At 42.1% G+C, this 72,089-nt stretch overlaps 3 long non-coding RNA genes across 3 annotated transcripts; all 3 read left to right on the forward strand.

Moving 5' to 3' along the window:
• Positions 1-10,320: 10,320 nt before the first annotated feature.
• LOC118117809 lies at positions 10,321-12,219 on the forward strand. The gene is made up of 3 exons (XR_007033065.1): positions 10,321-10,415; positions 11,086-11,349; positions 12,170-12,219. It is a non-coding gene; the product is annotated as an uncharacterized LOC118117809 (long non-coding RNA).
• A 6,234-nt stretch (positions 12,220-18,453) lies between these two features.
• LOC124852639 lies at positions 18,454-38,473 on the forward strand. Its single transcript, XR_007033049.1, has 3 exons — positions 18,454-18,596; positions 38,181-38,371; positions 38,461-38,473. It is a non-coding gene; the product is annotated as an uncharacterized LOC124852639 (long non-coding RNA).
• LOC124852634 lies at positions 19,576-19,863 on the forward strand. Its single transcript, XR_007033039.1, has 2 exons — positions 19,576-19,626; positions 19,716-19,863. It is a non-coding gene; the product is annotated as an uncharacterized LOC124852634 (long non-coding RNA).
• Positions 38,474-72,089: the final 33,616 nt, after the last annotated feature.

Here is a 72,089-nt window from a genome sequence, read left to right on the forward strand (position 1 = left end):
CTGCATTATACACAGCACAGTCAAACACTCCTGCTGTTTAGACCAACGTCTGGAAATCACCTTAGTCCCGATGAAATATCTCAACAGCTGGGATGGATTTGAATGAGAAGTTCATACAACTGTTCACTTGGTCCCCACAGGATAGATCCTTCTTTGGTGACAGGCAGACTCCAGCATCATTGTTGAAGTGAATGTTCAGTTTTAAGTGACTTGTCTCTTGACAGCTAATGGATAAATTCCCCGAGGATAGATCAAGCGACTTCTGTGACTTCGACTTTTATCGAAATATTTCAATAACATAGAAGTTGTTAAAAATCACATTCTAGCCTGAATGAAAAACATCAAACATTTTATAACGCGACTTCAAACATGAAAGGAAATATCTAAATTGTGTGTCAGGCAGTCGACAAACTGTAAACTTGTAATTAACTTTTTTCTATTCATAAAATAATCAAAACAAACTGTGAATTTGTAAGTGTGACACTGCTGCCACTAGATGGTAGTAAAGGGTTTTACTGATAAAACACAGAAGGTTCTGTCCCTTTCCTTCTCTGTTTCTACATTATTGTTTCCAGCATTTCCATCATCCAGCCGATCAGGAGTTGTACTCATTTCCTCTGAGGACTGGAGGACCACGTCTCATGTGGATGTGAGCTGCTACTCACGTGATGAAACGCCTTGAATGTGACCGTTAACACAAAGTAGACTGCTGACACCAGATGAGCTTCATGTTGCCTCTGGTGTCTGTTCAAAGTTTGCATCAGGCCCATTGATTTCACTTTGTGTTTTGTGGTATTTCTCACATCACGTGTTAAACATGTGAAGAAAGAAGGAATTAGGTGTTTTAATCCTCATGTTCACCACGGCAGCCACATTGTATTCATACTTATAGTCTTGTTTATTTCATTTGTTGTTCACTCACAACTTCCTCTTTTCTAACTTTGTGATGTACAGTTTTGCAAAAAGCAGATTTTCTTTCAGGGATCATTAAAAGTGTTTTTATTCTCTTCATATATTTTTATTTTTTATAATACAATGCTGAAGCTCATTTGTTCTAATTTGCTATTCTTTGAAACTCTTACTATATTTTAATCGCCCAGTATTTGTTCTGTCTTTAAAATTCGTCACTTTTCATAATAAATGATCAGGTACATATGTGGACTTTAACTCTGTACATATTTGGGTCAATGGCGTCATGAGGATTGCATAACAAGGCCAATTTTAAAATACAAAAAAAAAAGAATATCTATTGTAATTATTCAAACATTAGGAATGTTGTGTACACATAAATCCATATAAAAATGTCAAATTATTTGATTTTCGTGTTTTTTCATCTAGATGAATTGGCCGTGGCGCTTAAAAAATGTCATGTAGTGCGACAGTAATTTATCTTAAAATGAAATTAATTTCCTTAATATACTTACTTTTTTTTACAATTTCTCAATAATATAAAGTCATTAGTAACAAAGTAGTTGCATTTTATTTAGAGTTTTACTTAAATAATAATCTCATATTTTTGTTCTATAATGTCACCGTCCCTTATTAAATGTAGATTAAAGACTTATGTTTTCCGATAAAAATTACATAAAATTGATAAAAAATGTTTTAAAAATACCATTCATTGAAACAAACTGTATGATGATTAATATTTCCAGCCACAGAAATTTTATATTTACTTTAAATTTAATACAGGTCTTGTTGTAATTGCGCTGGCATAATTGGTCGCTCCAAATAATATGAGAAAACCTCTGTCGTTTGAAAAAGATCAATAAACAATAAATTCCATGCAAAAATTTGACTTAAACCAGATTTTGTTAAAATTTCTTAAAATTTTCATGAACACAAACATTTCTAAACATTTTAAATAAAATCTCATCGAAACATTTAAGTGCAGCACGTTGTTTGTGAATAACATTTCATTAACTAAAAGCTTCTATCTTGTGCTACATCTACATCAACCAGAGCTGGTGGGATGTTCTCCAGGGACGAGCGGCGTAGGTCTCACACAGCGTTTGCCACATAGCGTGCAGCTTTCTCCTGTAGCTCCTGGATGCAGCCCTCCCGAGATTTCTCTCTCTGATTCTCCTCTCTCTCTATTAAACTCCTTGACTTGGCATGTAGAATCTCTCCTGCTGTTTATTTCTCTCTATTTGAAAAGATATGTAATGTCATGCCATAAATCAATAAATTTATTTGGACTAATGATGAATAGACATTTTAATGCACAAATATGCACATTTCGTCCAGTAATAGAAAAACACATAAGAGCAATATGTGCTTATTGCTTTATTTATAGTTTTCATTTTAAAAATATTCTTATACCTTTCTCTTCTCTGAGCAAGGTTTCTCTATCCTCAATAAAATAATTACTAATAAATTCATAATAGCAGAGATGGAAATTATTATTTTAGGGTGGTATTTATTCATGATATTGTACAAAATAAACATAAACGTTGTTTCTGAAATATTAGAAAAAATACTCTAAATAATACTAAAATAAAGTACTTTATGTATATAAATCATTTATTGAATTTAAAACTAAAACTCCCAATCTAGGACAATGTGTCTATCATATAAAAATACTCTATAATGCTCACACCACATTTGGTGTACCACATGATATTTTCTATTCATTAAAATTTACCTTTAAGGTGGCCACCTGAAAACTAAAATAGGTCAGCACAAAGGTCACTATGACATTTTATAATCAAATTATATATTTTTAGAAATAACTTAGAATTCATCGTTTTTTTAGGTCCAAATGTGTAATACCTCAACTGTGAAAAGTTGTTTTTCCCAAGTTTGAAGTTACAAACCTGTTGCTGCTTCCATGGGCCCTTGGCAAAATGATTTATAGTCAGCCACTGTCTTTGAATGGATTTCCCAGCATCAAGAGTCCCAAATTGGTCCTTTCTTGATGTTTTTCCATGATATTTCATAAAAGGACATAAGTAGACAAAGTTTGTTTGTATGCTATGATGGAAATATAGTAAATGCTGCAATTTTTGCAAGGACTACAAAGAGAACTTTGAAAGCATATAGTGTGAGAAAATAAATTTGAATAGTTTGAGTAATTTCAAAGTTTTCACAACAGCAGTCATATTGGGCGTTGCTTTGTGATGTTTGACACTTTAAATAACTAATGGTTTTGGAAATTTAAAGTGTATTACATATCTGAGACCTAGGTATTACATATATGGTATTTCTTTATGTATTTAAACCTTTTGTAACAGAGAAAAACAGTCGGACAGAGAAAATATAGATCTCTCAAAGATCTTGCATGTTAGCTCGCCAAGCCAGTTAACTGGAGTCTTGATTCTTGGTGGATATTCTCTCTGTAGCACCGGAGAATTACGTCTCTCACCAAAAACCTGAGCGTTGAATAGTAAATCCCTGCTTCCAACAGGTCCCAGCAGGGTGACCTCACACTTCCACACGATATAACAGAGTCTGAGCAAAGCAGGTGGTGTGCTTGTGGCTTGAGCAACCAAAATGGCAAAACTTAAGGATGCAGACAGGTAAACAAACTCTCCTGAGTAGATTCACCAGAGATGACTGGGTACCGCCCCCTACCAATGAAAGAAATGTCTACATGAGTCACCCAATGAAGCCACTACAGTATTTACTACAAAGTGTCACAATCTCTTTCTCTACAGCACTTATACAATATACAATATACAATATTACCTTGTAAAATGTATTTTCGCTGCTTTTCTAGTGTGAAGGCGACACTTGCAGCGTGTGTGAATGTGTGTATATGAGGTAGCTGACGTCGAGTTCAAGTCAACAGTAACCCAACGTATAGTAATTAAATTATGTCAGGATTCAAGTAGCAAAATAACAAAGCGGTAGTGTAGAAAATCCAGCAAACTTAGACGTGCGGTTGAAAACTGTTTCTCACAGTGAATCTTTGACCTATAAATCCCAACACCTGGTGCCATTAACCTCATTCCGCTGTATGTGACGTCACTGGCTGGTGGTCTCAGCTGGTGGCACAATTAAACTTGTTCTAAAATAAATGGCTCAACAGTATTAATGGCAGTTTTATTTTTCCAGTTCAATTTTAAATCTTTCTTTAATTTGTCTTTCCTTGTCAATCTTTATTGCATCTTATGAGACACTGAACAGATGAGATTAAAAACACCCCAGTTTCTCAAGTCTCTATTGAATTTGTCTTTCCTTGTATAGTGAGATGTTGTGATGTGGATGATACAGGTTTTAATTGTAGACAACCACCTAAAGTTGTTTCTCACTCGTTAACCACAGTTTAATTTAACACCATCAGAGCTCAGGATGCAGGTGAGTGTAAAAAGAGGAAGGAGAGAGTTGGAGTGTGTTTAACAGTTTAGAATTTATCTTTATCTTACAGAATCTGTCTTTCTTCTCCTGAACTCTTCTGTGTTGTAGGTGAACGTGTCTGTATTTGCAGACTGAGTTTCATCTTGTGCACATTATTTATCTGTGGGCCGTTTTTATTGTTTTTGGAAGTCACAGGCAGGCTTGGCTTAATACCTGTAAGTGTAACTGCAGCAGCGAGTGGTTTGTTGTCCCTTCTTCTCACGCAGAAAACTTAGGTACACAATAAGTCTACATTCATCATTTCACTCTATTTTTTTACTAGGACTTCTAGTTCTACACCTGAAGTGAGTTTGAGAAAAATAAAATATAAATGAATATTTATTCATTTTCAGATCACCACCTGTAAAGTGATGCAGAAAGAAAATATATGAAGGAATTATCATCAGTATTATTTTGTATCTTTGTTTAGAAGTTTCTATCGTCTAGAGCTCAAAATATTAAAGAGTCTGCAACTTATTATAATTATTATTATAATTATAATTATAATTATTGTTAATTGTTATTATAATCTGATTCTCTGTGTTACAGTGGTACAGTGTGAGAATGGCTGGGATGTGAGTTACACTTCTACTGAGATCTGTGCCTTCAGAGGATCAACAGTGGACATTAACTGTACCTACACATACCCATCCACATTTAATAACCATGATACTACAGTTCTGGAAACTTTCTGGTTGTTCAAAAGAGAATGCAGCCAGGATTCACGTTGATCTAAGGACTGATCAGGTATTCAGGTCGTGTAGACATCTGTGAAAACAACAAGTGCACTCTGAGAATCTCTAACCTGACAGAAGCCGACTCAGCTGTGTACCATTCCCAGGTTCTGACAAACCAGCCTACTGGGAGTTTAACTGGTTTCCAATGAGTCCTCTATCTGTCACAGGTAACATTTTACATCTGAACATTCATTCATTTATTTCTACATCTTATTTTGGGTCCTTGAGTGTGTCTGTGCACTTTATATGCATGTGTGTGTGTTGTCAGTTTGGACTAAAATGAATTCCTTATTCTACACACAGATTTGCATGCAGAGTTTAGCCCTTATAACCTGGCAGAGCTCAGGTGTCAGAGCAGTTATCGTCTTCTGATCATCTGAACTACGTCTGGTACAGAATCAACAAGAGATGAAAGAAGGAGCATCTTATACCTTATATTTTCATTCTGCAGACAGAGTTTTCTGTGCTGTTAAAAATTGCAGTTTCCGCTCTCCGTCAATGTGTGAGTTTAATCCTACGGTATTTCACCAACACAGCACCATCTGCTATGAGTATTTGAAGATAATGCATTTGTATAGCCATGTGTCTTTAAATACTTTTTTTCTGCATGGGCACATTGAACTCTTGGGATACTCACTGTAAGTACTGACAAACTAGTGTAATACTGTTGCTAGTATTCAGCTTGTGTAAATAAAGATGGAAACTCTTCCTCCACAGAAGTGAAATAAAGCATTCTTGATCGCCCCACTGACGAAAAGCGAATTTCCGTCACTGTGTGCGTCCTGCAAACCTCGCCTAATTCATGCAGTTAGTGATTACAGGCGAATTCATGGGTCGCCCGTGACACAAAATGACCGAAACCGGCAGGGGCATACCCGCTTTCGCAGTGGTGGGGCGGCTGGAGGAAGAGGCGTGCACGCTGGTGGAGTCGCGGAGGCGAAGGGTGTTATCTAATTAGCATATGAATACATAGCGAAATCGCTTGTTAGAACTTATCTCACTTCTGCATTGGATGAAACCACAGACCTTTGGGCTTGAAAAGTCACTTGTGATTGGCTGGTAGGTCTGTTGCTAGCTGATCACCCTGGGTCATTATAATACACATTAGGTAGCCTCCCACAATATTAATAATAATGAATATATAGTTATTATTACTAATAATTTATATTTTAATATATATTATAAATTAATATAAATTATTAATTATTAGTAAGCCTTTACCAAAAGCACTGCAGTTACACAAAAGACTATACATTCATTCATGTGATGTGATGTTATATATTGAACATGTGTAGAAAAAACGTAACAAGGTATATGTTGAGTCAAGCTTTATTTACATACAGCACAAATAATGTAAAAACACAGCTGGCCTAGCCAGTGAAAGAAATCAGGTGAAGCTTGACTGTGTCTCTTTTGCCGCCTCTGGGTCATAGTTCTTTGTAGGACTCTGTCGGAATCTGCTCCAGGCGTGTAGGCGTCTGTGGTGTGTAGCTGTGAGATTCAGTGTAACTGATCTTATTTGAGTGTGGCGCACAGGTCGGTGAAGCTCCTGGCTGTGGAAGGATGGATCCACGTCATCTGTCGCTTCAATCAGCTGTAAAGCTTACAATCAGTACAGATTAGCACAGTTCGTGACAACATACACCTACACATAGCAACTTTGAAAATGATCTAATGAATCTTATCTTACCCTCTTTCTTCTCTGTCGACTCTGAACTCTCAGTGCTGCCAAGAGCTGCAAGGAATCTGGGTTGGATGTGCGGGGAGGTTCCTTCATACTGGCTCTTGAAGTACGTCTTGATACGTCATAGTACCGACAGCTGGAAAACAACATAAGGTAAGATGAGTATATTATTAATAAACATCACCGTTGGAAGATCACAGTAAAAAAAAACACATTCTGAAACGGTTACTGAATAATGCGTCATTTTCCACGCTACTGGAAATCCGGACTCACAGCTAAGTCTCGGCAAATGTGCAGTGACTGCCTCGTGTGGGGGGCTCAGGCTGTGAAAGCACAATGATGAAATAGATCAGATGAAGTAACCCCACCAGAGTGTATTTTATACAGCCATGACTCTTCTTTATCTTACCTCGCTCGGTTCGTGGCGCCGGCATTTGCCTCAGAGGTGTGAGACGGGGCAGTTTCTATTAAATACAACAGGACAAAGAGTCACGTTTATGAAAAACTTAGCAAGAACAAACTCTTGTGTTAGGCAATTCGTACATATTTAAAAACATGCACTTGTTTCTCCAAGCACTCGATGCTCTCTTCTTCTTTTAGCAACTTTCTACGCTAATCCACAGTTGTTAACACGCTATTCAGATCATAAAGTTGGCTTAGCACATTTAGCAATGGCTTCTCTGTAGCTCTTACCGTAATTTTGGGGACTGTGCGCCTCTTCTCCTTTCGACTCGTCCGCTTTTAGGCCCGCGGCTTTGCTCCAACGCACTCCTCTCTCCTCCCAGGAAACAGTGTTATGTCGGCTTCAGCGAAGTTTTACACGAAAAGCAGAGTGCTCGTCGGACCACGCAAAACCACCGGGCATGGTTTCCTTGTCTCTCTGCGAGACAGAGCGCTTCCTTCACGAGGCTGTGATTGGACCAGCCCACTCTAGCAACGCTTCAAGCGTTAGCAGTGGCGTGGCATGAGAATGAGTGTAGCGTTTTCAGGTAAAAAACTTCAAATGACCTTTTCACTTTTAGTATCGATTTATAACAGTTTTTTAAATTAATACTTTACATTTTATATGGGATGAGTATGTGACTGAGGACCATATTATTCTTTCTGGTATTAGAGTTAATGTACTTGCCAGTTTTTGCTGTTCTGTGTTTGTACCATCATAGATGAATGCACTTATTGTAAGTCACTTTGGATAAAAGTGTTGAGTGTTTTAATGGAATACTGAAATAGTTTAATAACAACAATAGGATAGAATTATGTAGGGCAATTTGTAGAGTGAATATGGTGAACATGTGAATATGGTGCTAGGTTGCCAGAGTATTTTGGGAGGACAAATGGTTGGAACTTTGACCTGCTTGACCAACCCACAACTGATTTATGAAGCACAGTGTTTTGGTGTCTAAGCAGAAAGACTTACTCTTAGAAAACTGTACAGTGGTACCCTCTCTCCCATTCAACATATTATCTTAGGATGAGCTTGACAGGCAAATGTTGAAATAAAATTACTGTTTCTAATTTTTTATAGCATTGACCTTTGCTCATGGTATACAATCTAATTCATAAGGGAAATCTATATAAGCTACAATTTCTAGTTTATATTAATTTAATATAGTGTACTGGCCATGAATATTTTAGTTAGTACCTTAGTACCTTTTAGAAAAAGTGTTACCTCTGCACCACTGGTGAAACTATCCTGATTTTGCATTTGTAAAGCTCACAGCATTGTCATTTACATGTGAGGCTCCCCTGGAATTAGGAGCAGGGTCACCTGCCAACATTCTCAGGCTTGTAAAACTGCCAGAGCAGACCGCGTCAATTCAGCAGTTTTCTGTGCTGCCTGCAATTCTATGAAAGGCTATAAGCTGAAATTCACCAAAATTTGCAGCGACAGTATCTGACACAAATTCTTCTTTTCATGCAGTGCCCCTGGTAGCTGGCTGCAGTGTAGAACATACATCCTGTCTCCTCCATGTTAGTGGGAAGGACATGGACCAATCTAAAGTCAAATACATTTTCTCAAGATGGTTTCTGTCATTTAGGTCATTCTTATCCACTCTATTGTTCATGTTTCTCATAGAAAGTTTGGTTTTAGTGGTTATTTGTTGATATTAAGAATTAGATTAGAAACTTCATGATTGACAGCTGAGGGCAGCTGACTCCAGGATTAGTCAGGCTCATGTATGGGCAGGACCTTGATACTGTAGCTCCCATCTCCAGATCACTACTGTGCAGACTGTGGTTCCAAATGTGAGAAAGATGGCAGCGTTGGTATCAGGATATTTGAAGCTTCATTCTGGAAGTGGGAGGAAGTGGAGACGTGTCGTCCATCTTTAGTCGACTCTGCATAAAAAGACACAGATCATTTCCTCCATATTGTGGTTGCTCCATTATAAGAACAACTTCTACAAGGTCCCTCATATTTCCTACCTCCAACAGTGTGTTTCTCCCTAACACTGGAAGTCTAAGGAGCACTTCCTTGTGTTTTTGTGAACTGAAAGTTTCCTCATCTTGGCATCGTCATCATCTTAAAATGAAAACCTGCCGACTGGTGATTCACCAGAGAAAATACATGGAGTTAGTTTTTATAAATGTATAAGTTTATCTTCTGATTCTCTGATGTGCTCTGTGTTACAGTGGTAGAGTCAGATTGACTGAGGTACAGTTACACTTCTGCTGAGTCTGTGCCTTCAGAGGGATCAACAGTGGACATTACCTGTACCTACACATACCCATCCTGGTGGAATAACCATGATACTACAGTTCAGAAACTTTCTGGTTCATTCAAGTGGTAATGGGATTTACGTTGATCTAAGGACTGATCCGGAGTATTCCAGGTCGTGTGGAGTATCTCTGTAAAACAACAGTGCACTCTGAGAATCTCTAACCTGACGAGGCGACTCAGCTGTGTACAAGTTCAGGTTGACAACAAACCAGCCTACTGGGAGTTTTACCGGTTCGGCTGAGTCACTCTGTCTGTCACAGGTAACATTTACATTAGAGTCAGTTTGAAATGTTAATGTGTATGTTGAAATAAAATGTATGTTTGTTCTGGCCCTCAGCTCCCAGGTATGTGAGGGAGATCAACAGCCAATCATGATACCTGGACAGAGCTGACCTGTACAGCAGGTGTCAGCTCCTGATCATCTTTCTACGTTTGGTACAATAACAATGAACTTGTTGGACGAAAAAAACCTTTCACCTCCAGCACTTTAATGCTGAAGACAGCTGTCACTGTGCTATAGAGGACATGAAGCGTTTCCCTTCTCCTACATTGGGTGAGTTTCGCCTCCTCATGAAGCTACAATAATAGCAAATAATTTAAATTAACCTTTAACAAGTAATACAGACAATGTTTTGATTGTATTCTCATCTGTGTGTTAATATAAACTATCCCCAGATGCTTAAAGGTTCCACTGTGTCAGTGAGTCCCTCTGGTGAGATCATGGAGGCAGCTCAGTGAATCTGACCTGCAGCAGTGATATGCAACAGCAGCTAAATACACCTGGTACAAAAGAAGTGGAGATGAAACAGTTCAACCTCTCAGTGAAGGAACTGTTGTCCTCAAGCTCCATCCAGTCGTCAGACTCTGGAGTATTGCTGCACAGCTGAGAATGAGCTGGGAAGGAGTTCAGCAAACATCTTTATTACTGTGACATGTAGTGAAACACAGGTTATTAGTGAAGGCCTCTTGAATCCGTCCCATTCTTTGTCCTTTACATTTTAAATGTGCAGATGTAGGTGGTTGACTTCTGCACATGAATATTCACAGTCAGACCATCAGCAGCCTGAAGAATCCACTAGCGTCTGTTAAATCATCCATAAGCTTTCACCATCCCTCAGTAAGCTTGAAGATATTTCCTTCTGTGCACATTCACGTGACGGCGCAAGCTAATACTCAGCAGACAGACAGTGGTGAAAACAAGCCCTGCTCCTGTGCACACGTCACACACCTCCCAGCAGGGAGGAGTGGCTCATTAACATTTTAAGAGACCGCCCTGAAACAGGCCACTCTGAACAGGGCTCTTCACACGTTTTATTAGGAAGAAACTCTGTCTAATTGTGGAAAGGGTCATAATATGTCATGTTTAAGTCCACGTTACAAACTGGACTATGGTTTGGAAATCTGTGGACATTCAGGGAGTCTGAAACAGTAGTGCAGCAGGAAATCATTGAAAAAAACCTCTCCTTAACAACAAAGAAGGGAATTTACCTGTGTCAGTTTAACAACCTTGCTGTGTAACTCAGTGACTCCCACTCACCTGAGCACCTTCGACTTTAACACATCCATATCATATATGTCCCCAAATGTAAACTACCTTTAAAAAGACGCTCCAAAGCCTCCCTCTGTCAGTGAGTCCACTCCCTCTGGTGAGATCATGGAGGGCAGCTCGGTGACTCTGACCTGCAGCAGTGATGCTAACCCAGCAGCTAATTACACCTGGTACAAGGAGAACCGAACTCTGCTTCAAGGACCAGAGGGCGTTTATCGTCTCTCCTCCATCAGCTCTGGGGACAGGGGGGTCTACTCCTGCAAGTCTGAGAATCAGTTCGGACGGATCAACTCCACGTCTCTACACTTAGACGTCCAGTGTGAGTAGAAAACATCCACATATCCATGAAACCCAGCACTGTCTCGTAATCTTACAGAAAGTTCCTGGGTCCGACCCCTTATCTGGATTCACACCAAACTTTCCTGAGTTCTTCCCTGACCCGTACCTCATCCTACCTTTAAGTTTCATGCTAATCGACTCAGTAGTTTTTGTGTAATCTTGCTTAAAATCAACAACCAACAAACAAACGGACTGGGGTGAAAACATCTGTTGTTGCATAGCTACACTATATGACGTCATTTTCTAAACTCATAGTGACGACATTCCCATCATATGATCATAGATTATTTTTCAGTGTATATAAGCTTCAGGTCGTCTCTATAGTCCTATTAGAGGCAGGAATACAGCAGATAGGCAGTTTTAAGGATGCATGATGTAAATCTCTAACTTCTTTGTGACATTACTTATAAGTCATCTATCCATTATATGATGGGGAATAATGTTCTGATCAGTATATGATTTAGTCTCTCTGCTATTTGTGGAAATATCTTGGAAAATGTGTCTTTTGGGTCAAATCTTTGCTCATCTTGACCTCTGACCTTTGACCGATCAGCTGAAAAATTAATATTCACTATAATATTCAGTAAGTTTGGTTCAAGTGTTGAGTTATTTTTTACATTCACACACACGGGCTGAAAACAATACCCTCAGTACCTGCTTCTGTCTGTGCTGGCGCCCCGGGTTAATAATGATCATCTATATTTAAGAAGCACTTATCAAAACCAGAGATTGAAAAGTTCTTCACTTTGGTGAATGAATATTTCTGAGTTGATTTCATGATCTTGCATGTTTTACACCAGACGCTCCAAAGCCTCCCTCTGTGTCAGTGAGTCCCTCTGGTGAGATCATGGAGGGCAGCTCGGTGACTCTGACCTGCAGCAGTGATGCTAACCCAGCAGCTAAATACACCTGGTACAAGGAGGACGAGGACTCACCAAAAGCATCAGGACAAATCTTCACCATCACTGATATCACAGCTGAACATGGTGGAAAGTATCAGTGTGAGGCCCAGAACACACAAGGACGTAGTAAGGCCACCTTACATCTGACTGTTGGAGCAGGTGATTTTAGCACTCTGACCTTTACAGCCTACACCCCCTTTTCATTGCACCAGAACCTTAAACCATCAATACTCAGGATTTCCAGATGTGTCACAGCTGTACATCAAGCCCATCATACTGCACATGAACAATACTGACTGACCAACAGCATCACCTGGCAAACTGAGTCATCAGTCTAACCACACTGCTAATGTCTCCTGTCTGTTGTCTAGGGAAGTCAGTGATAATCATGAATATCATCAGGCTGACTCTGGTGGTCGTGCTGGTTCCAGTGCTTGTCTGGACTCTGTGGACGAGGTAAAACATACAAATCCATCAGTTCACCCTCTGCTCTTTTACTGTCTTCTTCAAATGTCTTCAGACACTAGTTTCAGTGTTATGAAGTTCATTTTGTAAAATGTTTTGTTTGTTGTTGTTTTCGATCCAGGATGAAGAAAACTCTGAGCTTGAAATCAGAAGCAAATGAAGCTGTGGAGATGATAGAGGTGAGAGACAGTGAGGCCAAGAGAATGACTCCATATCACTGTTTTCATCTCACTATGTTAGAGAAAGAGATAAAACATTTCTTGGATCAGCTACTTTGTCTGAATCTGCCCCAAAATGTAAAAGGTTCTTTCCATTGATCGTATATTAAAATGGACGTAGACTCTGGGTCTAGAAAGTGAAGTGAATGATCCACTTAGAGTCAAATAGACCATAAAGCACCGCAGGCATTGGGGCATGGATACCGTGTGATTGACAGCTAGTACTGGGTGCAGGTCGCAGGTTTAGGTGGGCGGGCAGTGTCCTTGGGCCCTGATTCAGGCTCCACCCCCTCTCCTCCAAATATGGTTACTTCTGGTTTCAAAAAACCAAGATGGCGCTGGACAACATGTCAAAAATGGAGGCTTCAAAATGGCAGCTCACAAACCAATGGGTGACGTCACGGTGCGTTGACACTTCTTTCTTGGCCCATGTCCCATCCTTCCACCAAGTTTTGTGGAAATCAGTTTAGCAGTTTTTGTGTAATCCTGCTGATGAACAAACAAACGAATGGACAGGGGCGCAACAACGTTCAAACTATTTTGAATGAACTGTGATTATATGCAGGTTTCATGAATAAAGTCCAGTGAGGCTTAATATTTTCTCATCTCTCCCCCATCAGTCACACAACTGTCCTGAGTATGAGAACGTCGCTGCTGCAGCACAGACAGAAGACACAGAGGAGCAGGAAGACCTGGTGTGAAGCCTCAGGTCAGAGCCACTGTGACAAACATAACCAAGATGGACGACTTCAGAGTACATCCGTACAAGCAGAGTTTACAGAAACCATAGTGTGTAGTTATTAAATACAGGAAATCTGTCCAAGCAACTAAATATCTGAGTGCAAGCGCAGAGTTTGAGCACAAGCAGAACAAATCTAAGCACCAGCAGGAGCTGTGTGAGTGCAAGCGCAGGGTTTTGAGTAAAAACACCACGAAATCTGAACGTGCAAGTCCAGCTCTCAAACTAAAAGACCACGCTTTTTAATGAAGAGGAAAACACCCACACATTTCCTTTCTACTCATGGTTTCCTGTTTTCTTTTCTCTTCAGGTGCACTGTGATTGGTTGATGAAAGTATTTAGGAGGGAACAGGAAGTATCTATCTTTCCATCCCCGGTTGCAGCAGCAGCAGTTTGTCCAGCATGACCTTTACAGCAAGAGTATTGTTGTGTTGTTTCTTTTCTTTTTCTTTTCTGATGGGTCCAGTCGTCCAGTTTCCGCAGCTTTATTTCTGTGAGCTTTAGTTCTGATGTTGGTTTAGGTTGAAGGAAGATTCTCAGGTCCTACGACCCTTTGTGGGTTGGTGTGTTGGGTTTTCCTTCTTTTGTCCATTTTGCCGGCCTTTTGTTGAAGTTGTTGTCTTTTCGACAATAAATAGTTTTTTTGCTGTTACCCTCTGAACTATGTTGGACGTCTTGGTGATGAGCCTTTGAGGCTGTGGTAACACCACGTGACTCATCTCGTGTCTTATACATGATATTAATGTGGTTATTACATGGATAATGAATTATTATGTATAGTGATTTTATGATTCTTTCTTAAATAAATGTTTTTGGTCTTTTGTTTTCACTCCTTATCTATTTGTTTGTTTGTTTTTCAGCAGAATTACACCAGAAAACTAAAAACTGATTTTTCCTCAAACTCATCAAATTTGGGCAGGAATCCTGATAAAGGGGCGGAGCCAGGAGTATGTTTGTATCACTTTCGTTATTATTGTGAGACTGATGAAAACAGTCAGGATTATTTAGAGGACTGGTTTCTATGAGTGATTGAACTCTGGTGCAGCTCGATTGAATTGAGGAGATTGAATTGATGGAGGCTGGCATGTGCACACATAGACACCAAAGGGGGCTTGAGCCACTGCCCTTTTTCTTCCTCGAGAGAAAGTGCCCTTTTTTAAATAAATGAATATTATATTCCTGTTTGCGCACAGCTTCCCTGTCAAACTAATGTTGTGCAATAATGCATTAAACGTGATCCTATAAAATGGTGTGCCTTTCGGCATTCAATAAATTTGGTTATCAAAATAAAATATTAAATATTAATATTTTATTATTAATATTAAATAATAACTTTAATTGATTAAAGTTACCTCGAAAACTCTTCCTTCAAAGGAAGGAAAAGATAGCAACCAAAATTACCATATAGATAGTTAGCTAAGTTGAAGGATATAGAGTTCTTGACAGTGTAGAGGTTGGCAAAATTCACTTATGCAACATTAATAAAAAACATTTGTGAAAGAAAAACATTTATTATGAATATAATAAAGTATAAAAACACAAATTACTAACGGTGTACTTACTAAACAAAGATAGGTATGTGAGTATGCATATGTGTGTGTCTGTGTGAGTCATCGTGCTTTCAAAATGGCGGCTGGCCAAAATGATAACACCCTCCCCCCTATTGGAATGTTTACGACCTGTAGAGATAATTAGGTGAAGAGTTATGCGTGTGTCTGTGTGTGTGCCAAATTAGAGAAAGAGTGTAATGCACAGAAAGTCTGTGAAGAGCATAACTAACATTAACTTTCACATAATTTGTAACCACAATATCACAACACCACAAATCAAACTTATAAACATCACACAGAATCAAACAGTCTTGCTTAGCCTAGTATAATTATTAAGCCCAGTTGTGTTACCCGTCTGTGGAAAGGGGAAAAAGAGTTGCTATGCAGTTCACAGTTTTGTGAAGTCGTCTTGCTGGTTTGTGGCTCCTGCCTTTGTGGTTCTGTTGAGCTGGGCAGCTCAGTTGCTGGCTGAAGTTTTCCTGCAGGACATCAGGTGCTGCTAGGAGGTTGGTAGAGCTTGGAGTGCGAGGAGGTTTCCTTGGTGAGATGAGCTGGAAGCTGCACCTTTGTGCTCCTCTCGAAGAGTTGGATGGAAAGAAGATGTGAGCTGGAGAAGCCAGGCTTCTTCCTGCGATGCAGGGAAAGAAGCTGGACAGCCTTCTCTCCTTGGAAGGATTGTAGAAAGAGAGGCAGAAGAGGGGAGACCTGGCCTTATATTGGCCCGGTGACCTTACAGGTCATGGGGTCCAGAATGACCAATGGGAGTTGAAACCTGTGTCCCTGGGGGGTTCACACCTCTGTGTGACGTTGCTGCACCCTGGGAGGCCTTGCTCTGGTTTTCTCCAGGACAAAGAACATGTGCTCAAGGCTTTTGGCTGAACATGGAGGCCGAACTTTGGTTTCCCAAAACCATGTCTCAACACAAATATATTGAAATATAATAAAACATCTAAATATCAGGTGGGAGATTAGACTAGTCTCTGTACCCTCCTCCCTCTACGTCTCCTGCACAGAGCTGAGCACTGGAGCTGTGGACATTTCTCCATTCTTAGAAGCATCGCGACTCGGACTCTGAATAATTGTAACAGCGCTGCTCCAGGACAGACACTCGTTAAAGATCCGGTCTGTGTCAGAGTCTCTGTCGGAGTCTGCTTCCTCCTCACTCCTCCTCTGACCTGCGCTCACTTTACACTTTAACATTAAACACCAGCACTGATCACAAGTTATCAGGACACCTACAGGACTGACGTTTACTTTGTGTTGGTTTGATTCGCTTTAGAGTTTATGAGACACATGTTTAAACCTGCGACACAACACGAGACGTGACGTGACACAGTCAGGACATCAGGGTTAAAGTGAGAGAACCATCCGGAGTCATGATCCGACATCATCGATTATAACTAAATACATGTGATTATCAGTTTGTGTGAAGAGGGACAGAGACGAACACACACACACACACACACACACACACACACACACACACACACACACACACACACACACACACACACACACACACACTCCTGCAGACAGAAGAGTTCCTCCCACAGATTCCGACGTAACACAGTGTTTTAACTTCTTTGTTGCAGAAGAAGCGACGCCCCGTTCATCCAGGAACATAAATATGAATTCAGCAGGTTTTTATAAAGTTCAGTTCTAAATGTGATGATTAGAAAACATCAGAGGATCAAAGTCACTTGTTGACCTGCGGAGTAATGGCCTCAGTGCAGTGGAGCTGCTAAGGGGGGCCAGGTGGGGCCAGGCGGGGCCACCTTGATACAGTAAAGGCAATAATCAGAGTTTGTCCTTTTAAGCTTTAGGTGCAGGACACAAGTCTAAACTGAATGAATGTCCAATCAGTGGAGAGAACTGACCACTGTCATAGACTGACTGTTGTAATTGAAAACCTTGTTTTGTAAGTTACAGCACAACTGTAAGAACAGTAACAGTCTATAATACTTTTTAAAGCACTTTCTAAATAAAAAACGGATTTCATATTTGTCTGACTGATTTTATTAACTGATGAAAAAGCAGCCATGGGACATTGTGGATGTGGAACACTTTGACTTTTAGTTTTCACAATACACCCAGACCACAAAGTTGATCCAACTTGAAAAAGGTAAGTAAATAAATTTACTTCATATTTACTTATTTATTTGATTTGAAAACTGTATGAACAAAATGTGTCAGATTTTTCCAACTTAAAAACGGCAGGTGAAGTTGTAAAACCAGCTAGTCTGATTTAACTGAATAGTTGTGTTTACTCTGGCTACAACCATATGACTGCGTTTTTAAACAAAAACGATCTCTCTCCACGTTCTGCTTGTGCTTTAATGTAGTATCAGACTAATCAGAACAATCAGTTCCAGAGTTGAGGTGGAGTTCATGTGAATTTCACAGTCGGGAACTAATTCTTCTGATTCTTCCGACTCCACGTTAACGCACAACCAGAGCACAGTGGGAGGCTCCGCCCATCTAACCCAACAGTCGATGGTTCCTGTGTCGCTCTACTGCTCACGTGCACCTGTGCATGAGCTCATGAAGTCCAGTCTACACAAGTGAACAGTTTTACACGTGTATCAGACAAAACAAGTATGACTCACATGAGTTGAATCCTCGTGAGAAATGAGTAAAGAACACTAAAGTAATGTAAGTTTGCATAATTATGACCTTTTACAATGTATTGTTATGACCCAGTCTTCATATGGACTGGAGGTGTAAATAAACAGGAACTGACTTCTAACATGAGGTTAAAAGAAAGAATAATTCAACATGATTTTTTAAGTCCAGTCTCAAGAAAGTAAAGAAAGTGTTAGATTCACTGTCAGGCTGCAGAACTACTCTCACTGTTATTTGCACGAAATATATTTTAATAAGTGCAGGCATCATTTCCAAAATAAAAGAACATTTCTTCATTTTAACAAGGGGATTTACTGGTGTTTGTCCGTTCGTGCATGTTAATAATGTAAAGAGGAAGGAAGCCAAGGTCTTAACTGATCTATGATTTCTATCTGTCATCGTGACTGGCTGACAAACATCGTTTCTCAAGGGTGGAATCTAGCTGCTACATCTCTCTCTCTCTCTCTCTCTCTCTCTCTCTCTCTCTCTCTCTCTCTCTCTCTCTCTCTCTCTCTCTCTCTCTCTCTCTCTCCCTGTCTCTCTCTCTCCCTCCCTCTCTCTCTCTCTCTCTCTCTCTCAAACCAGCAGTCAAGCACTCGGCACACATGAAAAATTTCTCTGGAGGAGTTTTCTAGTTCATCCAACTGTTTATTTCTTTCCTCCCATCTAGAAGAAACAAGTCCTTCACACAACAACGTGAGTGCGGTGAGAGACCAGAAGACAGAGCGCAGGTAAATGAATAGTTTCATTTAAAAGCACTTGATCTCCACTCTTCAAGGCTGCCTCATTAACCGGTGGCGTTCTGCATCATTGTGATTTGATGAGAAGGGTCAGACCATGAATGTCTTGGGAGGTCATATTCCTTTACTCTAACGAAAAGCTTAAACTCCATAAGGGAGAAACTGACTGGATCTCTTATGCCTCTGTGCCGGCGACAGCCAATGGCCGGAGGCGTTATGTTTACAGGTTGTTGTCTGTCCGATGGCGACTGTGGAGGTCAGAGGTCAAGGTGACTGTGACCTCCCTAAACCATTTTTAGCCTCATGAACAGATTGAGAGAATCATTTCAAATTTGGCACAAATGCTCACTGACACTCATGAATGACCTGATTGTGGTCAAGGTCAAACTGGCCACACCAACATGTTTTGGGCCTTTTGAACATGATATCTCAAATCTGCCTTTAAGGAATTCCTTGAAACTTTGACTTAAAGATGAACATATTGGACATATTGGATTTTGTCACGATGGTCTCATATGAGGCAAGAAATAAATGTATGAATATTGAAACTGCACTGGTTGGAGGAGGCGCACAACCGAAGGGCAGTAATTCTAGTTAGGGAGTAAAATGTAGAGTAAATGTCATGGTGGTGACACCGGGTTCATCTGTTAAGAAGATGAGCTGGTGACCAGCAGGGAAAAACAGAAAGCTCCAAGGTCACTGCTGCCATCACAGTTTGATTCAGCAGAGTAGGATCAGGCCCACAACAAAGAGAAACTCTCAGTACCCAACAAGTTAAAGAGTAAGACACAGATTCCAGCCTGATCCCAGCTAGTATTTTACTGTACCACCAGATTTCAGCTGCGGCACACACACCACCAGCAGAGCCGCACGATGACGTCCACTACGCCAGCGTCTGCTTCACCCAGAACCGGGCAGATGCCATCTACTGCAACATAGGTCGAGTTCAACCCCAGAGAGAAACTGAGGAAGACGAGGAGGAGGCTGAATACAGCGCTGTTCGATTTGACAGTGCAACAGGGTGAGCAGCTCCACACGTGAACATTTTCATCACTACACTTATTGAGGTTAAAAACTGTGGGTGTGAGTGGTTTATTCTGCCCTTCACAGAACAAGACGTGAAGAAGAGGGGGACGATTCATCTGCAGTGTACAGCACAGTCACCAAACACTGAAGAAACACAACATGAATCTATTGTTTATATGTGGATTTTACAGCCTCACGGAGCCAGAAGAAATAAAACATATTGACATGTGCAGTGTTTGTAAAGTTTTGTTTTCTTTCTTGATGGGTTGGTTAACCCAGATTACAAATCCTCTCACTTTTCACTTTGGAAGCCACGAAAGGTAAAAGTATGAAAGTTGTTCTTCTTCTCCCACAATTGAAAATATTTCCCAGGCTCAACCAGGTGTAGAGTTAGCCTCAGTTTAGGCTAACGCTAACCGTAAGGTATGTTACTGGCAAAATGTTACAAATAACAATAATATTAACTTCTAAATATTATAAATTGTAATTAGTTGTAACTAATATTAGAACAGCTAAAAGATTTTATATCAATCAATGGAAGTGACCAATAAATAAATCTAATGAAGAATTGTGACATAATAATATTTAAAGGACTACTGAGGTCGTCATCTGAGAATCATGAAGCACTTTGTTTTAACTCAAATTTACAACGTCTAATCTTCACTAAACTTCACGTTTGATACTGAATATAAAGATGGACAACATGACAGCTACCCCCAAAGTGAAGCCAAATGATATCTGTCACCCCCTGGTGGCTGGCTGCAGTATTTGTCATAAACCCATCCTCTTCCATGTCAGTGGATGGGACATGGACCAAGCTAAAAATGTCTGTCTACAAATCAAATACCTTTTTCTCAAAGATGGTGCCTGTCAATCTTGGTAGTTCTTCTCACACTGGTGCATCTTCAAGTGTTAATTTTTTTAAATCATTCATATTCAGTCACAGTCATTGTGCCCCCTACTGGTCACTGGAAGTAACCCTTGTGTTAATTACCCTTCGGTTTACAAGGAATGTTCATGTCGTGTTCTACTCTTGATATACAGCAGCATAGTGCGTGCAGGGTGTGTTCTCCGGTGCCACATAGTGGACACAGGAAGCATGTACACAGCTGCACACTCCACGCCGAATTAGCATCTTTCTCAATCGTGCAGTGTCGGACGGTTGAGAAAAGTAAACCGCTGCGTCCACTGGCTGGATCGGGGGCAGGCCTGTTCAACGCTGCTTACAGCTTTAGTTGAGGATGATTCAGGTTTGGTGGGAACAGCCACTAAAGTCGTTTCTAACACTCTGTTAAATGAGGAAATTCACAGTTTGTACAAAACACAAGTTACTTCTTTGTTTTAGGTTTAATCTTTCACAATCGGGCTCAGCAAGCATGTAAGTGGAAAGAGGAAGGAAGGTGGGATGTGTTAACAGTTTAAATTTATCTTTCTCTTACAGAATCTGTCTTTATTCTCAGACTCTTCTGTGTTGTAGGTAGACGTGTCTGTGATGTGACTGAGTTTCATCTTGTGCACATTATTTATCTGTGGACGTTTTTATTGTTTGAAGTCACAGACGAGAGCAGCAGCTACTATGAGTGTAACTGCAGCAGCGAGTGGATTTGTTGTCCTTCTTCTCACTGTGACAGGTACTGTACGTCTACATTCATGTTTCACTCTATTTTACACTCGGACTTCTGATTCACCTGAAGTGAGTTTGAGAAAGAAAGTAAAAATATAAATGAACCATTCATTCATTTTCAGATCACCACCTGTAAAGTGATGCAGAAAGAAAATATATGAAGGAATTATCATCAGTATTATTTTGTATCTTTGTTTAGAAGTTTCTATCGTCTAGAGCTCAAAATATTACAGAGGCTGAAACATGTTATTATAATAATAATTATTATTATTATCATCATGACTGAGTTCCTCTCCTCTCGATGCAGGAATTGTCATCAGTGTGTGGAGTCATCAGTTGAAATGCTATGGAATGCTGCTCATGGAAATGTGTTTCTTTTCTACAGAAAGTAAAAAGTAAACTAAGTGTTCTCTGGTGTCGTTATGAATCTGATTCTCTGTGTTACAGTGGTACAGTGTGAGAATGGCTGGGATGTGAGTTACACTTCTACTGAGATCTGTGCCGTCAGAGGATCAACAGTGGACATTACCTGTACCTACACATACCCATCCACATTTAATAACCATGATACTACAGTTCAGGAAACTTTCTGGTTCATTCAAGAGAGTAATGGGATTCACGTTGATCTAAGGACTGATCCGGAGTATTCAGGTCGTGTGGAGTATCTCTGTGGAAACAACAAGTGCACTCTGAGAATCTCTAACCTGAGAGAGAGCGACTCAGCTGTGTACAAGTTCAGGTTCACAACAAACCAACCTACTGGGAGTTTAACTGGTTCAGCTGGAGTCACTCTGTCTGTCACAGGTAACATTTACATCTGAACATTCATTCATTTATTTCCTACATCTTGTTTGGTTCACTTGAGTGTGTCTGTGCACTTTTATATGCATGTGTGTGTTGTCAGTTTGGACTAAAATGAATTCCTTATTCTCACACACAGATTTGCATGTGCAGGTGAGCAGATCAGTGAAGTATGACTCTTATAACTACATGCATGCAGAGCTCAGGTGTCAGAGCAGTTGTCGTCTTCCTGATCATCTGAACTACGTCTGGTACAAGAATCAACAGAAGAAGGAAGGAGCATCTTATTCAGATTATTTTCGTCGTGCAGACAGAGTTTCCTGTGCTGTTAAAGGACACGAGGATTTCCACTCTCCGTCAATGTGTGAGTTTAATCTACAGTATTTCACCAACACAGCACCATCTGCTGGAGTATTTGAGATAATGCATTGTACCTTAACTTCATGTGTCTTTAAATACTTTTTTCTGCATGGGCACATTGAACTCTTGGGATACTACTGTCAGTACTGACAAACTAGTGTAGTACTAGTACTAGTACTCTGCTTGTGTAAATAAAGATGGAAGACATTACTGCTCCCCAGAAGTGAAGCCAAAGCATTGTGATCACCCCCTGGTGGCTGGCTGCAGTATAGAACATACATCCTGTCTCCTCCATGTTAGTGGGAAGAACATGGACCAATCTAAAAAGTCAAATACATTTTTCTCAAAGATGGTTTCTGTCATTTTAGGTCGTTCTTATCACACTCTATTGTTCATGTTTCTCATAAGATTGGTTTTAATTAGTTACTTGATGAAATGAAAAGTAGTTTAAACTTCATGATTGACAGCTGAAGCTGACTCAGGATTGGTTGAGCTCATGTATGGGCGGGACCTTGATACTGTGGCTCCATCTCCGGATCACTACTGTGCAGACTGTGGTTCCAAATGTGAAAGATGGCAGCGTTGGTATCCAGGATATTTTGGCTTCATTTCTGGAGAGTGGGAGGAAGTGGAGACGTGTCGTCCATCTTTGGTCGACTCTGCATAAAAGACACAGATCATTTCCTCCATATTGGCCAGTTTGCTCCATTATAAGAGCAACTTCTACAAGGTCCCTCATGTTCCTCACCCCAACAGTGTGTTTCTCCCTAACTCTGAAGTCTAAAGGGCACTTCCCTGTGTTTTCTGTGAACTGAAAGTTTCCTCATCTTGGCATCGTCATCATCTTAAAATGAAAACCTGCTGACTGGTGATTCACCAGAGAAAATACATGGAGTTAGTTTTATAAATGTATAAGTTTATCTTCTGATTCTCTGATGTGCTCTGTGTTACAGTGGTATGGAGTCAGAATGGCTGGGGTGTGAGTTACACTTCTACTGAGATCTGTGCCTTCAGAGGATCAACAGTGGACATTACCTGTACCTACACATACCCATCTTGGTTGAATTACCTTGATACTACAGTTCAGGAAACCTTCTGGTTCATTCAAGAGAGTAATGGGATTAACGTTGATCTAAGGACTGATCCGGAGTATTCAGGTCGTGTGGAGTATCTCTGTGAAAACAACAAGTGCACTCTGAGAATCTCTAACCTGACAGAGAGCGACTCAGCTGTGTACAAGTTCAGGTTCACAACAAACCAACCTACTGGGAGTTTAACTGGTTCAGCTGGAGTCACTCTGTCTGTCACAGGTAACATTTACATTAGAGTCAGTTTGAAATGTTAGTGTGTATGTTGAAATAAAATAACATGTTTGTTCACAGACCCTCAGCTCCAGGTACATGTGAGGAGATCAACAGCCAATCCATATTCTACCTGGACAGAGCTGACCTGTCACAGCAGGTGTCAGCTCCCTGATCATCTTTCCTACGTTTGGTACAATAACAATGAACTTGTTGGACGAAAAAAATACTTTCACCTCCAACACTTTAATGCTGAAGACAGCTGTCACTGTGCTATAGAAGGACATCGTTTCCCTTCTCCTACATTGTGTGAGTTTAAGCCTCCTCATGAAGCTACAATAATGTGGAAATAATTTAAATTAAACTTTTCACAAATAATACAGACAGTTTTTTGATTGTATTCTCATCCTGTGTGTTAATATAAACTATCCTTCAGATGCTCCAAAGCCTCCCTCTGTGTCAGTGAGTCCCTCTGGTGAGATCATGGAGGGCAGCTCGGTGACTCTGACCTGCAGCAGTGATGCTAACCCAGCAGCTAATTACACCTGGTACAAGGAGGACGAGGACTCACCAAAAGCATCAGGACAAATCTTCACCATCACTAATATCACAGCTGAACATGGTGGAAATTATCAGTGTGAGGCCCAGAACACACAAGGACGTAGTAAGGCCACCTTACATCTGACTGTTGGAGCAGGTGATTTTAGCACTCTGTCTTTTACAGCCTACCCCCTCCTCCTTTTCATTGCACCAGAACCTTAAAGGGGACATAGCATGCCCATTTTACCACAAGTTGATATGGTTCCTTGGGGTCTTAATGAAATGTCTGTAACATACTTTGGTCAAAATACCACAAGGATCATATAAAACAGCACCCTTTTACCCTGTATAAAACAGCCCTCCACAGAGCGACCTGTTTTGAGTGCCTGTTCCTTTAAATGCTAATGAGCCAGCTCCCCCTCCCCCTCTCCCCCATGATTTTAAACGATATAAATTACATATTTTATATGATATAAATTATCAAATATGCATCCCATACTTTGTATTCCCTTGTTGTCCTGGAGTTTTAATTTTCCCAATCACATAATTAAATGTCCCCCTCTGCTCATCCACTACAAGCACACAAGCAGACAGACAGAGAGAGAAAGAGAGGGGTGGGGGGCTATGAAGACCATCATTTACCCCGAACCCCGACATTCAACGGGTACAACAACAAGCGGAGAAAGCAGAATCGCGGGCTGACCTTATATATACAGTCTATGGGGCTGACCAGCGCGGAGAAATGCTCGTCCCGTGAACAGCCAGGCGGCTGCGTGCTGGAGAAGCGGCGCTGCGCTGCCTCGCAGCGGCGCTTCGCGTCGGTGTACCCAGCGTAACTACTGTAACCCGGCGGAACTACTGTAACCCGGCGTAACTACTGTAACCGCGGAACTACTGTACCCGGCGTAACTACTGCGCGAACTTGTAACCCGCGTAACTACTGTAACCCGCGTACAGTAGAGCTGAACACTGCGGAAGTCTTCCACACAGCTGGCAGTGTGGAAGACCGCTGCGGGCAGCGCAGCGCCGTTCTCCAGCGCGCAGCCGCCTGGCTGTTCACGGGACGAGCATTTCTCCGGCGTCAGCCCCATAGACTGTATATATAAGGTCAGCCCGCGATTCTGCTTTCTCCGCTTGTTGTTGTACCCGTTGAATGTCGGGGTTCGGGGTTACAGTAGCGCTGAACACTGCGGAAGTCCTCCACACTGCTGGCTCTGTGGCGCTGACACAAATTCCAGCTCACGCACGGAGAGCGGCGGTCGCTACCGAGCAGCTGCTGCAGCCTCTCAGTCCCAACGATCCAGACAAATGCCACATGTGAGTGAATCGCGGGCTGACCAGCGGAGAAATGCTCGTCCCGTGTGAACAGCCCGGCTGCGTGTTTGGGAAGGCGCTGCGCAGCCTCGCTGCCTCCGTGTAAACCCGGAAGTAGCGAGTGTGGGGGACGGGGGTGGGGTGGGCCAAGACCATGTAGGAGACTTCCAGTTCCTTGTTACGAAACAATACCCAGGAAGCGCAATAAGTCGCTCAAGCATTACGTTTCTGACTTAGAGGAACTATAACAAAGCGCGAGTGTTTTTCCCCAGGATTTTGGGTTGGTAGACATGCCAGATACCCACATTAACCTGTAGAAGCACTAACAAAGTGGAATTTGCATGCTATGTCCCCTTTAAACCATCAATACTCAGGATTTCCAGATGTGTCACAGCTGTATATCAAGCCCATCATATTGCACATGAACAATACTGACTGACCAACAGCATCACCTGGCAAACTGAGTCATCAGTCTAACCACACTGCTAATGTCTCCTGTCTGTTGTCTAGGGAAGTCAGTGATAATCATGAATATCATCAGGCTGACTCTGGTGGTCGTGCTGGTTCCAGTGCTTGTCTGGACTCTGTGGACGAGGTAAAACAATACAAATCCATCAGTTCACCCTCTGCTCTTTTACTGTCTTCTTCAAATGTCTTCAAACACTAGTTTCAGTGTTATGAAGTTCATTTTGTCAAATGTTTTGTTTGTTGTTGTTTTCGATCCAGGATGAAGAAAACTCTGAGCTTGAAGTCAGAAGCGAATGAAGCTGTGGAGATGATAGAGGTGAGAGACAGTGAGGCCAAAAGAATGACTCCATATCACTGTTTTCATCTCACTATGTTAGAGAAAGAGATAAAACATTTCTTGGATTAGCTACTTTGTCTGAATCTGCCCCAAAATCTAAAAGGTTCTTTCCATTGACCGTATATTAAAATGGACGTAGACTCTGGGTCTAGAAAGTGAAGTGAATGATCCACTTAGAGTCAAATAGAACATAAAGCACCGCAGGCATTGGGGCATGGATACTGTGTGATTGACAGCTAGTACTGGGTGCAGGTCGCAGGTTCAGGTGGGCGGGCAGTGTCCTTGGGCCCTGAGTCAGGCTCCACCCCCTCCTCCAAATATGGTTACTTCTGGTTTCAAAAACCAAGATGGCGCTGGACAACATGTCAAAAATGGAGGCTTCAAAATGGCAGCTCACAAACCAATGGGTGCTCACGGTGCGTTGACACTTCTTTCTTGGCCCATGTCCCATCCTTCCACCAAGTTTTGTGGAAATCAGTTTAGCAGTTTTTGTGTAATCCTGCTGATGAACAAACAAACGAATGGACAGGGGGCGCAACAACGTTCAAACTATTTTGAATGAACTGTGATTATATGCAGGTTTCATGAATAAAGTCCAGTGAGGCTTAATATTTTCTCATCTCTCCCCCATCAGTCACACAACTGTCCTGAGTATGAGAACGTCGCTGCTGCAGCACAGACAGAAGACACAGAGGAGCAGGAAGACCTGGTGTGAAGCCTCAGGTCAGAGCCACTGTGACAAACATAACCAAGATGGACGACTTCAGAGTACATCCGTGCAAGCGAGTTTTACAGAAACCATAGTGTGTAGTTATTAAATACAGGAAATCTGTACAAGCAACAAAATATCTGAGTGCAAGCGCAGAGTTTGAGCACAAGCAGAGCAAATCTAAGCACCAGCAGGAGCTGTGTGAGTGCAAGCGCAGGGTTTTGAGTAAAAGACCACAAAATCTGAACTTGCAAGTCCAGCTCTCAAACTAAAAGACCACGCTTTGTAATAAAGAGGAAAACACCCACACATTTCCTTTCTACTCATGGTTTCCTGTTTTCTTTTCTCCTCAGGTGCACTGTGATTGGTTGATGAAAGTATGTGAGAGGAAACAGGAAGTATCTATCTTTCCATCCCCGGTTGCAGCAGCAGCAGTTTGTACAGCATGACCTTTAGAGCAAGAGTATTGTTGTGTTGTTTCTTTTCTTTTTCTTTTCTGATGGGTCCAGTCGTCCAGTTTTCGCAGCTTTATTTCTGTGAGCTTTAGTTCTGATGTTGGTTTAGGTTGAAGGAAGATTCTCAGATCCTACGACCCTTTGTGGGTTGGTGTGTTGGGTTTTCCTTCTTTTGTCCATTTTGCCGGCCTGTTGTTGAAGTTGTTGTCTTTTCTGCAATAAATAGTTTTTTTTTTTGCTGTTACCCTCTGAACTATGTTGGACGTCTTGGTGATGAGCCTTTGAGGCTGTGGTAACACCACGTGACTCATCTCGTGTCTTATACATGATATTAATGTGGTTATTACATGGATAATGAATTATTATGTATCGTGATTTTATGATTCTTTCTTAAATAAATGTTTTTGGTCTTTTGTTTTCACTCCTTATCTATTTGTTTGTTTGTTTTTCAGCAGAATTACACCAGAAAACTAAAAACTGATTTTTCCTCAAACTCATCAAATTTGGGCAGGAATCCTGATAAAGGGGCGGAGCCAGGAGTATGTTTGTATCACTTTCGTTATTATTGTGAGACTGATGAAAACAGTCAGGATTATTTAGAGGACTGGTTTCTATGAGTGATTGAACTCTGGTGCAGCTCGATTGAATTGAGGGAGATTGAATGAATGGAGGCTGGCATGTGCACACATAGACACCAAAGGGGGCTTGAGCCACTGCCCTTTTTCTTCCTCGAGAGAAAGTGCCCTTTTTTAAATAAATGAATATTATATTCCTGTTTGCGCACAGCTTCCCTGTCAAACTAATGTTGTGCAATAATGCATTAAACGTGATCCTATAAAATGGTGTGCCTTTCGGCATTCAATAAATTTGGTTATCAAAATAAAATATTAAATATTAATATTTTATTATTAATATTAAATAATAACTTTAATTGATTAAAGTTACCTCGGGGCACCACCCTTCAAAGGAAGGGAAAAGATAGCAACCAAAATTACCATATAGATAGTTAGCTAAGTTGAAGGATATAGAGTTCTTGACAGTGTAGAGGTTGGCATAATTCACTTATGCAACATTAATAAAAAAACATTTGTGAAAGGAAAACATTTATTATGAATATAATAAAGTATAAAAACACAAATTACTAACGGTGTACTTACTAAACAAAGATAGGTATGTGAGTATGCATATGTGTGTGTCTGTGTGAGTCATCGTGCTTTCAAAATGGCGGCTGGCCAAAATGATAACACCCTCCCCCCACCTATTGGAATGTTTACGACCTGTAGAGATAATTAGGTGAAGAGTTATGCGTGTGTCTGTGTGTGTGCCAAATTAGAGAAAGAGTGTAATGCACAGAAAGTCTGTGAAGAGCATAACTAACATTAACTTTCACATAATTTGTAACCACAATATCACAACACCACAAATCAAACTTATAAACATCACACAGAATCAAACAGTCTTGCTTAGCCTAGTATAATTATTAAGCCCAGTTGTGTTACCCGTCTGTGGAAAGGGGAAAAAGAGTTGCTATGCAGTTCACAGTTTTGTGAAGTCGTCTTGCTGGTTTGTGGCTCCTGCCTTTGTGGTTCTGTTGAGCTGGGCAGCTCAGTTGCTGGCTGAAGTTTTCCTGCAGGACATCGAGTCGCTGCTAGGAGGTTGGTAGAGCTTGGAGTGCGAGGAGGTTTCCTTGGTGAGATGAGCTGGAAGCTGCACCTTTGTGCTCCTCTCGAAGAGTTGGATGGAAAGAGAAGATGTGAGCTGGAGAAGCCAGGCTTCTTCCCCCTGCGATGCAGGGAAAGAAGCTGGACAGCCTTCTCTCCTTGGAAGGATTGTAGAAAGAGAGGCAGAAGAGGGGGAGACCTGGCCTTATATTGGCCCGGTGACCTTACAGGTCATGGGGTCCAGAATGACCAATGGGAGTTGAAACCTGTGTCCCTGGGGGGGGGTTTCACACCTCTGTGTGACGTTGCCGCACCCTGGGAGGCCTTGCTCTGGTTTTCTCCAGGACAAAGAACATGTGCTCAAGGCTTTTGGCTGAACATGGTGGCCGAACTTTGGTTTCCCAAAAACCATGTCCCAACACAAATATATTGAAATATAATAAAACATCTAAATATCAGGTGGGAGATTAGACTAGTCTCTGTACCCTCCCTCCCTCCACGTCTCCTGCACAGAGCTGAGCACTGGAGCTGTGGACATTTCTCCATTCTTAGAAGCATCGCGACTCGGACTCTGAATAATTCTAACAGCGCTGCTCCAGGACAGACACTCGTTAAAGATCCGGTCTGTGTCAGAGTCTCTGTCGGAGTCTGCTTCCTCCTCACTCCTCCTCTGACCTGCGCTCACTTTACACTTTAACATTAAACACCAGCACTGATCACAAGTTATCAGGACACCTACAGGACTGACGTTTACTTTGTGTTGGTTTGATTCGCTTTAGAGTTCATGAGACACATGTTTAAACCTGCAACACAACACGAGACGTGACGTGACACAGTCAGGACATCAGGGTTAAAGTGAGAGAACCATCCGGAGTCATGATCCGACATCATCAATTAATAACTAAATACATGTAATACGGTCAAGGCAATAATCAGAGTTTGTCATTTTAAGCTTTAGGTGCAGGACACAAGTCTAAACTGAATGAATGTCCAATCAGTGTGGAGAGCACTGACCACTGTCATAGACTGACTGTTATACCTTATTTTGTAAGTTACAGCACAACTGTAAGAACAGTAACAGTCTATAATACTTTTTAAAGCACTTTCTAAATAAAAACTGATTTCACATTTGTCTGACTGATTTTATTAACTGATGAAAAAGCAGCCATGGGACATTGTGGATGTGGAACACTTTGACTTTTAGTTCTCACAATACACCCAGACCACAAAGTTGATCCAACTTGAAAAAGGTAAGTAAATAAATTTACTTCATATTTACTTATTTATTTGATTTAAAAACTGTATTTTGTAAATTTTGTCAGATTGTTCCAACTTAAAAACAGCAGGTGAAGTTAACTCTCAAAGTAAAACCAGCTAGTCTGATTTAACTGAATAGTTGTGTTTACTCTGGCTACAACCATATAACTGTGTTTTTAAACAAAAACGATCTCTCTCCACGTTCTGCTTGTGCTTTAATGTAGAATCAGACTAATCAGAACAATCAGTTCCAGAGTTGAAGTGGAGTTCATGTGAATTTCAAAGTCAGGAACTAATTCTTCTTATTATTCCGACTCCACGTTAACGCACAACCAGAGCACAGTGGGAGGCTCCGCCCATCTATCCCAACAGTCGATGGTTCCTGTGTCGCTCTACTGCTCACGTGCACCCGTGCATGAGCTCATGAAGTCCAGTCTACACAAGTGAACAGTTTTACACGTGTATCAGACAAAACAAGTTTGACTCACTAGTTGAATCCTCGTGAGAAATGAGTAAAGAACACTAAAGTAATGTAAGTTTGCATAATTATGACCTTTTACAATGTATTGTTATGACCCAGTCTTCATATGGACTGGAGGTGTAAATAAACAGGAACTGACTTCTAACATGAGGTTAAAAGAAATAATAATTCAACATGTTTTTTAAGTCCAGTCTCAAGAAAGTACAGAAAGTGTTAGATTCACTGTCAGGCTGCAGAACTACTCTTACTGTTATTTGCATGAAATATATTTTAATAAGTTCACGCATCATTTCCAAAATAAAAGAACATTTCTTCATTTTAACGAGGGGATTTACTGGTGTTTGTCCGTTCGTGCATGTTAATGATGTAAAGAGGAAGGAAGCCAAGGTCTTAACTGATCTATGATTTCTATCTGTCATCGTGACTGGCTGACAAACATCGTTTCTCAAGGGTGGAATCTAGCTGCTGATGTGGCTCCACCACATCTCTCTCTCTCTCTCTCTCTCAGTCATGGCGGAGTGAGTGTGGAGCTGAGAGCTGTGTGTGAGTGTGGAAGTTATAGTGAGTTTAATACAAACTTTACTGAGCTTTATCATTTAAGATTATGTTTATTTGTTTGTCTTTAGTTGTCTAGTTGTTGTTTTTCTGTTAAGATTAGTTTGCTGAGTGAGTGTGTGAGTGTGTGTGTGCTTGTGTGCTAACAGGCAGCATGCCTGTGGCTGTGGCAGCGGCAGCCGATTTTGAAAGGCTGACTCGCTGGCATGCCATCCAGGTGATCCCCTCAGTGGCATGTAGTGTGGCAGAGGCCGCTGGCTGTGGGGGAGGTGGTGGGGTGTGACTCGGTCAAGTCGGCCTCCTGAATGAACGGAGCTATCGTGATGTTCTTGGACAACACGGCGAAGGTGAGCGAGGTGGTGGAGAAAGGAGTGGTGATCCACGACACCTTTAACCCTGTTCTCCCACTCGTAAATCCAGCCACGAGGGTGATGATCTCCAATGCACCCCCTTTTATTAAGAACGAGGCTCTGGTGAAGGAACTGTCCCGATACGGTCAGATCGTGTCCCAGATAAAGATGGTGTCTCTTGGGAGTAAATCCCCCAAACTGAAACATGTGTTAGTCACCGAAGGCAGGTGTTCATGGTCCTCAAAGACAACACCAGGGAAGGGTTCTGCCCGGGGAAGGGTGGAGCGCAGTGGCCGGCTGCGGCTGCGGCAGCGGCAGCTGCCACAGCTCCCGCTGCCACTGGCGGGGAGCTGCCGCGAGCGGCCCAGCCCGAGGCTGCTGCTGGCGGGGCTCCGCCTACAGAGCCTCCCGCTCCTCTGGTCGAGGGGGGGGCTCCGGAGACTGAGGAGGTTCAGGTAGCCTCCGAAGCTCCGGAGAGTCCGCTCCCAGAGGTGGGAGTCCAGGGGGGAGACCCCCAGTAAACAATGTATCTAAACAGGCATCGAAACAATCTTTCACTGTTTTTATGAGTGTCACCGTCCCTCTGATTTGTTTCTGTTTTTACAAGTTGTTTTTACCAGTTTTAAAGAGGTTTTTAACGAGCACGTTTTTATTTATGGTTTTAAATACACAAACAAAACAAAAAAGCCAGCTTTTAAACTTTGTTTTAGGGCAGGCTAAGATGGCCGTGTACATAACCAGGAAGAGGAAGGTAGAGCAGAACGTCCACATTGAGTCGGTCCCTGTCTGTGTCAACATGATTAGATCCAGACTGTTGGTTGATTTTAGTTTTTATAAAGCAGCAGGTGACTTGGACTCTTTTAATGATCTGTGGTGTTTTGAAGATGTTTTATGTTCTGTGACAAGTCGAGAACTCGTTTGTGCTGATTATCTTGTGTGATTCTTTTATTTTTTTATTTAAAGCTAAATGTGTAATTTAAAATAATTTATTAGGTGTTTCAATGTGAATCTCTCTCTCTCTCTCTCTGTCCGATGGCGACTGTGGAGGTCAAAGGTCAAGGTGACTGTGACCTCCCTAAACCATTTTTAGCCTCATGAACAGATTGAGAGAATCATTTCAAATTTGGCACAAGTGTTCACTTACACTCATGAATGACCTGATTGGTCAAAGGTCAAGGCCACAGTGGCCACACCAACATGTTTTGGGCCTTTTGAACATGATATCTCAAATCTGCCTTTAAGGAATTTCTTGAAACTTTGACTTAAAGATGAACAGATTGGATTTTGTCACGATGGTCTCATATGAGGCAAGAAATAAATGTATGAATATTGAAACTGCACTGGTTGGAGGAGGCACACAACCGAAGGGCAGTAATTCTAGTTAGAGAGTAAAATGTAAAGTAAATGTTTCATGGTGGTGACACCGGGTTCATCTGTTAAGAAGATGAGCTGGTCACCAGCAGGGAAAAACAGAAAGCTCCAAGATCACTGCTGCCATCACAGTTTGATTCAGCAGAGTAGGATTAGGCCCACAACAAAGAGAAACTCTCAGTACCCAACAAGTTAATCAATCAATCAATCAAATTTTATTTGTATAGCCCATATTCACAAATCACAATTTGTCTCATAGGGCTTTAACATGGTGTGACATCCTCTGCCCTTAACCCTCAACAAGAGTAAGGAAAAACTACCTAAAAACCCTTTTAACAGGGAAAAAAGAACGTAGAAACCTCAGAGAGAGCCACATGTGAGGGATCCCTCTCCCAGGACGGACAGAAGTGCAATGGATGTCAAGTGTAAAGGAGAACATCAAGATAAAGGTTTTAGCAGCATTGATTAGGGTAAACATTTTGAAGTATAACTGAAGGTCAGTGATTTGGTGGATTAATGTCATTAATGGTCAAGTGTCTGAGGAGAAATACTATGTATCGAGCAGTCCTGCTGCAATCATAGTCCATGGTCAGCAGCCAGCAAGATCATGATCCACCATCAAGATCGGATGCCACTATAGTCCACAGTCATTGTCCACTGCCGCCATTAGGATCCATCATCAGCTGCCACCTCGGTCGTGGTCCACTACCAGTATCTGATGCCAACACGATAAAGGATCTGCCTTTGTTATCACGATCAGCCAGCACGATGCAGAATCCGCCATACTGGATCCACCATTACGACCTCTGATACGTGATCCACAGATCCTAATCCATGATGTGGCCACAGCCGTGCCCTGGGTCTGCGGACAATAAGGCAAAGGGACTCCGGGAAGAAGTCAAGTCAGTAACATGTATTGATGGGATATGAATTACTTTGATGTGATAATGATTGAGAAGAGGAAGGAGAAGCTGGAAAGAGAAGCTCCGTGTGTCATGTGTCCCCGGCCTTCTAAACCTATAGCAGCCTAACTAAGAGCAGGTCTAGGACAAGCCTGGACCAGCTCTAACTATAAGCTTTATCAAAAAGGAAGGTTTTAAGCCTACTCTTAAACGTACAGATGGTGTCTGCCTCCCGAACTGAAAGTGGGAGATGATTCCACAGGAGAGGAGCTTGATAGCTGAAAGCTCTGGCTCCTACTCTACTTTTAGAGACTTTAGGGACGACAAGTAAGCCTGAATTCTGGGAGCGCAGTGCTCTAGTGGGTTGGTAAGGTACTAACAGCTCTTTAAGATATAATGGTGCCATATTGTTAAGGGCCTTGAAGGTGAGGAGGAGAATTTTAAATTCTATTCTAGATTTAACCGGAAGCCAGTGTAGCGAAGCTAATACTGGAGAAATGTGCTCTCTTTTCTTGGTTCTTGTCAGGACACGTGCTGCGGCATTTTGGACAAGCTGCAGAGTCTTTAACGACTTACTGCTGGAGCCTGATAATAAGGAATTACAATAATCCAGTCTGGATGTAACAAAGGCGTGGATTAGTTTTCATCCTTTTGAGAAAGGACATGTCTGATTTTGGAGATATTACGCAAGTGAAAAAAGGCTGTCCTAGAAATTTGTTTTAAGTGAGAATTAAAGGATAAATCAGGATCGAAGATCACTCCCAAGTTCCTGACTGTTTCATTGGAAGCAAGGGCAATGTCGTCTAGCGCAGCTATATCGTTAGATAATGTATCTCTAAGGTGTTTAGGGCCAAGTATTAGAACCTCTGTTTTATCTGAGTTTAATAAGAGAAAATTGCGGGTCATCCAGGTTTTTATGTCCTTGAGACATGCTTGGAGTTTAGTTATTTGATTACTTTGTTCAGGTTTTATTGACAAGTATAACTGGGTGTCATCCGCATAGCAGTGGAAATTTACCGAGTGTGTCCTGATAATGTTTCCAAGTGGAAGCATATATAATGAGAATAAAATTGGGCCGAGCACAGAGCCTTGTGGAACACCATGGTTAACTTTGGTGCGCACAGATGACTCATCATTAATTTGCACGAATTGGGAGCGGTCTGAAAAATAGGATTTAAACCATTTTAGGGCGGTTCCTTTAATGCTAATTAACTGTTCTAGTCTCTGTAATAAAATATTATGGTCAATTGTGTCAAATGCTGCACTAAGATCTAACAGAACGAGGACAGACACAAACCCCTGATCTGAAGCTATTAGAAGATCATTAGTGACTTTTGCCAAGGCTGTCTCTGTGCTGTGATTGGCTCTAAACCCTGACTGAAAGTCTTCATATATATTATTTTCCTGGAGAAACTCACACAGCTGATTGGCTACAACTTTTTCTAGGATTTTAGACAGGAAGGGAGATTAGATATCGGACGATAATTGGCTAAAACCTCTGGGTCTAAGGTGGGTTTTTTGAGGAGGGGTTTGATTACAGCTATTTTAAAAGACTGTGGTACATATCCTGATGATAATGACAGATGTATTGTGTTCAGTAATGAACTGTCAATTAGGGGCAGAATTTCTTTAAGTAATTTTGTAGGAATGGGGTCTGAGATACAAGTTGTTGGTTTAGAAGATGAGATTATTTTGGTCAGCTGATCGAGGCTGATCAGAGAGAAGCTGTCTAAATAATTGGTAAGATTCTTGGCCGTTTCTGAGTTTTCTATTCTTGATGGGGTATTAGTGCCAATTGAGGGCAGGAGATGGTTGATTTGATTTCTAATGGTTAGAATTTTATCATTAAAGAAATTCATAAAGATATTGCTATTTAGGGATCGAGGAATACTGGGTTCGGTGGAGGTGTGACTCTCAGTCAGCCTGGCTACAGTGCTGAAGAGAAACCTGGGGTTGTTTTTATTCTCTTCTATTAGTTTTGAATAGTAGGCAGCTCTTGCTTTGTGGAGGGCCTTCTTATATGCTTTAACACTATTCTTCCAGTCTAGGAGATTTTCAACACGGTTGCTGGAGCGCCACTTCCTTTCTAGTTTTCTTGATACTTGTTTTAACTCATGTGTCTTGGAATTATACCACGGAGCTAATTTACTATGTTTTATATGTTTCTTTTTTAGAGGCGCTATTGAGTCTAATGTTAATCGTAATGAGTTTACAGAGCTATCGACGAGATGGTCAATCTCAGTGGAGCTAGGGTTTTTAATGAATTTGTTGTTTATATCGACGGATAGTACGGGTTTAAATGTAATCGGAATTATTTCCTTAAATTTAGCTACAGCACTATCAGGTAAACATCTTGAAAATGAGTTCATTATTAGTGGCATATATTCTGATAGTGAAAAATCGAAGGTTATTAAATTATGGTCTGATAGAATTGGATTGCGCGGAAGTACTGTTAGATTTTCAATTTTGACACCGTATGATAATATAAGGTCAAGTGTGTGGTTACAACAATGAGTAGGTTGGTGTACACACTGACTGAAACCAATTGAGTCTAATTGCGAAATAAATGCTACGCTAAGGCTATCTTTATTATTGTCAACATGAATATTAAAGTCACCAACAATAATAATTTTATCGGTCTTTAGGACTAGGTTTGATAAAAACTCAGGAATTCTGTTAAAAATTCAGTATAAGCCCCAGGGGCAGCACGGTAAACTACAGCAAATATGATTGGCTGTTGGTGTTTCTTGGATTAGCGTGGAAGACTAAGAACAAGACATTCAAATGAGTTGTAGCTTAGTTTAGGTTTAGGATTAATTAATAGACTGGAGTTAAAAATAGCAGCAACTCCACCTCCTCGACCAAATTCTCTGGGAACGTGTGTATTTACATGACTTGGGGGAGTAGATTCATTTAGACTGACATATTCATCAGGATGCAGCCACGTCTCAGTGAGGGACAATAAATCTATTTTATGATCTGAGACTAGTTCATTAACTAAAATAGCCTTTGATGACAATGATCTTATGTTTAACAGACCACATTTAAAAGTCTTTATTTCCTGAGTTGTTGCAGAGGTTGTGTTAATTTGTATTAGATTTTTGTGTGGAATTCTCCCTCTGTTATTGTTTGGTTTAAATAATGTAACGGGACGGTGGACAGACACAATCTCTATGGGTTTGTGGTTGTGTGACTGTCCAGAGGAGGCGCAGAGACGTGTTTAGCACTGCAGCTCTGCGTCCTGGTCCCAACTCTGGGTTGTCATTTAATAGACTGGGTAATATTCCTAGATAAGAGAGATGCTCCATCCCAAGTGGGATGAACGCCGTCTCTCCTAACAAGACCAGGTTTCCTCCAAAAAGTTTGCCAATTATCTACAAAGCCCACACCATTTACAGGACACCACCTCGACAGCCAGCGGTTAAAAGACAACATGCGGCTAAACATGTCATCACCTGTTGTGTTAGGGAGAGGGCCAGAGAAAATTACTGTGTCCGACATCGTTTTTGCGAAAGCACACACCGACTCCACATTAACTTTAGTGACCTCCGACATACGAAGCCGGGAGTCGTTGCTGCCGACGTGAATTACGATCTTACTGTATTTACGTTTAGTTTTAGCCAGCAGCTTCAGTTTGGATTCGATGTCGCCGGCTCTGGCCCCTGGAATACAATTGACTATGGTCGCTGGTGTCGCTAACCTCACGTTTCTCAGAACCGAGTCACCAATGACCAGAGTTTGCTTCTCAATGGGTGCGTCGCTGAGTGGAGAAAATCTATTTGAAATGTGAGCTGGTGGGTCTTTAATCGTGGGCTTTTTAAGGGTAGCACTATGCCCCCTCCGGACAGTCACCCAGCCGCCCTGGGCTCCCGGCTGCACGGGACAAGTCGAGGGACTGCTAGCGGAAGCTAAGCTAGGTGGCTCCGCGGCGGCTAGCGGGGGCTGGCTAACTACAGCTAACGGAGGTTCTAAGCAGCGGAGCCGAGCTTCTAAGTCGCTAAGCCTTAGAGAGTAAGACACAGATTCCAGCCTGATCCCAGCTAGTATTTTACTGTATGACCAGATTTCAGCTGCGGCACACACACAACCAGCAGAGCCGCACAATGACGTCCACTACGCCAGCGTCTGCTTCACCCAGAACCGGGCAGATGCCATCTACTCCAACATAGGTCGAGTTCAACCCCAGAGAGAAACTGAGGAAGACAAGTAGGAGGAGGCTGAATACAGCGCTGTTCGATTTGACAGTGCAACAGGGTGAGCAGCTCCACACGTGAACATTTTCATCACGACACTTATTGAGGTTAAAAACTGTGGGTGTGAGTGGTTTATTCTGCCCTTCACAGAACAAGACGTGAAGAAGAGGGGGACGATTCATCTGCAGTGTACAGCACAGTCACCAAACACTGAAGAAACACAACATGAATCAGAGAACCAGAAGAAATAAAACATATAGACATGTGCAGTGTTTGCAAAGGTTTGTTTTCTTTCTTGATGGGTTGGTTAACCCAGATTACAAATTCTCTCACTTCTCACTTTGGAAGCCACGAAAGGTAAAAGTAAGAAAGTTGTTCTTCTTCTTCTCCCATAATTGAAAATATTTCCCAGGCTCAACCAGGTGTAGAGTTAGCCTCAGGTTAGGCTAACGCTAACCGTAATGTATGTTACTGGCAAAATGTTACAAATGACAATAATATTAACTTCTAAATATTATAAATTGTAATTAGTTGTAACTAATATCAGAACAGCTAAAAGATTTTATATCAATCAATGGAAGTGACCAATAAATAAATCTAATGAAGAATCGTTCCATAATAATATTTAAAGGACTATTGAGGTCGTCATCTGAGAATCATGAAGCACTTGACATAAAAACTAGGTCAACAAGTTTATTGCTAATAATGTTTCTGGACGATTAAAGTACAGTCAGTACATTTTGAAGATTTAACAGAAGATTGTTGCAGAAGTGACACCCGCTCATCCAGGAACACAAAAAAGCTTCATGTTATATGTTCACGTTTCCATGGTGACATGTCAAACTTTGATGTTTCACCATGAAACAGGAATTTGTTTTAACTCAAATTTACAACGTCTAATCTTCACTAAACTTCACGTTTGATACTGAATATAAAGATGGACAACATGACAGCTAACCCCAAAGTGAAGCCAAATGATATCTGTCACCCCCTGGTGGCTGGCTGCAGTATTTGTCATAAACCCGTCCTCTTCCATGTCAGTGGATGGGACATGGACCAAACTAAAAAATGTCTGTCTACAAATCAAATACCTTTTTCTCAAAGATGGTGCCTGTCATTCTTGGTAGTTCTTCTCACACTGGTGCATCTTCAAGTGTTAATTTTTTTTAAATCATTCATATTCAGTCACAGTCATTGTGCCCCCTACTGGTCACTGGAAGTAACTCTTGTGTTAATTACCCTTCGGTTGACAAGGAATGTTCATGTCGTGTTCTACTCTTGATATACAGCAGCATAGTGCGTGCAGGGTGTTAATTTAACATCATCGGGCTCAGCAAGAATGTAAGTGTAAAGAGGAAGGAAGTTAGCTATATTTAACAGTTTTAATTTATCTTTATCTTACAGAATCTGTCTTTATTCTCAGCCTCTTCTGTGTTGTAGGTAGACGTGTCTGTGATGTGACTGAGTTTCATCTTGTGCACATTATTTATCTGTGGACGTTTTTATTGTTTGAAGTCACAGACGAGAGCAGCAGCTACTATGAGTGTAACTGCAGCAGCGAGTGGATTTGTTGTCCTTCTTCTCACTGTGACAGGTACTGTACGTCTACATTCATGTTTCACTCTATTTTACACTCGGACTTCTGATTCACCTGAAGTGAGTTTGAGAAAGAAAGTAAAAATATAAATGAACCATTCATTCATTTTCAGATCACCACCTGTAAAGTGATGCAGAAAGAAAATATATGAAGGAATTATCATCAGTATTATTGTTTTCATCTTTGTTTAGAAGTTTCTATCGTCTAGAGCTCAAAATATTAAAGAGTCTGCAACTTATTATTATTATTATTATTATTATTATTATTATTATCATCATCATGACTGAGTTCCTCTCCTCTCGATGCAGGAATTGTCATCAGTGTGTGGAGTCATCAGTTGAAATGCTATGGAATGCTGCTCATGGAAATGTGTTTCTTTTCTACAGAAAGTAAAAAGTAAACTAAGTGTTCTCTGGTGTCGTTATGAATCTGATTCTCTGTGTTACAGTGGTACAGTGTGAGAATGGCTGGGATGTGAGTTACACTTCTACTGAGATCTGTGCCGTCAGAGGATCAACAGTGGACATTACCTGTACCTACACATACCCATCCACAGTTAATAACCATGATACTACAGTTCAGGAAACTTTCTGGTTCATTCAAGAGAGTAATGGGATTCACGTTGATCTAAGGACTGATCCGGAGTATTCAGGTCGTGTGGAGTATCTCTGTGGAAACAACAAGTGCACTCTGAGAATCTCTAACCTGAGAGAGAGCGACTCAGCTGTGTACAAGTTCAGGTTCACAACAAACCAACCTACTGGGAGTTTAACTGGTTCAGCTGGAGTCACTCTGTCTGTCACAGGTAACATTTACATCTGAACATTCATTCATTTATTTCCTACATCTTGTTTGGTTCACTTGAGTGTGTCTGTGCACTTTTATATGCATGTGTGTGTTGTCAGTTTGGACTAAAATGAATTCCTTATTCTCACACTCAGATTTGCATGTGCAGGTGAGCAGATCAGAGAAGTATTACTATTATAACTACATGCATGCAGAGCTCAGGTGTCAGAGCAGTTGTCATCTTCCTGATCATCTGAACTACGTCTGGTACAAGAATCAACAGCAGAAGATTGAAGGAGCATCTTATTCAGGTTATTTTAATTCTGCAGACAGAGTTTCCTGTGCTGTTAAAGGACACGAGGATTTCCGCTCTCCGTCAATGTGTGAGTTTAATCTACAGTATTTCACTAACACAGCACCATCTGCTGGAGTATTTGAGATAATGCATTGTACCATAACTTCATGTGTCTTTAAATACTTTTTTCTGCATGGGCACATTGAACTCTTGGGATACTACTGTCAGTACTGACAAACTAGTGTAGTACTAGTACTAGTATTCTGCTTGTGTAAATAAAGATGGAAGACATTACTGCTCCCAAGAAGTGAAGCCAAAGCATCTTGATTGCCCCCTGGTGGCTGGATGCAGTATAGAACATACATCCTGTCTCCTCCATGTTAGTGTGAAGGACATGGACCAATCTAAAAAGTCAAATACATTTTTCTCAAAGATGGTTTGTGTCATTTTAGGTCGTTCTTATCACACTCTATTGTTCATGTTTCTCATAAGTTTGGTTTTAATTAGTTATTTGATGAAATGAAAATTAGATTAAACTTCATGATTGACAGCTGAAGCTGACTCAGGATTGGTCGAGCTCATGTATGGGCGGGACCTTGATACTGTGGCTCCATCTCCAGATCACTACTGTGCAGACTGTGGTTCCAAATGTGAAAGATGGCAGCGTTGGTATCCAGGATATTTTGGCTTCATTTCTGGAGAGTGGGAGGAAGTGGAGACGTGTCGTCCATCTTTGGTCGACTCTGCATAAAAGATACAGATCATTTCCTCCATATTGGCCAGTTTGCTCCATTATAAGAGCAACTTCTACAAGGTCCCTCATGTTCCTCACCTCCAACAGTGTGTTTCTCCCTCACACTGAAGTCTAAAGGGCACTTCCCTGGGTTTTTTGTGAACTGAAAGTTTCCTCATCTTGGCATCGTCATCATCTTAAAATGAAAACCTGCCGACTGTTGATTCACCAGAGAAAATACATGGAGTTAGTTTTATAAATGTTTAAGTTTATCTTCTGATTCTCTGATGTGCTCTGTGTTACAGTGGTACGGAGTCAGAATGGCTGGGATGTGAGTTACACTTCTACTGAGATCTGTGCCTTCAGAGGATCAACAGTGGACATTAACTGTACCTACACATACCCATCCACATTTAATAACCATGATACTACAGTTCAGAAAACTTTCTGGTTCATTCAAGAGAGTAATGGGATTCACGTTGATCTAAGGACTGATCCGGAGTATTCAGGTCGTGTGGAGTATCTCTGTGAAAACAACAAGTGCACTCTGAGAATCTCTAACCTGAGAGAGAGCGACTCAGCTGTGTACAAGTTCAGGTTCACAACAAACCAACCTACTGGGAGTTTAACTGGTTCAGCTGGAGTCACTCTGTCTGTCACAGGTAACATTTACATTAGAGTCAGTTTGAAATGTTAGTGTGTATGTTGAAATAAAATAACATGTTTGTTCACAGACCCTCAGCTCCAGGTACATGTGAGGAGATCAACAGCCAATCCATATTCTACCTGGACAGAGCTGACCTGTCACAGCAGGTGTCAGCTCCCTGATCATCTTTCCTACGTTTGGTACAATAACAATGAACTTGTTGGACGAAAAAAATACTTTCACCTCCGACACTTTAATGCTGAAGACAGCTATCACTGTGCTATAGAAGGACATGAGCGTTTCCATTCTCCTACATTGTGTGAGTTTACTCCTCCTCATGAAGCTACAATAATGTGGAAATAATTTAAATTTTAACTTTTAACAAATAATACAGACAGTGTTTTGATTGTATTCTCATCCTGTGTGTTAATATAAACTATCCTTCAGATGCTCCAAAGCCTCCCTCTGTGTCAGTGAGTCCCTCTGGTGAGATCATGGAGGGCAGCTCAGTGACTCTGACCTGCAGCAGTGATGCTAACCCAGCAGCTAATTACACCTGGTACAAGGAGGACGAGGACTCACCAAAAGCATCAGGACAAATCTTCACCATCACTAATATCACAGCTGAACATGGTGGAAATTATCAGTGTGAGGCCCAGAACACACAAGGACGTAGTAAGGCCACCTTACATCTGACTGTTGGAGCAGGTGATTTTAGCTCTCTGACTTTTACAGCCTACACCCCCTCCTTTTCATTGCACCAGAACCTTAAACCATCAATACTCAGGATTTCCAGATGTGTCACAGCTGTATATCAAGCCCATCATATTACACATGAACAATACTGACTGACCAACAGCATCACCTGGCAAACTGAGTCATCAGTCTAACCACACTGCTCATGTCTCCTGTCTGTTGTCTAGGGAAGTCAGTGATAATCATGAATATCATCAGGCTGACTCTGGTGGTCGTGCTGGTTCCAGTGCTTATCTGGACTCTGTGGACGAGGTAAAACAATACAAATCCATCAGTTCACCCTCTGCTCTTTTACTGTCTTCTTCAAATGTCTTCAAACACTAGTTTCAGTGTTATGAAGTTCATTTTGTCAAATGTTGTGTTTGTTGTTGTTTTCGATCCAGGATGAAGAAAACTCTGAGCTTGAAATCAGAAGCGAATGAAGCTGTGGAGATGATAGAGGTGAGAGACAGTGAGGCCAAAAGAATGACTCCATATCACTGTTTTGATCTCACTATGTTAGAGAAAGAGATAAAACATTTCTTGGATCAGCTACTTTGTCTGAATCTGCCCCAAAATGTAAAAGGTTCTTTCCATTGACCGTATATTAAAATGGACGTAGACTCTGGGTCTAGAAAGTGAAGTGAATGATCCACTTAGAGTCAAATAGACCATAAAGCACCGCAGGCATTGGGGCATGGATACTGTGTGATTGACAGCTAGTACTGGGTGCAGGTCGCAGGTTTAGGTGGGCGGGCAGTGTCCTTGGGCCCTGATTCAGGCTCCACCCCCTCTCCTCCAAATATGGTTACTTCTGGTTTCAAAAAACCAAGATGGCGCTGGACAACATGTCAAAAATGGAGGCTTCAAAATGGCAGCTCACAAACCAATGGGTGACGTCACGGTGCGTTGACACTTCTTTCTTGGCCCATGTCTCATCCTTCCACCAAGTTTTGTGGAAATCAGTTTATCAGTTTTTGTGTAATCCTGCTGATGAACAAACAAACAAATGGACAGGGGGCGCAACAACGTTCAAACTATTTTGAATGAACTGTGATTATATGCAGGTTTCATGAATAAAGTCCAGTGAGGCTTAATATTTTCTCATCTCTCCCCCATCAGTCACACAACTGTCCTGAGTATGAGAACGTCGCTGCTGCAGCACAGACAGAAGACACAGAGGAGCAGGAAGACCTGGTGTGAAGCCTCAGGTCAGAGCCACTGTGACAAACATAACCAAGATGGACGACTTCAGAGTACATCCGTACAAGAGAGTTTTACAGAAACCATAGTGTGTAGTTATTAAATACAGGAAATCTGTCCAAGCAACAAAATATCTGAGTGCAAGCGGAGAGTTTGAGCACAAGCAGAGCAAATCTAAGCACCAGCAGGAGCTGTGTGAGTGCAAGCGCAGGGCGCAGAGTAAAAACACCACGAAATCTGAACGTGCAAGTCCAGCTCTCAAACTATAAAACCACGCTTTTTAATATAGAGGAAAACACCCACACATTTCCTTTCTACTCATGGTTTCCTGTTTTCTTTTCTCCCCAGGTGCACTGTGATTGGTTGATGAAAGTATGTGAGAGGAAACAGGAAGTATCTATCTTTCCATCCCCGGTTGCAGCAGCAGCAGTTTGTATAGCATGACCTTCAGAGCAAGAGTATTGTTGTGTTGTTTCTTTTCTTTTTCTTTTCTGATGGGTCCAGTCGTCCAGTTTCCGCAGCTTTATTTCTGTGAGCTTTAGTTCTGATGTTGGTTTAGGTTGAAGGAAGATTCTCAGGTCCTACGACCCTTTGTGGGTTGGTGTGTTGGGTTTTCCTTCTTTTGTCCATTTTGCCGGCCTGTTGTTGAAGTTGTTGTCTTTTCTGCAGCAAATAGATTTTCTTTTTGCTGTTACCCTCTGAACTATGTTGGACGTCTTGGTGATGAGCCTTTGAGGCTGTGGTAACACCACGTGACTCATCTCGTGTCTTATACATATTAATGTGGTTACTACATGGATAATGAATTATTATGTATCGTGATTTTATGATTCTTTCTTATATAAATGTTTTTGGTCTTTTGTTTTCACTCCTTATCTATTTTTATTATTATGTATCTAATCAAATCTATTTGATTGTTTGTTTTTCAGCAGAATTACACCAGAAAAGTAAAAAACGATTTTTCCTCAAACTCATCAACTTTGGGCAGGAATCCTGATAAAGGGGCGGAGCCAGGAGCCTGTTTGTATCACTTTCTTTATAATTGTGAGACTGATGAAAACAGTCAGGATTATTTAGAGGACTGGTTTCTATGAGTGATTGAACTCTGGTGCAGCTCGATTGAATTGAGGGAGACTGTTGGGCCTTGGTGGAGGTATGAGCTCGACTCAGTGACAGACTTGCTTGGTGGGTTTAACCAGGGTTTGTATGTGTGATGGATAAATGTCGATAGTTGTACTCATTTCCTCTGAGGACTGGAGGGACCACGTCTCATGTGGATGTGAGCTGCTACTTACGTGATGAACGCCTTGAATGTGACCGTTAACACAAAGTGAACTGCTGACACCAGATGAGCTGTGTTGCCTCTGGTGTCTGTTCAAAGTTTGCATCAGGCCCATTGATTTCACTTTAGTGTTTTGTGGTATTTCTCACATCACGTGTTAAACACGTGAAGAAGAAGGAGTTAGGTGTGTTTTAATCCACCATGTTCACACGGCGGCCATTTTCCTCTGACGTCTCTCTCAGGGTGTGAAGCTCGAATGTTGTTTTACGAACAGAATAATGTTGTACTGCTGTGATCCAGGTTTATGAGTTATACAAAAAAGATTATACATTATCACTTAATCTTCATTAGGATTATTGATTCATTATTATAATATTAGTTTTGGTAATTTTAGTAACATAATTAGTTTGTTTGCTGCACCTTTAGGAGACTGATGTTAATTATACTTTTTCTTCACAACATTATTCATATTTATAGTCTTGTTTATTTCATTTGTTGTTCACTCACAACTTCCTGTTTTCTAACTTTGTGATGTACAGTTTTGCAACAAAGCAGATTTTCTTTCAGGATGATTAAAAGTTTTTTTTTGTCTGTTCATATATTTTTATTTTTACCTAAAATGTGAAGCTCATTTGTTCCTATTTGCTATTGTTTTGAAACTCTTACTATATTTGAATCTCACTTCCAGTATTTGTTCTGTCTTTCGTTCGTCCTTTTCATAATAAAGCCAGTCAGACGCCATACAAGACTTCCAACACGCACATATTTATTGTCTTCTTCCCGTGAGTTGAACTGCTTGCGGGTCCCGTTGCAGAGACGAGGTGGATGAATGCTTGTGTGACCCTTGGTTACACTAGAAAGAGTGTAAATGTGGAGCAGGATCAGAGATACTAGGTAAACAGGAGCCCTGGACTTGAATATCAGTAACGAGAATTAAAACCGGGATTACTTTGAATGAACTTGTATTAGAACACATAACCTGCAGTTCAAGTTTGTTTGACACTTACAATACAGCATAAATTGAACCAAAATAAGAAACAAAAATAAATAAAATTTAAAAAGTGTGCACATAAAAGTCCCTTCAACGTCCGTGAGTCCAGTCTTAAATGTCAAACTGGTGGATTGATCGTTGGGGCCCAGTCCGTCTTTGTACAGTGTCTGTCCTACCACACCGTGGAGTGAAGAGGAACATGGAAGTCTGAATCTCTCTCAAAGATCTGCATGTTGGCTCGCCATCCAGTTAACTGGAGTCTTGATTCTTCGGTGGATGTCCTCTCTGGCACCGGAGAATTCGTCTCTCACCAAAAACCTGAGCGTTGAATAGTAAGAATCCCTGCACCTTCCAACAGGTCAGCAGGGTGACCTCACACTTCCACACGATATAACAGAATCTGAGCAAAGCAGGTAGTGTGCTTGTAGCTTGAGCAGCAAAATGGCCGACAGGATGCAGACAGGTAAACAAACTCTCCACAGAGTAGATTCACCAGAGAGGACGACTGGGTACCTCCCCCTACTGGCTAGAAAATGTCACAGCAGGTCACCCAATGAGCCACTACAGTGTTATACAAAGTGTGCAATCTCTTTCTCTGTAGCACTTATACAATATACAATATTGCAGCCTTAACAATGTATTTTCGCTGCTTTTGTAGTGTGGTCTACACTTGTGTGTGTGAATGTGTGTATATGAGGTGGCCTGACGTCGAGTTCAAGTCAACTGGTAGCTTAACGTACAGTAATTAAATTATGTCCAAGTTCAAAGTAGCAAAATAACAAACGGTAATTAATGAAAATCAACAAACTTAGGAGCGTGTGGTTGAAAAACTGTTTCTCTGCAGCGTCTTTGTCTCTCGTCAACACCTGGTTCCATTGACCTCATTCTGCTGTATGTGACGTCACTGGCTGGTATTAGTCTCAGCTGGTCAGCAATAGTCAAACTTGTTCTAAAATAAAATGGCTCCAACAGTATTAATGGCAGTTTATTTTCCAGTTCAATTTTAAATCTTTCTTTAATTTGTCTTTTTCATGTCAATCTTTGTTGCATCTTAATGAGACACTGAACAGATGAGATTAAAAACATCCCAGTTTCTCTCAAGTCTCCTTGAATTTGTCTTTCTTGTGTCAGTGAGATGTTGTGATGTGGATGATACAGGTTTGGTATGAACAGCAACTAAAGTTGTTTCTCACACTCGTACAAACCACAGTTTAATCTAACACCTTCTGTCTCAGCATGGACGTAAGTGTAAAGAGGAAGGAAGTTGGGGGTGTTTAACAGTTTAAATGTATCTTTTTCTTACAGAATCTGTCTTTATTCTCAGACTCTTCTGTGTTGTAGGTAGACGTGTCTGTGATGTGACTGAGTTTCATCGTGTGCACATTATTTATCTGTAGATGTTTTTATTGTTTGAAGTCACAGACAAGAGCAGCAGCTACTATGAGTGTAACTGCAGCAGCGAGTGGATTTGTTGTCCTTCTTCTCACTGTGACAGGTACTGTACGTCTACATTCATGTTTCACTCTATTTTACACTCGGACTTCTGATTCACCTGAAGTGAGTTTGAGAAAGAAAGTAAAAATATAAATGAACCATTCATTCATTTTCAGATCACCACCTGTAAAGTGATGCAGAAAGAAAATATATGAAGGAATTATCATCAGTATTATTTTGTATCTTTGTTTAGAAGTTTCTATCGTCTAGAGCTCAAAATATTACAGAGGCTGAAACATGTTATTATAATAATAATTATTATTATTGTTATCATCATGACTGAGTTCCTCTCCTCTCGATGCAGGAATTGTCATCAGTGTGTGGAGTCATCAGTTGAAATGCTATGGAATGCTGCTCATGGAAATGTGTTTCTTTTCTACAGAAAGTAAAAAGTAAACTAAGTGTTCTCTGGTGTCGTTATGAATCTGATTCTCTGTGTTACAGTGGTACAGTGTGAGAATGGCTGGGATGTGAGTTACACTTCTACTGAGATCTGTGCCGTCAGAGGATCAACAGTGGACATTACCTGTACCTACACATACCCATCCACATTTAATAACCATGATACTACAGTTCAGGAAACTTTCTGGTTCATTCAAGAGAGTAATGGGATTCATGTTGATCTAAGGACTGATCCGGAGTATTCAGGTCGTGTGGAGTATCTCTGTGGAAACAACAAGTGCACTCTGAGAATCTCTAACCTGACAGAGAGCGACTCAGCTGTGTACAAGTTCAGGTTCACAACAAACCAACCTACTGGGAGTTTAACTGGTTCAGCTGGAGTCACTCTGTCTGTCACAGGTAACATTTACATCTGAACATTCATTCATTTATTTCCTACATCTTGTTTGGTTCACTTGAGTGTGTCTGTGCACTTTTATATGCATGTGTGTGTTGTCAGTTTGGACTAAAATGAATTCCTTATTCTCACACACAGATTTGCATGTGCAGGTGAGCACATCAGTGAAGGGTGACTATTATAACAATGCAGAGCTCAGGTGTCAGAGCAGTTGTCGTCTTCCTGATCATCTGAACTACGTCTGGTACAAGAATCAACAGAAGAAGAAGGAAGGAGCATCTTATTCAGGTTATTTTAATTCTGCAGACAGAGTTTCCTGTGCTGTTAAAGGACACGAGGATTTCCGCTCTCCGTCAATGTGTGAGTTTAATCTACAGTATTTCACTAACAGCACCATCTGCTGGAGTATTTGAGATAATGCATTGTACCATAACTTCATGTGTCTTTAAATACTTTTGTCTGCATGGGCACATTGAACTCTTGGGATACTACTGTCAGTACTGACAAACTAGTGTAGTACTAGTACTAGTATTCTGCTTGTGTAAATAAAGATGGAAGACATGACTGCTCCCCAGAAGTGAAGCCAAAGCATTATGATCACCCCCTGGTGGCTGGCTGCAGTATAGAACATACATCCTGTCTCCTCCATGTTAGTGGATGGAACATGGACCAATCTAAAAAGTCAAATACATTTTTCTCAAAGATGGTTTCTGTCATTTTAGGTCGTTCTTATCACACTCTATTGTTCATGTTTCTCATAAGTTTGGTTTTAATTAGTTATTTGATGAAATGAAAATTAGATTAAACTTCATGATTGACAGCTGAAGCTGACTCAGGATTGGTCGAGCTCATGTATGGGCGGGACCTTGATACTGTGGCTCCATCTCCAGATCACTACTGTGCAGACTGTGGTTCCAAATGTGAAAGATGGCAGCGTTGGTATCCAGGATATTTTGGCTTCATTTCTGGAGAGTGGGAGGAAGTGGAGACGTGTCGTCCATCTTTGGTCGACTCTGCATAAAAGATACAGATCATTTCCTCCATATTGGCCAGTTTGCTCCATTATAAGAGCAACTTCTACAAGGTCCCTCATGTTCCTCACCTCCAACAGTGTGTTTCTCCCTCACTCTGAAGTCTAAAGGGCACTTCCCTGTGTTTTTTGTGAACTGAAAGTTTCCTCATCTTGGCATCGTCATCATCTTAAAATGAAAACCTGCCGACTGGTGATTCACCAGAGAAAATACATGGAGTTAGTTTTGTAAATGTATCAGTTTATCTTCTGATTCTCTGATGTGCTCTGTGTTACAGTGGTAAGGAGTCAGATTGACTTGGGTGTGAGTTACACTTCTACTGAGATCTGTGCCGTCAGAGGATCAACAGTGGACATTACCTGTACCTACACATACCCATCCAGGTTGAATTACCTTGATACTACAGTTCAGAAAACTTTCTGGTTCATTCAAGAGAGTAATAGGATTTACGTTGATCTAAGGACTGATCCGGAGTATTCAGGTCGTGTGGAGTATCTCTGTGAAAACAACAAGTGCACTCTGAGAATCTCTAACCTGAGAGAGAGCGACTCAGCTGTGTACAAGTTCAGGTTCACAACACACCAACCTACTGGGAGTTTAACTGGTTCAGCTGGAGTCACTCTGTCTGTCACAGGTAACATTTTCATTAGAGTCAGTTTGAAATGTTAGTGTGTATGTTGAAATAAAATAACATGTTTGTTCACAGCCCCTCAGCTCCAGGTACATGTGAGGAGATCAACAGCCAATCCATATTCTACCTGGACAGAGCTGACCTGTCACAGCAGGTGTCAGCTCCCTGATCATCTTTCCTACGTTTGGTACAATAACAATAAACCTGTTGGACGAAAAAAATACTTTCACCTCCGACACTTTAATGCTGAAGACAGCTATCACTGTGCTATAGAAGGACATGAGCGTTTCCCTTCTCCTACATTGTGTGAGTTTACGCCTCCTCATGAAGCTACAATAATGTGGAAATAATTTAAATTTAAACTTTAAACAAATAATACAGACAGTGTTTTGATTGTATTCTCCTCCTGTGTGTTAATATAAACTATCCTTCAGATGCTCCAAAGGTTCCCTCTGTGTCAGTGAGTCCCTCTGGTGAGATCATGGAGGGCAGCTCAGTGACTCTGACCTGCAGCAGTGATGCTAACCCAGCAGCTAATTACACCTGGTCCAAGGAGGACGAGGACTCACCAAAAGCATCAGGACAAATCTTCATCATCACTGATATCACAGCTGAACATGGTGGAAATTATCAGTGTGAGGCCCAGAACACACAAGGACGTAGTAAGGCCACCTTACATCTGACTGTTGGAGCAGGTGATTTTAGCACTCTGACTTTTACAGCCTACACCCCCTTTTCATTGCACCAGAACCTTAAACCATCAATACTCAGGATTTCCAGATGTGTCACAGCTGTATATCAAGCCCATCATATTGCACATGAACAATACTGACTGACCAACAGCATCACCTGGCAAACTGAGTCATCAGTCTAACCACACTGCTAATGTCTCCTGTCTGTTGTCTAGGGAAGTCAGTGATAATCATGAATATCATCAGGCTGACTCTGGTGGTCGTGCTGGTTCCAGTGCTTGTCTGGACTCTGTGGACGAGGTAAAACAATACAAATCCATCAGTTCACCCTCTGCTCTTTTACTGTCTTCTTCAAATGTCTTCAAACACTAGTTTCAGTGTTATGAAGTTCATTTTGTCAAATGTTGTGTTTGTTGTTGTTTTCGATCCAGGATGAAGAAAACTCTGAGCTTGAAGTCAGAAGCGAATGAAGCTGTGGAGATGATAGAGGTGAGAGACAGTGAGGCCAAAAGAATGACTCCATATCACTGTTTTCATCTCACTATGTTAGAGAAAGAGATAAAACATTTCTTGGATCAGCTACTTTGTCTGAATCTGCCCCAAAATGTAAAAGGTTCTTTCCATTGACCGTATATTAAAATGGACGTAGACTCTGGGTCTAGAAAGTGAAGTGAATGATCCACTTAGAGTCAAACAGACCATAAAGCACCGCAGGCATTGGGGCATGGATACCGTGTGATTGACAGCTAGTACTGGGTGCAGGTCGCAGGTTTAGGTGGGCGGGCAGTGTCCTTGGGCCCTGATTCAGGCTCCACCCCCTCTCCTCCAAATATGGTTACTTCTGGTTTCAAAAAACCAAGATGGCGCTGGACAACATGTCAAAAATGGAGGCTTCAAAATGGCAGCTCACAAACCAATGGGTGACGTCACCATGCGTTGACACTTCTTTCTTGGCCCATGTCCCATCCTTCCACCAAGTTTTGTGTAAATCATTTTAGCAGTTTTTGTGTAATCCTGCTGATGAACAAACAAGCGAATGGACAGGGCGCAACAACGTTCAAACTATTTTGAATGAACTGTGATTATATGCAGGTTTCATGAATAAAGTCCAGTGAGGCTGAATATTTTCTCATCTCTCCCCATCAGTCACACAACTGTCCTGAGTATGAGAACGTTGCTGCTGCAGCACAGACAGAAGACACAGAGGAGCAGGAAGACCTGGTGTGACGCCTCAGGTCAGAGCCACTGTGACAAACATAACCAAGATGGACGACTTCAGAGTACATCCGTACAAGAGAGTTTTACAGAAACCATCGTGTGTAGTTATTAAATACAGGAAATCTGTCCAAGCAACTAAATATCTGAGTGCAAGCGCAGAGTTTGAGCACAAGCAGAACAAATCTAAGCACCAGCAGGAGCTGTGTGAGTGCAAGCGCAGGGTTTTGAGTAAAAACACCACGAAATCTGAACGTGCAAGTCCAGCTGTCAAACTATAAGACCATGCTTTTTAATGAAGAGGAAAACACCCACACATTTCCTTTCTACTCATGGTTTCCTGTTTTCTTTTCTCCTCAGGTGCACTGTGATTGGTTGATGAAAGTATTTGGGAGGGAACAGGAAGTATCTATCTTTACATCCCCGTTTGCAGCAGCAGCAGTTTGTACAGCATGACCTTTAGAGCAAGAGTATTGTTGTGTTGTTTCTTTTCTTTTTCTTTTCTGATGGGTCCAGTCGTCCAGTTTCCACAGCTTTATTTCTGTGAGCTTTAGTTCTGATGTTGGTTTAGGTTAAAGGAAGATTCTCAGATCCTACGACCCTTTGTGGGTTGGTGTGTTGGGTTTTCCTTCTTTTGTCCATTTTGCCGGCCTGTTGTTGAAGTTGTTGTCTTTTCTGTAATAAATACTTAATTTTTTTGCTGTTACCCTCTGAACTATGTTGGATGTCTTGGTGATGAGCCTTTGAGGCTGTGGTAACACCACGTGACTCATCTTGTGTCTTATACATGATATTAATGTGGTTATTACATGGATAATGAATTATTATGTATCGTGATTTTATGATTCTTTCTTAAATACTTATTCTGTGATGTTTTCTTCCAACTGCTACAGCGGACGGACACAGCAGATAGACACAGATGATGATTTCATGTCTTTTTTTCATATTATGTTTTATGAAACGCCTCTTTGTTTAAGTTCTGGCTTTTGTGAACTTTGGGGCAGTTCCACTTTGAGCACCCGTGCTTGTTGTGTAACCTCTGCAGAGCTTACTATTAAAAAGACTCAAAGGCAACTCCAGTCTGAGAATTTCATTATTTCAAATCTCAAGATGAATTTCTATCACACCGTAAAGGACCCCCTCTTCATGACATCACTAACTCACAGCCGCCATGAGATCTTGAACGAAAACTTCTTCTTCAGGAGAGTCAGGTGAGTGAGGAGGGACAGGAGGACACGGGAGGTCCCAAGGAAGGTCAGGTGAGTGAGGGGGACAGGAGGACACAGGGAGGTCCCAAAGGAAGGTCAGGTGAGTGAGGGGGGACAGGAGGACACAGGGGAGGTCCCAAAGGAAGGTCAGGTGAGTGAGGAGGGGACAGGGGAGGTCCCAAAGGAAGGTCAGGTGAGTGAGGAAGGACAGGAGGGGACAGGGGAGGTCCAACAGGAAGGGCAGGTGAGTGGGAGGGGGACAGGAGGGGACAAGTTGGGTCCAGCAGGAAGGTCAGGTGAGTGAGGGGGGACAGGAGGAGACAAGTGGGGTCCAACAGGAAGGTCAGGTGAGTGAGGAAGGACAGGAGGGGACAGGGGAGGTCCAACAGGTAGATCAGGTGAGTGAGGAAGGACAGGAGGGGACAGGGAGTCCAACAGGAAGATCAGGTGAGTGAGGAAGGACAGGAGGGACAGGGGGAGTCCAACAGGTAGATCAGGTAGGTGAGGGGAACAGGCGGGGTCAACAGGTAGATCAGGTAGGTGAGGGGGAACAGGCGGGGTCCAACAGGTAGATCAGATGAGTGAGGGGGACAGGACGAGACAGATGGGGTCCAACAGGGCCAAGTAAGTGATATTGACATGGAGGAGATGAGGAGGTGCTTAAAGTTCCTCATTTGAAAAGAAAGACCAGGAGCAACAGTGGAAGCTCAAAGGCAAAAAGGAGCAGTGAAAGAAGGAGAGAGGAGCAGCAGAGTCCGAGTCCAACATGGAGACCGACTCTGCTGACAGTGAATCCTCCGACTTCAGGACAGGAAGCCAGAAGAGCACAAGAAGCTACAGTGCGGGGAAGATAAAAGTGTTTCTCCAGAAAACAAAGAATATGAAAGGATTGAAAATAGAAGATTATTTCTCTGATAAAGAGCAGCTCTCAAACTCTGCCCGGCTGCTCATGAGCAGCAAAGGCAGAGGAGGCTTCACTGACCAGGAAATATATAGACTAAAGAAGATTGTTCAAAGAATTAGCAGGTGGTCCTGAGCCACCTTAACACAACCAGTGGGGGTGGGCATCATCTTCTCCAAGAGCTTCACACCAGAGTCTTTGGAAGTGGAGGAGGTGGTGGAGGGCAGACTACTGGTGGTGAGGGCAAAGGTTGAGCAGTTTTATTTTGTCTTTATGAATGTTTATTCTCGGTCTCAGGATCCGACAGAGTCTGTTTTTTAAGGTTTTAGACACAGTTTTAAGCAAAGTTAAAATTCATGATTTTTTATTTTTAGGAGATTTTAATTGTACAGAAAATGATGTTTTAGACAGGAACCACCTAGAGCCCCACAGAGCATCGCAGCGTGCACTGAGGCAGCTGCTGCAGGCTCATGACCTGTGTGATGTGTGGAGAAGGATGAATGATAATAAAAGACAATACACCTGGACTCATTGCAGAGGGAATCTAATTTCCATGGCGAGATTGGACCGGTTTTATTGTTTTAAACATAATTTTAACATCTTCAAAAAGTGCATTATAGTCCCACAAGACGTGAACACTGGGTTGGATGGCCCCCTGTCGATGCAAGAACTCTACACGGCCCTGCAGAGCATGGAGGGGGGAAAGGCCCCTGGTATCGACGGGATTCCGGTAAAGTTCTTCAAGGATTTCTGGAACGAGATGGTGGAAGATCTTTTAACTGTTTTTAACGAGAGTTTTAGAGACTTGGTGCTGCCGATAAGCTGCAGGAGGGCGGTAATAACTCTCCTGCCAAAAAAAGGAGACTTACAGGAGATCAAAAACTGGCGTCCTGTGTCGCTCCTATGCACGGATTACAAGATCCTTTCCAAAGCGCTGGCAAACCGTCTGAGAGAGGTGATGGAGCAAGTGATTGACCAAGACCAGACCTACTGTGTGCCTGGTAGGTCTATCCTGGACAATGTGTCCTTAATTCGGGATATTGTGGACTTCTCTAGTTCATTAGGCATAAAAACTGGTCTCATTTCTCTAGACCAGGAAAAGGCTTTGACCGGGTTGAGCACCTTACCTCTGGAAGACTCTGGAGAGGTTCGGCCTCAGCCCATGTCTCATAGCTATGATCAAGGTTTTGTATCAGGACATTGAGAGTGTACTGAAGATTAATGGAGGCCTGAGTGCACCTTTTAAAGTGCACAGGGGGTGAGACAGGGCTGCTCGCTCTCAGGGATGTTATACGCACTTTCTATTGAACCAATGCTAAATAAGATAAGAGCTAACATTGAAGGTTTGATTTTAAATGATTTTTTAAAAAAGCCACATTTTATCAGCATATGCAAATGACATCATCGTCATTGTAAAAAAACAGAAGGATATTCAAGAACTCGGAAAAATTGTCATTGATTTTAAAACCATGTCAGCTGCCAGAGTAAACTGGGGGAAAAGTGAAGCACTGGCAGTTGGAAGTTGGGAGGGGTCTACCCAGTCTGCCGGGGTTGGTGTGGAGAAGAGACGGTCTCAAATACCTGGGGGTATATGTCGGCAATGAGTCCACAGTTCAGAAGAACTGGGAGGGGGTGGCTGAGAAAATACAAGGGAGACTTAACAAGTGGAAATGGTTGAAGCCACAATTATCGTACAGAGGCAGAACATTGATCATTAACAACCTGGTGGCTTCTGCTCTGTGGCACCGGCTCGCCTGCATGGAACCACCAAAAGGACTCACACAAAAACTACAAGCCATTTTAACAGATTTATTTTGGGACAGATTACACTGGGTGCCACAGTGTGTATTGTTTTACCAAAGGAGGTAGATTACAGTTCATCCAGAAATATCTCGCAGGTCCACAGGATGTTGTTTGGAGACAAGTGACAAACAGCATCCTGAGGGGGACAACTGGTCTGGGGTTAGACATGGCACTGTTCTTAATGGATTTTAAGGTTCTAACACTTTACGGATTATCTCCTTTTTATCAGTCACTTTTTAAGACATGGAACCTTTTTTAATGGAAAAGGCTGGAACCTGCAAACTCTCTGCACCGGCTATTGGAAGAGCCGCTAATCAATGGAGCCAGGCTGGATGTCCAGAGCAGCTCAACACCAGGCCTCACCAGCATGCTGTGCACCACCGGAGCTGTAACCCTGAGGAAGATGGTCGATGCAGCAGGTCCTGGACTGACCGACATCCCGGCTGTGGCTTCTCTCATCGGACAGTGATCCATGCGACAGGCAGGAAACATTTTAAACTTATGGATTAAGAGACTCACAGACGAGGAGGAACAAAAGCAAACGGGATGTGAGGACTGACACGGTGTGGAGGAGAAGACTGGATGTGGACAGCAAGGTCAAACCAGTGTGGAGGGTTTTATACAAACCACCGTTGAGGAAAAGGACTGGTGACCTGCAATGGAGGATTTTACGCGGTGCCCTCGAGGTTAACAGTTTTATTTCTATCATCAACCCAACAGTCAAATACAATTGTCCATTTTGTGGAGAAGCAGAAACAGTTTTTCATGCTTTTTATGATTGTAAAAGTCTCTGTTACCTTTTTAATACACTTCAGAATGTTTTTAAACAGTTTGATGAGCCATGGAGTAAGACTGCCTTCATCCTAGGAGTTGGATATAGAAAATCCAACCCTAGCAAGTGGAAATTATTAAACTGGATAGTAGGAGAAGCCAAACTGTCCATCTACAGCAGCAGGAAGAACAGAGTAGAGGACAGGACAGGACAAGAAGCACTTCCTGTTTTTATCTCGTTGCTGAAGGCCAGAGTCTGGGTAGATTTTAGGTTTTTTAAAGAAATGAAGAACTCTCCCTCTCTCTCTCCCTCTCTATCCTCTCCTCTCTCTCAATCTCTCTCTCTGCCCCCCCCCTCTCTCTCTCTCACTGTCTCTCTCTCTCTCTCTCTCTCTCTCTTTCTCTCTCTCTCTCTGTCTCTCTCTCTATCTCTCTCTCTCTCTCTGTCTCTGTCTCTCCTCTCTCTCTCTCTCTCTCTCTCTCTCTCTCTGTCTCTGTCTCTGTCTCTATCTCTCTCTCTCTCTCTCTCTCTCTCTCTTGCTCTCTCTTTAAACAGTAGCCTTCCTTCCATCTCTCTCTCCACGCAGCTCCACACGTGAACATTTTCATCACTACACTTATTGAGGTTAAAACTGTGGGTGTGAGTGGTTTATTCTGCCCTTCACAGAACAAGACGTGAAGAAGAGGGGGACGATTCATCTGCAGTGTACAGCACAGTCACCAAACACTGAAGAAACACAACATGAATCTGTTGTTTATATGTGGATTTTACAGCCTCACGGAACCAGAAGAAATAAAACATATAGACATGTGCAGTGTTTGCAAAGGTTTGTTTTCTTTCTTGATGGGTTGGTTAACCCAGATTACAAATTCTCTCACTTCTCACTTTGGAAGCCACGAAAGGTAAAAGTAAGAAAGTTGTTCTTCTTCTCCCCTATTCACGTTTCCATGGTGACATGTCAAACTTTGATGTTTCACCATGAAACAGGAATTTGTTTTAACTCAAATTTACAACGTCTAATCTTCACTAAACTTCACGTTTGATACTGAATATAAAGATGGACAACATGACAGCTACCCCAAAGTGAAGCCAAATGATATCTGTCACCCCTGTTGGCTGGCTGCAGTATTTGTCATAAACCCGTCCTCTTCCATGTCAGTGGATGGGACATGGACCAAACTAAAAATGTCTGTCTACAAATCAAATACATTTTTCTCAAAGATGGTGCCTGTCATTCTTGGTAGTTCTTCTCACACTGGTGCATCTTCAAGTGTTCATTTTTTTAAATCATTCATATTCAGTCACAGTCATTGTGCCCCCTACTGGTCACTGGAAGTAACCCTTGTGTTAATTACCCGTCGGTTTACAAGGAATGTTCATGTCGTGTTCTACTCTTGATATACAGCAGCATAGTGCGTGCAGGGTGTGTTCTCCGGTGCACATAGTGGACACAGGAAGCATGTACACAGCTGCACACTTCACGCCGAATTAGCATCTTTCTCAATCGTGCAGTGTCGGACGGTTGAGAAAAGTAAACCTCGGTCCACTGGCTGGATCGAGGGGGCAGGCCTGTTCAACGCTGCTTACAGCTTTAGTTGAGGATGATTCAGGTTTGGTGGGAACAGCCACTAAAGTCTCAACGTCGGCAAAACGAAGGACCTGATCGTGGACTACAGGAAGAGACAAGGAGTAGAACACGCCCCCCTCTCCATCAACAGGACTATGGTGGAGCGAGTCAGCAGCTTCAGGTTCCTCGGTGTCCACATCAGTGATGACCTGACCTGGACCCACCACACAGACTCCATCAGGAAGACGGCCAGACAGCGGCTCTTCTTCCTCCGGAGGCTCAACATGGATGCCAGGATTGTTTTTTTTCTTTAGGTGTATATATATATTTATATATATATATTTTATTGTCTATTTTAATCTTTTGATATTCTATTTTATATTATTTTATTCAATATTATTTTTTGCTTGTAATATTCGGAGCATTGCTATAAGAGCCTGTGACCCGAGCATTTCATTGCCAGCGACTGCTTAAGGTAATTGTTGTGCATTTGACATTAAACTCTTGAATCTTGAATCTTGAAGTCGTTTCTCACACTCTGTTAAATGAAGAAATTCACAGTTTGTACAAAACACAAGTTAATCTTTGTTTTAAGTTTAATCTAACACCATCGGGCTCAGCATGCACGTAAGTGTAGAGAGGAAGGAAGGGGGGTGTGTTTAACAGTTTAAATTTATCTTTATCTTACAGAATCTGTCTCTATTCTCAGACGTGTCTGTGATGTGACTGAGTTTCATCTTGTGCACATTATTTATCTGTGGACGTTTTTATTGTTTGAAGTCACAGACGAGAGCAGCAGCTACTATGAGTGTAACTGCAGCAGCGAGTGGATTTGTTGTCCTTCTTCTCACTGTGACAGGTACTGTACGTCTACATTCATGTTTCACTCTATTTTACACTCGGACTTCTGATTCACCTGAAGTGAGTTTGAGAAAGAAAGTAAAAATATAAATGAACCATTCATTCATTTTCAGATCACCACCTGTAAAGTGATGCAGAAAGAAAATATATGAAGGAATTATCATCAGTATTATTGTTTTCATCTTTGTTTAGAAGTTTCTATCGTCTAGAGCTCAAAATATTAAAGAGTCTGCAACTTATTATTATTATTATTATTATTATTATAATCATCATGACTGAGTTCCTCTCCTCTCGATGCAGGAGTTGTCATCAGTGTGTGGAGTCATCAGTTGAAATGCTATGGAATGCTGCTCATGGAAATGTGTTTCTGTGCCGGTGACACCCAGTGACCTCAGGCATCTTGTTTTCAGGTCGTCTCGTTGTCTGATTCTTGTGAACGCAATATCTCAAGATCCCTTTGAGGGAATTTCTTCAAACTTGGTACAAATGTTCATCACTTGGACTCAAAGATGAACTGATGATGTTTTGGTGGTTGAAGGTCAAGGTCACAGTGGCCTCATGAAACATGTTTTGGCCTCTCGATCATGATATTTCTAGTCTGCCTTTGGAGAATTTCCTCAAAATTTAAGTGAAAAGATGAACTAATCACATTTCAAAGCTCAAACGTCACAGTGACCTCATATGATTCTGGAAAAAGGAACACAGACTGAAAATGCTCTGGTTGGTGGAGGCATCCTACAGCAGGGTGGTAATTCTAGTTTGTGCTGTGGTTACAGTGGTGCAGGCTGCTGATGGCTGGGGAGTGAGGTGCACTCCTACTCAGATCTGTGCTGTAAAAGGATCGAAGGTGCAAATACGCTGCTCCTACTGGCACCCATCCAGAATAGATGACCTTGATGTTGCAGTGGAGCAAACGTACTGGTTTACTAAAGGGCAGGATAGTGAACCTGTGGATCTGAGAGCAGCCTCTGAGTACACAGGGCGTGTGCAGTATCACTGTGGAAACAAGGCCTGCACTCTGACCATCACAGACCTGAGAGAGAGCGACTGGATGTGTACCAGTTCAGGTTCATAACAAACCAACCTACTGGGAGTTTTACTGGTTCACCTGGAGTCTCCTTGTCTGTCACAGGTAACATTTCAGTTGGAAACAGTGAATCTATGGTTTGTTTATGTAGACAGCTCTGTCTAAAATGATGTGTGTGTTTCTTTACTTTCACAGGTGTCCAGGTGATCAGCACAGAATCATCAGGTTGCAGGACAGAGGACTGTTCATGGTCACGTGTGGAGTGTCAAACCAGTTGTTCTCCAACTCCCAGTCCGTCCTACATCTGGTACAAGAACGAACAAAAGACACTGGGAGAAAAATCTTATAGTGCCTACTTTTATTCAACAGACAGCATTTCCTGTGCTGTGAGAGGCCACGAGGATTTCCCCTCTGCTCCAGTGTGTGAGTTTACTTCTTCCAATGACCAATGATGTTCTGCTCTTTTAACCTTCTTAGCTAATACACTGACTAGAGTCCGAAATGGATTTGAGGGCTGATGCAGAGTAAAAGAAAGTCTGACACATCAGCTGACATATCATATATTAAAAGAACATTGTCATTGATTCCTAAGATGTTTGTTATCAAACCTTTATGATAAATATTCTGCAGTTGAACAATGAATTTGAATGAGTCCAAACTAGAGTGGCAGTAGTAGTAGAGCACATTCCTCCACCAAGGCCCAACAGTCCATTCAATTCAATCAAGCTGCTCCATATTTCACACACTCCTCGATATCACTCCTCTAAATATGTCGGATCTTTTCCATCAAGATCCATGAATTTGATTCTGGGAAAACGTGGACATTTTGAAAAACACGATCTTGCAATGCTAAAGAAAATAAAACTAAAATCCTGGATCTGCACCAAAATCTTTCCAGTAATTGTTGCGTAATTGTGCACGAACACCAACCAGCCAACGGACTGGGGTGAAAACATAACCTCTGGGTGGAGGTGATGAAAGCAAATCACAAATACAACCACATATGTAGAGCTGGAATTCAAAACGTCATCGTCTTTACTGTAAAGCTAAATGTAGCATCTTTTCTGCATTGTTTATTTCCTGACATGGGAAACAGCCATCTGTGAATTATTGTTAAATACAGCAGTAAAGATTATAGTTGTCATGGTGATAGTCAAAAGGTTTTTGTTTTTCAGGTGTCCATGGAAATTCATGCGACAGAGTGAATTACATCGACAGGAACATCTGTGCCTTTAAAGGCTCATCAGTGGACATCTCTTGCAGTTACAGCAGTCACTATGATCCTATCACTAAGTCCTGGTTCGTTGCTGAGCAGCTGTATCACCCTCGAGCTGTGGACTTACTCAAAGACCCAGAGTTCACACATCGTGTTCAGGTCCTTGAACCAGAGCGAGGGCGCTCCACTCTGAGAATAATGAACCTGAGACTGAGCGATTCAGCCCAGTATCGCTTCACATTCAAATCACAGAGGTCTGAATGGGAGAGAAGTTTCCCTGGCACAACTCTGACTGTCACAGGTACTGAGGAACACTAAGTCACTGTGTTGTTCAGTGGTTCTCAACCTGGGGTCCCACAGCTGCTTCTATGTGTGTTTCCTGTTGACAGATCCAGATGTTCAGGTGATCTGGTCTCCGATTGGTCCAACACTGACTTGTCACAGCAGCTGTCTTCTCTCTGGTCGTCCCTCCTTTGTCTGGTACAAGAATGGAACAGAAATTCACGGGGAAACGTCTCCAACTTTCAGGGGATTCCTTCACCCTGAAAACAGCTATTCCTGTGCTTATGAGCATCACCACTCGTCCCCTGTGTGTGAGTTTACATCTTACATTTTCACTTCATCTTTTCCCTTCAGATTTTGCATGTATGTGAACAGGACACATGCAAATCCCACTCAGTGATTCCCAAGACAGAGGTGACATGTTCAGTTTTGTGAAGTCTGTATTTAATACAAACAATAATTACTTGGTAAAACTACTAAACACTAAAGGGGGCCTTCCTGTGTCCAAAAGTAAATCAAACACTCTTCTAAAGATGCTGAGAACCAGGGACGGCTGCAAACTATTAAAAGACTATATTCAGCTGAAAAGTTAATATTCACTATAATATTCAGTAAGTTTGGTTCATGTGTTGAGTTATTTTGTACATTCACACACACGGGCTGAAAACAATACCCTCAGTACCTGCTTCTGTCTGTGCTGGCGCCCCGGGTTAATGATGATCATCTATATTTAAGTAGCACTTATCAAAACCAGAGATTGAAAAGTTCTTCAATTTGGTTAATGAATATTTCTGAGTTGATTTCATGATCTTGCATGTTTTACACCAGACGCTCCAAAGTCTCCCTCTGTGTCAGTGAGTCCCTCTGGTGAGATCATGGAGGGCAGCTCGGTGACTCTGACCTGCAGCAGTGATGCTAACCCAGCAGCTAAATACACCTGGTACAAGGAGGACGAGGACTCACCAAAAGCATCAGGACAAATCTTCACCATCACTAATATCACAGCTGAACATGGTGGAAATTATCAGTGTGAGGCCCAGAACACACAAGGACGTAGTAAGGCCACCTTACATCTGACTGTTGGAGCAGGTGATGCACATGAACAATACTGACTGACCAACAGCATCACCTGGCAAACTGAGTCATCAGTCTAACCACACTGCTAATGTCTCCTGTCTGTTGTCTAGGGAAGTCAGTGATAATCATGAATATCATCAGGCTGACTCTGGTGGTCGTGCTGGTTCCAGTGCTTGTCTGGACTCTGTGGACGAGGTAAAACAATACAAATCCATCAGTTCACCCTCTGCTCTTTTACTGTCTTCTTCAAATGTCTTCAAACACTAGTTTCAGTGTTATGAAGTTCATTTTGTGAAATGTTGTGTTTGTTGTTGTTTTCGATCCAGGATGAAGAAAACTCTGAGCTTGAAGTCAGAAGCGAATGAAGCTGTGGAGATGATGAAGGTGAGAGACAGTGAGGCCAAAAGAATGACTCCATATCACTGTTTTCATCTCACAATGTTAGAGAAAGAGATAAAACATTTCTTGGATCAGCTACTTTGTCTGAATCTGCCCCAAAATGTAAAAGGTTCTTTCCATTGACCGTATATTAAAATGGACGTAGACTCTGGGTCTAGAAAGTGAAGTGAATGATCCACTTAGAGTCAAATAGACCATAAAGCACCGCAGGCATTGGGGCATGGATACCGTGTGATTGACAGCTAGTACTGGGTGCAGGTCGCAGGTTTAGGTGGGCGGGCAGTGTCCTTGGGCCCTGAGTCAGGCTCCACCCCCTCTCCTCCAAATATGGTTACTTCTGGTTTCAAAAAACCAAGATGGCGCTGGACAACATGTCAAAAATGGAGGCTTCAAAATGGCAGCTCACAAACCAATGGGTGACGTCACGGTGCGTTGACACTTCTTTCTTGGCCCATGTCCCATCCTTCCACCAAGTTTTGTGGAAATCAGTTTAGCAGTTTTTGTGTAATCCTGCTGATGAACAAACAAACGAATGGACAGGGGGCGCAACAACGTTCAAACTATTTTGAATGAACTGTGATTATATGCAGGTTTCATGAATAAAGTCCAGTGAGGCTTAATATTTTCTCATCTCTCCCCCATCAGTCACACAACTGTCCTGAGTATGAGAACGTCGCTGCTGCAGCACAGACAGAAGACACAGAGGAGCAGGAAGACCTGGTGTGAAGCCTCAGGTCAGAGCCACTGTGACAAACATAACCAAGATGGACGACTTCAGAGTACATCCGCATGCGCAGTTTACAGAAACCATAGTGTGTAGTTAATAAATACAGGAAATCTGTCCAAGCAACAAAATATCTGAGTGCAAGCGCAGAGTTTGAGCACAAGCAGAGCAAATCTAAGCACCAGCAGGAGCTGTGTGAGTGCAAGCGCAGGGTTTTGAGTAAAACAACACAAAATCTGAACGTGCAAGTCCAGCTCTCAAACTAAAAGACCACACTTTTTAATAAAGAGGAAAACCCGTACATTTCCTTTCTACTCATGGTTTCCTGTTTTCTTTTCTCCTCAGGTGCACTGTGATTGGTTGATGAAAGTATATGAGAGGAAACAGGAAGTATCTCTCTTTCCATCCCGGTTGCAGCAGCAGCAGTTTGTACAGCATGACCTTTAGAGCAAGAGTATTGTTGTGTTGTTTCTTTTTCTTTTCTGATGGGTCCAGTCGTCCAGTTTCTGCAGCTTTATTTCTGTGAACTTTAGTTCTGATGTTGGTTTAGGTTGAAGGAAGATTCTCAGGTCCTACGACCCTTTGTGGGTTGGTGTGTTGGGTTTTCCTTCTTTTGTCCATTTTGCCGGCCTGTTGTTGAAGTTGTTGTCTTTTCGACAATAAATAGTTTTTTTTGCTGTTACCCTCTGAACTATGTTGGACGTCTTGGTGATGAGCCTTTGAGGCTGTGGTAACACCACGTGACTCATCTCGTGTCTTATACATGATATTAATGTGGTTATTACATGGATAATGAATTATTATGTATCGTGATTTTATGATTCTTTCTTAAATAAAATGTTTTTGGTCTTTTGTTTTCACTCCTTATCTATTTGTTTGTTTGTTTTTCAGCAGAATTAAACCAGAAAACTAAAAACTGATTTTTCCTCAAACTCATCAAATTTGGGCAGGAATCCTGATAAAGGGGCGGAGCCAGGAGCCTGTTTGTATCACTTTCTTTATAATTGTGAGACTGATGAAAACAGTCAGGATCATTTAGAGGACTGGTTTCTATGAGTGATTGAACTCTGGTGCAGCTCGATTGAATTGAGGGAGATTGAATTGATGGAGGCTGGCATGTGCACACATAGACACCAAAGGGGGCTTGAGCCACTGCCCTTTTTCTTCCTCGAGAGAAAGTGCCCTTTTTTAAATAAATGAACATTATATTCCTGTTTGCGCACAGCTTCCCTGTCAAACAAATATATTGAAATATAATAAAACATCTAAATATCAGGTGGGGAGATTAGACTAGTCTCTATAAACCAGCACCTCGGACACGGAGACCTGAGACTCCTCCTCACTGATCGACCCGGTATTGAGCAGGACCCGCCCTCCCCTGACCCTGCCCCTGCATCCTCTGGAAACCTGGACTCCTACCCCAAGGAGGAGAAGATGGAGGCTTCTTCATCGTCATCCTCCTCCTCGTTCTCCTCCTCTTCCTCCCTGCTGCAGGAGGCGTTTGCTCAGGAGAACCTGAGCCACCGCGATGCGGGGATGGGGAGGGGCCACGGGAGGAGGGGCGGGGTGACGGGATGATGTCTGGATCCTCAGAGGAAGTGAAGGAGGAGAAAGAGATGGCCGCCAAGACCAGCAGCAGCTTGGCTCCGCCCCTCTCAGAGGCGCCACCTTCCCATCTGCCCTTGGGTTGGTGGGGGAGGGGTCAGAGGACTGCAGTGGCCACACCCTGCAGGTGTTTCCAAGCGCCGGCCCCCCACCTGATATGCTGGACATGCTGCACAGGACGGTGGAAGCCATTATCGCCATAGTTACCAAACTGTCCGTTGTAATGGAAAATTCCACTGACCAGGTGTCTCACTGCTGTGATACTGTCTAGCTGACAGGATGGAACCCTTGTTTGGCGGTGTCTCACTGCTGTGACCTTGACAAACAGGGTGTCTGCCCTTATTCGGTGATGTTTTCTTCCAACTGCTACAGCGGACGGACACAGCAGATAGACACAGATGATGATTTCATGTCTTTTTCATATTATGTTTTATGAAACGCCTCTTTGTTTAAGTTCTGGCTTTTGTGAACTTTGGGGCAGTTCCACTTTGAGCACCCGTGCTTGTTGTGTAACCTCTGCAGAGCTTACTATTAAAAAGACTCAAAGGCAACTCCAGTCTGAGAATTTCATTATTTCAAATCTCAAGATGAATTTCTATCACACCGTAAAGGACCCCCTCTTCATGACATCACTAACTCACAGCCGCCATGAGATCTTGAACGAAAACTTCTTCTTCAGGAGAGTCAGGTGAGTGAGGAGGGACAGGAGGACACAGGGGAGGTCCCAAAAGAAGGTCAGGTGAGTGAGGGGGGACAGGAGGACACAGGGGAGGTCCCAAAGGAAGGTCAGGTGAGTGAGGGGGGACAGGAGGACACAGGGAGGTCCCAAAGGAAGGTCAGGTGAGTGAGGAGGGGACAGGGGAGGTCCCAAAGGAAGGTCAGGTGAGTGAGGAAGGACAGGAGGGGACAGGGGAGGTCCAAAAGGAAGGGCAGGTGAGTGGGAGGGGGACAGGAGGGGACAAGTTGGGTCCAGCAGGAAGGTCAGGTGAGTGAGGGGGGACAGGAGGAGACAAGTGGGGTCCAACAGGAAGGTCAGGTGAGTGAGGAAGGACAGGAGGGGACAGGGGAGTCCAACAGGTAGATCAGGTGAGTGAGGAAGGACAGGAGGGGACAGGGAGTCCAACAGGAAGATCAGGTGAGTGAGGGGAACAGGGGGTCCAACAGGTAGATCAGGTAGGTGAGGGGAACAGGGGGTCCAACAGGTAGATCAGGTAGGTGAGGGGAACAGGCGGGGTCCAACAGGTAGATCAGGTTGAGGGGAACAGGCGGGGCCAACAGGTAGATCAGGTGAGTGAGGGGGGACAGGAGGAGACAGACGGGGTCCAACAGGGCCAAGTAAGTGATATTGACATGGAGGGAGATGAGGAGGTGCTTAAAGTTCCTCATTTGAAAAGAAAGACCAGGAGCAACAGTGGAAGCTCAAAGGCAAAAAAGGAGCAGTGAAGAAAGAAGGGAGAGGAGCAGCAGAGTCAGAGTCCAACATGGAGACCGACTCTGCTGACAGTGAATCCTCCGACTTCAGGACAGGAAGCCAGAAGAGCACAAGAAGCTACAGTGCGGGGAAGATAAAAGTGTTTCTCCAGAAAACAAAGAATATGAAAGGATTGAAAATAGAAGATTATTTCTCTGATAAAGAGCAGCTCAAATTCTGCCCGGCTGCTCATGAGCAGCAAAGGCAGAGGAGGCTTCACCGACCAGGAAATATATAGACTAAAGAAGATTGTTCAAAGAATTAGCAGGTGGTCCTGAGCCACCTTAACACAACCAGTGGGGGGGTGGGCATCATCTTCTCCAAGAGCTTCACACCAGAGTCTTTGGAAGTGGAGGAGGTGGTGGAGGGCAGACTACTGGTGGTGAGGGCAAAGGTTGAGCAGTTTTATTTTGTCTTTATGAATGTTTATGCTCCGGTCTCAGGACCCGACAGAGTCTGTTTTCTAAAGGTTTTAGACACAGTTTTAAGCAAAGTTAAAATTGATGATTTTTATTTTAGGAGATTTTAATTGTACAGAAGATGATGTTTTAGACAGGAACCACCTAGAGCCCCACAGAGCATCGCAGCGTGCACTGAGGCAGCTGCTGCAGGCTCATGACCTGTGTGATGTGTGGAGAAGGATGAATGATAATAAAAGACAATACACCTGGACTCATTGCAGAGGGAATCTAATTTCCATGGCGAGATTGGACCGGTTTTATTGTTTTAAACATAATTTTAACATCTTCAAAAAGTGCAGTATAGTCCCACAAGACGTGAACACTGGGTTGGATGGCCCCCTGTCGATGCAAGAACTCTACACGGCCCTGCAGAGCATGGAGGGGGGAAAGGCCCCTGGTATCGACGGGATTCCGGTAAAGTTCTTCAAGGATTTCTGGAACGAGATGGTGGAAGATCTTTTAACTGTTTTTAACGAGAGTTTTAGAGACTTGGTGCTGCCGATCAGCTGCAGGAGGGCGGTAATAACTCTCCTGCCAAAAAAAGGAGACTTACAGGAGATCAAAAACTGGCGTCCTGTGTCGCTCCTATGCACGGATTACAAGATCCTTTCCAAAGCGCTGGCAAACCGTCTGAGAGAGGTGACGGAGCAAGTGATTGACCAAGACCAGACCTACTGTGTGCCTGGTAGGTCTATCCTGGACAATGTGTCCTTAATTCGGGATATTGTGGACTTCTCTAGTTCATTAGGCATAAAAACTGGTCTCATTTCTCTAGACCAGGAAAAGGCTTTTGACCGGGTTGAGCACCTTTACCTCTGGAAGACTCTGGAGAGGTTCGGCCTCAGCCCATGTCTCATAGCTATGATCAAGGTTTTGTATCAGGACATTGAGAGTGTACTGAAGATTAATGGAGGCCTGAGTGCACCTTTTAAAGTGCACAGGGGGTGAGACAGGGCTGCACCAGACAAGGTCTGGTGCATATCCAAAGCAGAATAGCCACTTTTAGATTACAGTTCATCCAGAAATATCTCGCAGGTCCACAGGATGTTGTTTGGAGACAAGTGACAAGCAGCATCCTGAGGGGGACAACTGGTCTGGGGTTAGACATGGCACTGTTCTTAATGGATTTTAAGGTTCTAACACTTTACGGATTATCTCCTTTTTATCAGTCACTTTTTAAGACATGGAACCTTTTTTAATGGAAAAGGCTGGAACCTGTAACCTCTGCACCGCCATTGGAAGAGCCACAATCAATGGAGCCAGGCTGGATGTCCAGAGCAGCTCACCAGGCCTCACCAGCATGCTGTGCACCACCGGAGCTGTAACCCTGAGGAAGATGGTCGATGCAGCAGGTCCTGACTGACCGACATCCCGGCTGTGGCTTCTCTCATCGGACAGGTGAGATCCATGCAACAGGCAGGAAACATTTAAACTTATGGATTAAGAGACTCACAGACGAGGAGGAACAAAAGCAAAACGGGATGTGAGGACTGACACGGTGTGGAGGAGAAGACTGATGTGACAGCAAGGTCAAAACCAGTGTGTGAGGGTTTTATACAAACCACTGAAGAGGAAAAGGACTGGTGACCTGCAATGGAGGATTTACGCGGTGCCTCGAGGTTAACAGTTCATTTCTATCATCAACCCAACAGTCAAATGCAATTCTTCATTTTGTGGAGAAGCAGAAAATGTTTTCTATGCTTTTGTAAAAAGTCTCTGCTTACCTTTTACTAATTTCAGAATGTTTTAAACAGTTTGATGAGCCATGGAGTAAGACTGCTCTCTTCATCCTAGAGAGTTGGATGAGGAAAACTAACCCTAGCAAGTGGAAATTATTAAACTGATAGTAGGAGAAGCCAAACTGTCCATCTACAGCAGCAGGAAGAATAGAGTAGAGGACAGTGACAGGACAAGAAGCACTTCCGTTTTTATCTCGGTTGCCAAGGCCAGAGTCTGGGTAGATTTTAGGTTTTTTAAAGAAATGAAGAACTCTCTCCTCTCTCTCCTCTATCCTCTCCTCTCTCTCAATCTCTCTCTGCCCCCTCTCCCTCTCTCTCTCTCTCTCTCTCTCTCTCTCACTGTCCCCTCTCTCTCTCTCTCTCTCTCTCTCTCTCTCGCCTCTCTCTCTCTCTCTCTCTCTCTCTCTCTCTCTCTCTCTCTCTGTCTCTATCTCTCTGTCTCTCTCTCTCTCTTCTCACGCCGCTCTTCTCTCTCTCTCTCGCCGTCTCTCTCTCTTGCCTTCTTTAAACAGTAGCCTCTTCCATCTCTTCTACGCAGCTCCACACGTGAACATTTTCATCACCACACTCTATTGAGGTTAAAACTGTGGGGTGTGAGTGGTTTATTCGCCCTTCATATACCTCCAAGATTGTGAAGAAGAGGGGGGACGTATTCATCTGCAGTGTACAGCACAGTCACCAAACACTGAAGAAACACAACATGAATCTGTTGTTTATATGTGATTTTATAGCATCAATGGAACCAGAAGAAATAAAACATAGACATGTGTGCTCTTAAAGGTTGTTTTCTTCTGATGGGTTACAACTCCAGATTACAAATTCCTCCTACCTCTCACTTTGGAAGCCACGAAAGGTAAAGGTAAGAGAAAGTTGTTCTCTCCTTCTCCCACAATTGAAAATATTTCCCAGGCTCAATTCAGGGTGTAGAGTTAGCCTCAGGTTAGGCTAACTCTGACCGTAATGTATGTTAATGGGTAAAATGTTACAAATAACAATAATATTAACTTCTAAATATTATAAATTGTAATTAGTTGTAACCATATCAGAACAGCTAAAAGATTTTACATAACCAATGGAAGTGACCAATAAATAAATCTAATGAAGAATTGAACGATAATAATATTTAAAGGACTATTGAGGTCAGCGCTGAGAATCATGAAGCACTCGACATAAAACTAGGTCAACAAGTTTATTACTAATAATGTTTCTGGACGACAAAGTGACAGTCACATTTTGAAGATTTAACAGGAGATTGTTACAGAAGTGACACCTGCTCATCCAGGAACACAAAAAGCTTTGTGTCATATATTCACGTTTCCATGGTGACATGTCAGTTTACTAAATACCATGAAACAGGAATTTGTTTTAACTCAAATTTACAACGCCCAATCTTCACTAAACTTCCACGCTGATACTGAATATAAAGATGGACAAATATGACAGCTACTCCCAAAGTGAAGCCAAATGATATCTGTCACCCCCTGGTGGCTGGCCGCAGTGCATTTGTCATAAACCCGGCCCTCTTCCATGTGTCAGTGATGGGACATGGGACCAAACTAAAATGTCTGTCTACAAATCAAATACCTTTTGCTCAAAGATGGTGCCTGTCATTCTTGGTAGTTCTTCTCACACTGGTGCATCTTCAAGTGTTAATTTTTTTAAATCATTCATATTCGTCATTGTGCCCTACTGGGTCACTGGAAGTAACCCTTGTGTTAATTACCCTTCTCGGTTTACAAGGGAATGTTCATGTCGTGTTCTACTCTTGATATACAGTGGGGCATAAAGTGCGTGCAGGGTGTGTTCTCCGGTGCCACATAGTGGACACAGGGAAGCATGTGGCCAGCTGCACACTTCACGCCGGAATTAGCATCTTCTCAATCGTGCAGTGTCGGACGGGGTTGAGAAAAGTAAAAACCTCTGCGTCCACTGGCTGGATCGAGGGGGTAGGCCTGTTCACCGCTGCTACAGCTTTAGTTGAGGAAGATTCAGGTTTGGTGGGAATAGCCACTAAAGTCGCTTCTAACACTTCAGTTAAATGAGGAAATTACAGTTTGTACAAACACAAGTTACTTTGTTTTAGGTTTAATATAACATCATCGTCTCAGTAAGAATGTATGTAGAGAGGAAGGTTAGCTATATTTAACAGTTTAAATTTATCTTTTTCTTACAGAATCTGTCTTTAATTTCTGTGACTCTTCTGTGTTGTGGTAGACGGTTCGTGATGTGACTGGAGTTTCATCTGTGTACATTATTTATCTGTGTGGACGTTTTTATTGTTTGAAGTCACAGACGAGAGCAGCAGCTACTATGAGTGTAACCGCAGCAGCGAGTGGATTTGTTGTCCTTCTTCTCACTGTGACAGGTACTGCACGTCTACATTCATGTTTCACTCTATTTTACACTGACTTCTGATTCACCTGAAGTGAGTTTGAGAAAGAAAGTAAAAATATAAATGAACCATTTATTCATTAGATCACCACCTGTAAAGTGCGATGCAGAAAGAAAAATATATGAAGGAATTATCATTTGTATT

The sequence above is a fragment of the Hippoglossus stenolepis genome, chromosome 2, assembly GCF_022539355.2.
Source record: "Hippoglossus stenolepis isolate QCI-W04-F060 chromosome 2, HSTE1.2, whole genome shotgun sequence".
Taxonomy (NCBI): domain Eukaryota; kingdom Metazoa; phylum Chordata; class Actinopteri; order Pleuronectiformes; family Pleuronectidae; genus Hippoglossus; species Hippoglossus stenolepis.